Source organism: Magnolia sinica, chromosome 4 (genome assembly GCF_029962835.1).
Source record: "Magnolia sinica isolate HGM2019 chromosome 4, MsV1, whole genome shotgun sequence".
In the NCBI taxonomy this organism is placed as follows: domain Eukaryota; kingdom Viridiplantae; phylum Streptophyta; class Magnoliopsida; order Magnoliales; family Magnoliaceae; genus Magnolia; species Magnolia sinica.
The window spans coordinates 105096712-105168800 of NC_080576.1; the positions used below are offsets into that span (position 1 = coordinate 105096712).

Here is a 72089-nt window from a genome sequence, read left to right on the forward strand (position 1 = left end):
ATAGGATTCTTTAACCAATCTGAAGTTTGTACTGTGACATATAAACAGTAGGATCCACAATTGAATCGGTTTAATTGGAGTTAATATATGCCACGTGAACCATTTCTAGGTGCCTGTGTATCAGGCGTCGTGAGAAGTCAGAGTACAAAAATAAAAAAAGAAGTATAGAGAAAAAAGCAAAAAGTAAATGTGCTTCAAGCATATGCTAGGAAGATCCGTTCCAACTAACACCTGTAAACGCCTTATATCCATCCCATCCATGGAAAACCCCTTCCTCAGAATTCAATCTCGAATTGAATTCTCAGGACCGCGCTCGTGGCTTCATCCACCATAGACGAGATGGGCCACACCTATGACGAAGACAATGATGATGATGATGATGATGATTAGAGCGGTTATCTGACCATCAGGGCAACTAAAACCTTTGGCAATGTTTTTTGAAGAAATGCAGATTATCTACAAGGAATGTCCGCCTACAACCCATTGCACGGCCACTAGCCAAGCATACCAGCATAGAGCTTAAAAGATTTCAAAATTCCACCACATCTCTTTCTGTCTCCAGCTATTTCTCTCTTTCTATCTCTTATCTGGTATGTGTGGTAAGTTACTGTACAATGGGTTGTACGTGTCCTTGATATATATATAACTGCCAATTAGGCAGGTTGGAAAACAGATGTAGTTCGAGAAATGTTGTTATCTTTTTAAACCTTTTTTTTTTTCTTATTTTCTTCTTTATTGGAGATTAAGACTTTTGTGGGATAATAAGATGGTGTGATTGATGTGTTTTTTCTCTTTTCTTGCTTACTTTATGTTTTATTGGAGAAAATTGTAAGTTGTTATTAAAATATATGATGTGTATGGACAGCTGTATATAACATGGATAGCTATGCTGATAGATTCATGTATATATATCATCTCTTCATGCTGTAACTCTTATACCATTTTATTTACAGGAAAATTTTAACTTACTAGAAATAATAAAAATATATATATAAGAGATGAAAGATATAAAGATTTGTAAGAGATTCCAACAAAGATTTATAAATTTATTATTATAATTATCTATAAGTATATAAGTACATATGTAGTTATGCTCTAATAGCTATCTGTGCCAGTACGCTGCGGGCTATGCTTCCTTTCTTGCCAACGTGTGAACATAGGAGCCATAAAACAATGTGGGCCATGCCATAAGGATCACTTGGCAAAAATTCCTCGTGTAGGTACCGACACTAGCGTTGCATGGGTACCTTGCATGGGGACCTACAACGAGCACTACCTATTAGGGCTGTCGATGGGCCGAGCTTGGGTTGGTTTTGACCTGGATTTCGAACCGTTTCAGGCCGGCTGTCGGGCCGGGCTTATTCGAATTTCTGATTTTGCAAGCCCAACCTAGCCCATTGACACCCTTACTACCTCGGATAGAAAATAATGATGATGATACAAAACTTAGGTGGGCTACACTATTAAAAAAAAGTTGGGATGGGACGTCCACCACTAGTTTTGTATAAGGCTCAGTGGTCTTTATAAGCCATCCAATATTACATTTCAACACCAAAGAATTATGAAAAAATCACAGTATTTTAAAATTGCTTGAGTGGATTTCATTTACTTGAATGTCAGAGAAAGTTATGTAAGCTAGATCTCGCTCCCTTGATCTATGATTGGGCCACTTTAGATTTTGCCCCTGGTCATGTTTACAATGCATTCCCCACCTTTTTCACGGCTCCGATCCTCTGCAAAAGTGACACTGGCGGGAAAATGATAAATATTGTACGTGAAAGATTTCTATATTCATCGTTAAGCTGCCTACTTCGTAGTGTAGCTGAGCTAATTCGACACGCGCGTGAGAGCGCTGCCCATCTACACGGACGCGGATTGCGTCCTACCCCGCCCAGACGGTAATCCGTCCAGGCAGGGCTTTGTGGGGCCCACCATGATGTAAGTGTTTTATCCACGCCGTTCACCGCTTTTATCATATGATTTTAAGGCATTAGTGTAGAAATGAAGCAAGTCCAAAGCTCCAGTGGATCACACCAAAGGAAGCTGCAGTGATAATGACACCCACCCTTAAAACCTTTCTAAGGGCCACCGTGATGTTTTTTTACCCCAACCTATTCATAATGTCATGTAGACGTGGATGAAGTGAAAAAAATATATATATAAGCTTGATCCGAAACTTCTCCAGCTCCGAAGAAGTTTTTAATGGTGGAGGTTCAATCCCCACCTTGTGGTCCACTTAAATACTGTACATGGCTCATTATTTGTAGCATATATTAAAATGATCTGATAAACGTGATGAACGGCGTGGATAAAATACTTACATCATGGTGGGCCCCACAAAGCCCTGCCCGGACGGATTACCGTCCGGGCGGGGGTAGGACGCAATCAGCGTCCCATCTGCAAACATGCTAACGTGGATTGTGGAAAACGTGTATCAGATCTGAGTTCTACAGAAGGTGGGCCACATTGTTTAGATTTTATAGTCTGAAATCAGGCCGTATTAATAATCTGATGTGTAACGTGGGTCACAATGTATAAACTGACGGTTGAAAGATTTTCTTTTTTTGACGGTCCATTTGTTCTGTTTATTGTGTCCCACCCATGGTGTGAAATAGGCGAAGATCTAAGAAATGTGGCCCACCAATTGAAATATAACTTCTCCTACACGTCTTCCACATCGGCATGCGCACCTGCAAGTGGATGGACAATGCTCCAAATACGTGTGGAATTTTCTTTGACACGTGCGTGTGGAACTGGCGGATGCGGATTTGCGGCCCCCACATCCGTGGTGGTGGGACTTTGTGGGGCCTTCCGTGATGTATTTGTTCTATCTGTACCGTTGATCTGTTTCTCCGGATCATTTTAGGTAAGATCCTGTATCAAGCTGATATTTGTGGTTTTCTTTCATGCAGGTCTATGTGACCCTACGAATAGGTTGGATGACAGATAAACATTACGGTCACTAATAAACATTAGTGTGGAGTGACGTGGACATGTAGAGGTCGAGCACGCCTTTCCTGAGTAGAGAATTACAAAATAATAATAATAATAATTTAAAAAAAAATAAAAGAGCAAGAAAAGCATAAATAAATTCTACTAATGTGATTGATATATGATTAAATACGAGTTTACACCGGCTTATGATTAAATTTATGACTAATTACAAATAGCAAACTTACTATTTATATACGTTGGTGATTCCTACTAGTATACATCTGTGTCAGGTGGTATTCAGGAGAATGAACTGTAAAAGTTACAATAAATACATATGTAAGGTATTATCTACGGACTAGGTGTATTCCATGTTATCTAATGCTATGTTTGAAATGTATACATTAAAAATTGTATCTCAAGATTTATTTTCAAATTACATTTGGATTGAACCTGGATGAAACAAAAATTCATCATTTATGAGATTAATAATTCCATTTCACACTTTCCAACACAAAGCTCTTTTTCTACTACCTACAAAGTTAATTTTAATCCCATTTCACACTCCTTCCAAACACGTCATTACAAATTTTAAAGTAAAATCAGTAATGCAATCTCATTTAATACAACTTAATACCATATTGTTCTCTTAATTATTTGGATAACTTTTCAATGTTCAGTGTAATTCCTAAACCTGAGTGAAGAGTTATAATCAAACTAAAACTTACAAAAATGAGATTAAATCAGGGATTCAACCTTCGATCGAGCGGAATTTTGTAAATACAGTCGAGTTAGGTGGCTAAAGTTGCTCATCTTACCCAAAATCAATATGGTATGTCCATTACTCATTCCTGCTTACATCTGTTTTAAGTTCCGATGGTCTGTATCACCTTATAAGCTCTTTTCTGTTCTGATGGTCTGTATCACCTTATAAGCCGTTTTCTGATCTATCTTGGGCATGAAAGTGTCCATAAGCCGATCCATATGGTCTCTGGAAGGTTTCAACGGTGGGCATCATTATATATTATTTTATTTGGTGTGGCCCACTTGAGCTCTGGACATGCTCCAATCTTGGGCTGATGGCATAAAACGAGCTAGCAAAACAGGCATACAGCGTGGACAAGACACGTACATGGATGCCATCCGCCTCCTGAACTCGCATACTTTTTTATGCGAATGTCGCGAAGGCACCATAACTGCTCATGCAGTTTCCTCGGCAACATGACATTTCCGTAAGGCATCTTTACCATGCATTTGGTAGGTCCCACCATAAAGATCACCCAGCACAAAATTCAGGTAGATCCACTGCTCAGGTTCACCGCACCGTTAAAAATTTTGAATCATGGAAAATCAACGGTCAGATCATCATATGGGCTACACAGTTGGAAACAGTTTGACAACCGACGGTCTTGCTCAACGAACAGGTGCGATGAACCTAGTCATCACATCTGCCTGATTTTCGAGATGGGTGATCTTCGTGGTGGGGCTTACCCTTTCATTGCGTTGACGTCACTTTTACACTGGTATCTCGGTGGGGGACGCGGATTTCCTGCAAAAGCCATTCCTATCAAAAATCCTGCGCTGGAAACCTAGGCGAGGCCCATCGATTATGTTTATTAGAAATCTACTCCGTTCATCCATTTCGTGAGATCAATTTAGGGTTTGAGGCCAAAACTGAACAGGATCCAAGACTCAAGTGGGGTGAAAAGGTAGGTAGAGAAGTTCTTACCGTTGAAACCTCCCTGGGTAAACAGTGATGTTTAAATGCCATACATACCGTTCATGACATTATTTCTACTGGGATGAACTGTCAACACAAATATTACCCTGATTCAAAACTTCCGTGGCCCCACGAATATTTCAACTGTGGACGCTTCACCTAACTTTTTTGGCCCACTTGAGTATTGGATCCGGATAATTTTTGGTCCTGTATACTAAAATGAGCTCACAAAACGGATGGACGGTATGGATTTCTCAAAAACATCACGTTGTGTCCTACCTAAGTTTTGCAGGAACTTCTTAACAAAAGCTTTCGCAGGAAATCCGCGTCCCTACTCCCTCGGTCGGAACGGCGGTACGGTACGGATTGGCTACTCCCCTGCCACCCGCGAATGGCTGATGGTCGCTGCTCTGTGGCCCAAACAATGGTGTGTGTTGCATCCATGCCGCCCATCTATTTTTCTAAATCAATATGAGCCCAGAAATGAGATATATCCGAATCTTAAGTGGGCCACATTACAGGAAACAGTGTTGAATGGGTGTCCACCATTAAAAACTTTTTAGGACCCATAAAAGTTTTGGATCAAGCTGATCTTTGTTTTTTTTCCCTTCATCTAGGTCTGTATGACCTAATCAACATATTGGATTTCAAATGAACAGTACGGTGGGCCTTACTAGGATTTTAATGGTGGGTATCCAATCACTATTGTTTTCTTGTGGTGTGGTCCACAAGAGATTTATATCCCTCTCATTTTTAATATAAAGCCCTAAAATGATATGTAAAAATGTATGAACAGCATGGATGAAACACATACATCATGTGGGGCTCACAGAGCACCGACCACCAGCCACCAGGCTAGTGGCCAGGGGAGTAGCCAATCCGTTTCCAAGCTGGGGCACCGTCCGTTAGGACTGTCAACGGGCGCAGCCTAAGGTTGGTCTCGGCCCGGATTTTGAACTTTTCGGGCTGGGAGTGTTCAAAATTCTGATTTTGTAGGCCGGAGCTCGGCCCATTGACACGCCTGGTTGCTGTAAGTCATCAGCCCATGTATAGTTTGCCAATATGCAAGATTCCGTACGTCAGGGTCCATTTTTTTATGATCCAGACCGTTAATTATAGGTTCCCTCTATAGATGCGGGATGTTCCAGAATTCGAAGATCCCGACCCTTCAATTTTTGGCCTTTCCCCAATTTGAATGTCGCCTTTTGCTCTATTTCCACACACCCGCAAACCATCCGTCTGTTTCAACTAATCAAAGGATTTGAATCCTCCAATCTGGAAGATTCCTAGAATTCCGCTAATCCATTGCACAGCCCATCAGATTAACGGTTTGGATCAACAAACCACAGGCCCCACGCATGTATGATCATGCGCTTCAACAAACCATACGGTTGCAATGAGCGGTAACGTAGTCAAAAGTATTGGTAGGAATTCGGGATGTAAGTGGGCCGGGTCGAACATAAACTCGCCCATGGAGGCCCATCTGTTCAGGACAGATTTATGGAGCATCCCTCATCCATGGCGCGGCCCATCAGATCAATGGTATGGATCATCAAACCACAGAATCTACACATGATCAGCAACCAAAAAGCCCTCAAACGAGTGATGGAATTGGGCTGGTTGCACCGAGCATGCACACATCCACGTAAACAAGGTGGGCCCATCAGACTGTAATTCAGATCAGCCCATAAATTCAATACCGGGTTCAATCCCAGACCGGTTAGCCAGTTAGCCGGTCCAGTGGTGTTAGATAAGTTAGGCCTGGCAATGGGCCGGGTCCAGGCCTGATTTTGAACTTGTCAGTCTGGGTCTTTCAGCCAGAACATTCAACATTTTCATTTCTAGGCCGGGGGCTGGTCCATTGCCAGCCTTGAGTTAAACCAGGCCAGGCTTTATTTCAATGGCCTAGTGCATGCTCGGAGCGGATTATGTGAAGCCCTTGCCGTGGGGCGCACTTTGATGAATGTTTTGTAAATCCACACCGTCCATCTGTTTTAACAGATGATTTTAGGGCATGAGCCCAAACACGAAGCACATTAAAATCTCAGGTGGACTATACTATTGGAAACAGTGGTGATTGAACGCCTACCATTAAAAACTTTCTAAGACCCATGTAACGTTTTTGTAATATGCTTGATAGATGGAGTAGATTATGCATATACAACATGGTGGGCCCACAAGCTTGGGTGTTTTGTGTGCTCCGTGGAACATATTTTGTAGAGGATTCTAGTCTCTCTATCTACTAGGGTTGAAAGTCGAGCGGGTTCTACTCCATCAATCCATGACTAACCTGACATTGGATTTGGCTTGGGTATGATGGATCTAGATCGGTCTCGGTCTTTGGGATAAAACTTGGGTAAGGCTCAAGTTGAAGTATTGGGTGGCCCAACGTATCCTGTCTGGTATATAAGTTATTTATAAATTATAATTGAGTATGGATTATCTATGTTGAAGGCACAAAAAATTCAAGTGATTCATTGGTCCACATCATTTTCGATGACTTGAGCTAACAAGATATGTCACATTTCTCTCCCAAATACATAGCAAGTTATACAACATGACTTTTAAAAAAGTAGTTGTCTTATATTTTATCTTGTTTGTTTGGAAAAAATGAAGTTCTTTGTAATAAATAACTACATGTATAATTAATAAAATTATAGGTACAAAGAAGATACGTATTAAAAATATAATGTACTAATGTGATAATGAAAATATTAGCATGTATCCATCCCACCAACCCAACTGAACCCGTTTGGATTAGGCTTGAGTTGAGAATTCCTAACCTGAGGTTGGGTTAGATTAGGCTTGAGGTATAGGAACCTTGGGTTAGGATAGGGTTGAGCACCAACCTGACCCAACTTGCCCAGCTTTAAGCCCTACCATCTATAGGACCACAACAATTAACGAGCCATTATACTAAATTAAAATCAAAACAATGAAATAATCTTAATCAATGCATAAATAAGGGAATGTTTGTTGGCTTACATGCGAAAGTAGATTCCTAATGTAAATTGAAAGTACTTACATACGAAGTCATTTACAGACACGCACACATATAAGTAGTTAACCGTGTAGGTTCTCCACCATGTCGTGATTTTGTCCCAATATGCATATGTAAGCTACTTTCCTATGCTTGTTTAAGCTAGAAGTGTGGAAATGTGTATATATGGATTATTTCATAACATGTGAATATAACCCAACTCATAATAATTGGTCACATTATATAATAATGGTCCGACCACACGAACATGCCTGGGACATACAAGTCTAAATCAACATAGATAGGCCCCACTTCATCAACACACATGTCAAGTCTGTTTGATCGGGTGATTTTGTAAAGTATAATAGCTTGATGTAAGCATTGATGTGGACCATCCATAATGTGGTGCCTATCTTTAATTGACTACCTTCTTAAATCGCTTTGGTTGAATGTTCCTAACCATCGGATTAATGATTTGAGAAATTGAGAATCCATATTTAATGTATTTGAATTGTGCACCCATTATGTGAAGCCTACATTTTGATTGCCGTATCTCTAAAATCATTTTGATTGGACAATCCTAATTCTTAAATTAGTGATTTATGAAATGGGCTATCTATGTCGAGTTTGATGAAGAAGTTTAATCATCAATGTAGAGCAACCATCATGTGCGGCTGTAGACACCATGCCTAAAATAAGGACATGCCATTCTTTGAGCTTCAACTTAACTTTAATAATTTGTTTCCTACTAACTTAAAAATTATTGAAAAATCAAACAGATCAAATTGGGAACATACTCGGCATGTGCCGGAGACAACCAACGAACCCGATCGGCTAACACCAAATCTAGTAGTGATTCGATTACGGCCGATCATCCGAACTTTAAAACCCGTGAAACTCTTTATATGTTGCAACCGATATGAAAAAAGGGATAAAATGAATCCTCTCTACCTATGGATCACTCTCTGTATCACTTAGTCTTTCCGAATAGTGTTGTGTCGAGGCATGAGAGATCATATATTCCAGATCAAGGAAAATACAATCATCCTTGCATACAAAATGACCATGTCATTAACCATATTCACATTTCCTTCTATCCCATTCTGCATTATTCGTCATCTTCCATTTTTCATTTTATTTGTCTGCTCATGATCTTGAATTCTTTGAAGCAAGGCTAGTTAGCATTTTTATTTTATTCACTACATTTTACTTCATTTTCCTACTCAGGGCCACTTAGCTCTATGATGTAAGGTTAGATAACTATTTTATTTATTTATGTCTGCCCAGCCCACGTGGGTTATGCGAAGCATGGCCAAATATAAAATGCCTAAATTTTATTGAATCTCCAAAAATTATAAATCTTGTAAAGTAGAAACCAAACATTGTGCGAGCGAAAAATGGTGTTTGAACCTTTCATTTTTTGTCACTGAGGCCTTTACTCGGAATCTACAGTCGCAGACCAACTGCAGGAGTCACTTCACTTAAGGAAATCGTGAAATTTCCCAACTCCTAAGCGATTATGCGGTTCCTAACCAACAGCAAATTTTATGCTTCATTTAGCTAGTGGCGACTCCAAATCAAATACATTTTTACACCTGAGTCAATTGCACACATCGCCCATTGTAACAAAATTAATACGAAATGCAACAAAGTGAGGGCACCGCCACACTTGTGCATGCGTGTGGGGGGAGGCATTCACAACAGCCAATCTTTGATTTCCTATCTATCTCAAATTTTACTTTGACCAGGTGATCTCAACCATTCGACTAGTGGTTTGGGAAATGAATGATCTGTATTGAGCATATTAGAAATGTCCAGGCATTGATTTGGATTGACTATCATGTGGGGCCCATTTTTAATTGATCATCATCTAAAATCACTTTGAATTAATGATCCTAACCATCCGATTAATGCTTTGGAAGATGGACAACCTACCATGAGTATAACATAAAGTTTAGGCATCGATATAACCATCCATCATATAGAGTCCACCTTTCATTGACCAGTCATATCAAACACTTTAATATGATTATCCTAACCATCCAAGTAGTGGTTTGGAAAATGGGGGTCCTCGATGAGTATACTTGAGTGATCTAAGAATTGATTTGGATTGGCCATTACATGAGGCCCACCTTTGATTGTCCATCCCTCCCAGATCAATTTCATAGGATGATCCTAACAATAAGAAAAGTTATTTGAAAAATGGACCATTCATATTAAGTATACTAGTGAGCTTTGATCATTGATATGGACTATCCTTTATGTGGTGACACCTATGATTACATGTCCCTCTCAAATCACTTTGATCATATGAGAACTGTCATATTAGTAGTTTAGTGGATGGATGGTCCATATTAGGGAAGCTAGAGAGGCCTAATCATTGACTTGGATCGTCCATCTCATGGGGCCCACCTTGATTGCCCATCTCTTTAAAATTACTGTGATAAGATGATATAACTATCTAATAAATGGTTTGGAAATTTTTATTTTTATTTTAAATTTAAATGCCTTTTCTAAAATTATATGTTACCATGCATTACGATCTGAATGGCATAACCGGACTTCTGATTACTTAGTGACCTCTCCATTGCTTGTGAGAAAAAGTTGTGAGCCCACTATAGTTTGTGTATTTTAGCCACGTCATCCATATATTTTTTCGGATCATTTTAAGCCGTCGACCCAAAAACGAGATAGATGTAAATCTCATGTAGATCGTACCATATATTTTTTCAGATATTTTAAGTCGTGAACCCGAAAACGAGATGGATCTAAATTTCATGTGGATCATACCGTAAGAAACTCTTTGATTGAACGACCACAGTTGAAAACATCTTGGGGTCACAAAAGTTTTTGCATTAAGCTGAAATGTATATTTTCCCTTGTATGGCAAATAAACATTGTAGTGGGCTTGAGGAAGTTTTTAATGGTAAGCGTCTAATCACCGCTGTTTCTTGTGGTGTGTTTCACTTGAGATTTGGATCTTCATCATTTTTGGATGGATGTACTAAAATGAACTGAAAAATAGATAGATGGTATGGATACGTGCATCATGCTTCAACATAACATGATTCATCATTCTCTACGGGCCCATGTTCTGGTGATCTAGACAGTTGTTTGATGAGACCTAATGTCTATCAGGAATTTGGTAAAAAAAGACTTCCCGGATTGATGGTTCCTAACTCTTAAATCAAAGACTGCAAATTCCGGGTCAACGGTGAAACAAACTGTAACTCCTTGGAAATCGGGGGTCGTACATACGCTCGACTCCCGAGTTCCCAGGATCACTTATAATCGGTTTTCATTAATATGCGATTAATCTAGTCTAAATGCGCATTCTGAAATTTCTTGGAATATGAAGCATAACCACATAAGTCTACTGAAATGGAAGAAAATCAACTATACCTATATATACATGCGCACAAGGTGATGCCCAACAAAATCACAAAAAGAATGGCATGTCCAAAAGAATAAAGCTGAGCCACTGCTCGGCGATCCAACGACCCATCTACTGATCCGACGGGGTCCCGCTCATCAACTGGAAGTAAGGGAACTCGTCCTCCTCCTCGAGACTCGCATCACCAGACTCCATGTAATCTGTATCTCCTGCATCTACGAGCGGGTATAGTTGGTGTTTTAAAACACCGTCCCAGAGTGGGAGTGAGTGATCAACTCAGTGGGTGTTATTAGTCTTAAGTTGCAACAAGCATCAGTTATAATAGAAATTTAATGAAAAACAATCATTCACAAATACCCAACTAATCTTATTAATGCACATGCATGGTGGATGATATGATGTATGCCCTCATCACAACTCTCCCTCGAGCGACTCCGTCTAATGATCGCATATGTCAACACTCCCTTAGAGCGACCTCGACTGTCGAGTCGCCAACTTAGCTAATGTCGTGCAATGATGATATTAACCGGGTTCTTAATTAGGTCCATTCATCCAGCAGATTTAGGAATCTGATACACCCCACATATCAAATGCCCTGAACTAGTTACGAGGCCAAGACCCCCCAATGTGTGAGGCCGAGACCTCGCGATCCTTGACCCCGTCGGGTTTCTCCCATCCCCGACTTCAAGCACATGGGGGGTGCTGAATGTGGGATCGCTCGTGGTCACTACAGGGAGATGGGTCACCCCAGCATAGGCTAATAACTCGGACACAGTGTCTCATTCAACCATGCCCGGCTCACGAGACTGTGGATCAATATTCTATCCGGTATCGATGGGCTACAACGGTGATAGGGTGTTCCAGTTTTCATACATATGTGAGCAAACAAGGTTAACAAACCAGGTGGGTCAGCCAGCGGACTAAACCGCACGAGCCCAGGTAAGTGTGTGGCGAAACGACATCGGGTATAAGCGACCCATGTAGTCTAATTACTGTCGCCCACACGTACTCGCCCAAACCCATGGGTTTAGCCTCAAGGTAGTCCTACCAACGGAACCACCTTCGCTCTCCTCATGTTCCTGACCAATCCAAGGGTAGGAATAGTGACTCATAGCATACCAACTACCAATGTAACATCAAGCATATTCAACATCATGTTCTCATGTTGCTCAACATACAATTTAAATTTTTATAGCAAGCAAACTATTAATATCATGAATAAGGTGTATGTGTGTGGTGTGGGTTGGTGAGGAAGTTAAACACTTCCTACACCTCAAGGGATCAAATACATAAGAGCAAATGAATCATAGACAATATGAAGCAACACATATGAGAAAAAGAAATCAACCAAACATGAGCATATAATCATCCATACACTAGATCATGAGAGAGGCAAGATTAACGTCAAAGAGAAATAAACATGTAATTCATATAATTCCAACAATATATCATCACTGGGTTCCTCTAGATTCTTTCATACAACATACCAAGCAAACAAAATCATTAAACTCCAACTATAATTGGTGCTAGGCCACCTAAGGATAATAGTCCGCACCTATGGATCGTTGAAGACGTTAGGAATTGATCTAGGGTTGCCAAACTCACGGGTCGATTCGTAGAGATCCTGAGCCAAATGAACTTGCATGTTAGGATTACATGCATTTCCTAGCTCAAACCCAAAGATTACCAAAAACGATGGGTGCTTATCTCTCTATTTGGATAGAAGTGGCTTGTAGTTGTGGATATGGGAAAGGAAAGGTATTTCTCTAAGGCCCCAAGCTTCCCTGGGCCTTACCTCCTACCACACACTCCTTTCCTTTCTTATTCCTCTCTCTTTCTCCTCCTTTATCCTCTTCCTCTTCTCCCTTTCTCTCTTCTTTCTTTCCTTTCTCTAGGGCAAATTCGTATGGGAAGATGGGTGCCCCAAAGAAGCCCTTTTTATAATGTCAAATTTGATGCAAATGGCCCCACGTGCTAGGTTTTTACTATACTAGACCTATGAGAGGGTTTTTCTAAGCTCTAGGGCCCACTATGGGGCGTAGGAGTCGACACCCACCGTTTGATAATTGGCCTTAATGATGATCTACGTATGTATATGATCGGTCTGCCATTTGGACACGCCGATCGACAGATATGATTAAAAGTCTGTTCAACGGTCACTGATATGAGCAGGGCCGCGGCTATACCGATATGAGCAGGGAAATATCCTTACTCCACGGGTAAAGTGTGGTCGTAAACCGATGGTCCGAAATCCTCAACTTTGCATAAGAGTGGACGACTCAATTCACTTAAGTTCCAACTCCTTCCTTTAGGGTATTTGCACTTCTTATGCACTTATCCTTTAGCTTAAGTTGAGTGGTTTTGGGCAGTACCCGGGTCTGACTCCCGCGATGGACGTCAAGCCCAGTGAGACGGACATTATTCTATAGTTTTGGAACTAGTGGCCGACCAACGAGCGGTGTAGAACTTGTTTGGAGAATCGGAAAAGTTTTGGTGGCCCTCTGGCTATGAAACTAATAGGATAGGTGCTCCATGGCCCGATGAAGGGCCATGTAAAATTTGAGGACGAGCGAATATGGGGTTTGGTCGCACGGGTCCGATTCGCGATCAACGGTCACCGTGCCACGATCGGGACCCAGATTTTGTGGGCGGGCGTAGAAAAATACATTAGACCCTCATCGTAAATTATGAAGAAATTCGATGGCTGAAATGTCTTACATCTCAGTTTTATTTACCCGTGCCAGATTCCAATTCTGGCATTGGTGGGGCGCATCTGGCAAGTGCCAGATTCCACTTCTGGGTGTTCACTAGGTCCGTGGTCCGCGATGGTCCCTAGGCCCAGTGAGATCTATGCTCCCCTAAATTTTTATAATTTTCTAACCTTCCCGTGTCGCGGTATAGCCCGCACGGGCTGTCGCTAGGTGTTAACGGCCATCTGGCTTGGAGGCCCGCACCAGGTTCTATCAGGACCCATCTGATCTATTCAATTGGGCTAATCTTGGTCTAATTTATTTGTGATACCTCACTATAAGTGGCTTAAACGAACGGTCCTGTGGTAAATCCTACGTGGACGCCCCAGGACACTGTTTTGGTTGGGCGGGACGTTACACCACACCTGATGTTCAAGTGATCGGGCGGATTCATTGGCTTCCTACGGCTGATTAATCGGACTGGTGCGGCTCTTTACTGGTACCACCCCTGTATACACTGACATTGAGTGCTAATGGTTATTAAGTACTATTTAGTTTAATTAAATAAAATTAAAAAAAAATTGATGGATTTTTGAAAATCCAAAACAGTGAAAATCCAAGATGTTACGCAAACATGCCATATAGTGACGGCCAGGATCTTCTGATCTTGAGGAAATTTGGAACATGTTTAATCTGTAGTGAGCCCCATCGTATCAACGGTATAGATGAACTAAACACGTGACTTACTTGGACAGACTGGAGCATCAGGCTACTGTTCAAGTTACGATACATCAGGGCCCATTATCTAATGGCATATGATCATCTACCCGCGACATCTTCTCCCAACATGCCACGACCTTCATAGAACATCTGTACCATGAAAATGTTATACTGCATCATGAAGACTGCTCCAAACAAAAATCAGGACAGTATGATCATGATATGGGCCATACTTTTAGAATCGTCAGACAACTGACGGTCTAAAACAATGAATATAGATGTGGCTTACCTATTGAGTGGATCATGATGATTTTTTCGAATAATGATCTTAAAGATGGGTCCTATAGGTTCAATGGTACAAATTTTATACAAAAGTGGGCTGTTAGGGGAAAGATGGTAAGAGATCATAAGCTGCGGTGCAAAGGGGATCGGTTCTTGCATCTAATTAATCTAATTCATGTGCATGGCTCACAAAGCGTTACTGTAGATGTGACTTTTCATCCCCTTCCTTTTTTTCAACTGAACAAAACTTATCTTACCAATTTAGACCTTTCATCGTTCAACTTATCTAGGGCCATTTTTGTCCAAAACTCTCTTTTCTTTTTAGGCTTTGTGAGGAAAAAAATAGCATTATAGACGCTTACTTTTTATGTGTTATTTTTCTAGACGACCGAAAACTGATGTGATGAAAGTAGATTTTTCATGTACGAAAAGAGGGTTTTGGACAAAAATACCCTTGATTTTTAGGTAAAAGCAGCTAAAAAGTAGGGATATTTTTGTCTTTATTGGGTTGTCTGTACAGGTAGAGGTCTAAATTGGTAAGATAAGTTCTGTTCGGGTCGAAAAAAGGAAGGTGAATGGCAGGTCACATCTACAATAAAAAATTACCCCCTAAAAGGCGTGTCTCTGACAAGGAGGAATGATGCTTATGATGTAAGTGTTTTATCCACGCTGTTCATTGCTTATTTCGGATCATTTTAAGGGAGGATACTAAAAGTGAGGCAGATACAGAGCTCCAGTGGACCACACCAAAGGAAGCTGCAGTGATAATGACACCCACCCACCGTTGAAACCTTTCCAATGACAATCGTGATGTTTTTGTTTTTTTTTTACCATCCAACCTATTCATAAGGTCATGTAGATATGGATGAAGTGAAAACACAAATATCAGCTTGATCCGAAACTTCTCCAACTCCTGAGAAGTTTTTAATGGTGGATGTTCAATCCCCACTTTCTGATCCACTTAAGCCTTGCACTTACCTCATTTCTTGAGCAATATATTAAAATGATATGAGAAAAACTATGAACGGTGTGGATAAAACACTTACATCACGGTAAGCCCTATAAAGCCCTGCCGGGACGGATTACCGTACAGGCGGGGTAAGACGCAATCCGCATCCTATCCTCACATGCGGACTGGCTGGTGTACCACACACCACTAGCCTAGCTGGTGTGGGTACGTCTCGTGCGAAGATGAGCGCTGACGCTCATCGATCTCCGAGTCGTAGGAATAGTTCAAAAGCTATGAAAGTTACATGGCTCCATAATAATGTATCTATCGTATCCACATTGTTCATCCATTCAATGAGATCATTTTAAATCTTGATACCAAAAATGAGTCATATCCAAAGCTCAATTGGACCACACCACAAATAGCAATGGGACAATGATTCTTATCGTTAAAACATTCGTAGGGCCCACCGTAACGTTTATTTTACATCCAATCTATTCATAAGGTTATACAAATCTAAATGAAGAGGAAAAGCAAATATCATAATGATCTAAAATTTATGAAACCCCCTAATCTGAATGAAGAGGAAAAACAAATATCATAATGATCCAAAATTTATGAAACCGCCTAATCTGAATGAAGAGGAAAAACAAATATTATATTAATCCAAAATTTATGTAACCCTAGTAGGGTTTCAATGGTAGACGTCCATTCCTCATTGCCTTTAATTGTGCGGTCCACTTGATTTTTTTTGGATCTATCTTATTTTTCATCTCATGATGACAAGCTCACCAAGTGGACAAATTTTCTGGATATAACTGGTACCCCATGATGGGACCCATTGATTTTGGTGACCTTAACACACCAGCCAATTGGCTTCCTCTATTGTAGAGTGCTATGTAGGCCCACCATGATGTGTGTGTGTTTTACAAATGCTGTTTTACAGATGCCATCCATCTCTCTCTCTCTCTCTCTCTCTCTCTCTCTATATATATATATATATATTGGATCTTCCAGGGTTTTACTCCAAAAATAAAATCAAGTAGATCCATTTATCAAGTGAACTATACCACATTAAATATGGTAATTGAACAGCCACCATTAAAAACTTTATAGAGTCCACTGTAATGTTTATTTGCCATTTAACCTGTTGATTAGGTGGCATGGATAAAAGGAAAACACAAATATCATTGTGGTTCTTTGTTGTGTGGTCCACTCAACATTTAGATCTATCTTATTTTTAGGCTTATACCCTAATCGATACTGAAAAAATGGATGGATTGCATGATAGCATACATACATCATCGTAGCCTCACAGACCACCGTCCAATAGTTATTGACTACTACTAGTGTTGCAAGGCAATCCATGACCACTATCTTCATCTCTAGATAACAAGCATAAGTGGGACCTATGATTCGATAGACTTCTTTATTTGACCTACAAATATCCAAGGCTGAAAAATCCTAATCGTGATCAAGCAATAACAACAAAATTATTACAATTCAACCAAACATGAGGCCAATGTTAATGAATGGCTTATACCGAGTCAAACATGTGTAACTGGGGACCATGTCAGGCATGCTAAAATTATACTCGACTCAAATATAATTAAAATCAGGCCCCAAATTAGATTTAAAGGAGGGCACAAAATAGATTTAAAAGAGGAGAATTAGTCATTTTGAATTGGATTTTTTGACCTTAAACTATGAAATTTTCTTTTAACGCAATCATGGACTTGAAGAGATGATGCTTTAATGGATGATTAAAATAAAAAACAAATGTTAATGACTAATTTTATTAATTTATAATAAAGTTCAACACAATCAACAAGAGGATAAAATAAACATTAAAAAAATATATACCTGAGATTACTTGTGTATACAAATAATCCAGAAGATGGTTAGTAGGATATGATGGGCTGGTATACATTTTTTTTATAAAAAAGAAAAAAAGAAAAAAAGTATGGATGTGATCGCTAACATGGAGTGTGTGTACTGACATGGGTGTCTACTAACAAGCTAACCTTTAAAAGAAAAAGAAAAAATAAGTAAGGATGTGATCGATGTAATCTTCTCAGTATAGACTCGATTGGTCCAGGTCCAACAACATAGATTATAAATATTTTATAAATTTAGGGAGATAATGGTAAGACTATAATTTATATTTACTTTTTTAAAGAGATTTATTGTTTCGTTAGAGACTTAATTTTATTGGATTTTAAGTAGAAAGTTATCCTTTTGTGGGATAATTTATATTTAATACATGTAGAGGGCTAGGTCCAAAAAAAGGTGGTGCGTTTGGCTGCAGCAAGTTCATGAAATTTGGTGCACCCAGATGCACCGTAAAGCTCAAGGTTACACCTTCCTCAGCGACGGGAAACGCAAGTTTGCACAAGTGGGGCCCATGATTTATGGATCCTGATACAGACCTGATGAACCCCACCTGGATCGCCATGCCCCTTAAAACCTCCCGTATGGAAAAGTCCTAGCCTTTGAATTGTCATATCATACTACAAACGGATAGTCGATGGACGCTGTGGATTACCGAAAGATGCGGCCCGCTTGTCAGAATTGAAAACTGACCGTACAGTCCAGACACGTGTCGGATTCAACTTATCTGATCTGCATTATCGAGCCATGGCCCCCACTCTCAAGAACTGAAGGCTTTGTCACGCATCATATCAACCCTCCCTTCGAATCGTTGGTTGGTGAAAGGTGCGCGCACTGCGCATAACACGCGTTCAATATACGATTCCTCCAATGAAAACGAACGCGGATATCCTGCGACAGAAGTCCCTGCCCTGGAAACCTAGGTGGGGCCAATCTTGATGTTTGTGGAAAATCTACACCGTCTATGCGTTTTTTGAGATTATCCCAGTACTTGAGATAAAAAATGAGTAGAATCCAAGACTCATGTGGGCCGCACTATAGTAAAAGGTGAGTAGGGAAATTACTACCGTTGAAACCTACCTGGGTTCGATGGTTATATTTACATGCCATCCATACCGTTAATAACGTCATTCCTACTGAGATGAATTAAAAACACAAATATTAGCCTGATTCAAAACTTTTGTGGGCCCACGAATATTTCAACTGTGGATGTTCAATCCTCACGTTTTCGGCCCACTTGAGTACTGGACCCAGCTTATTTTTGGTACCATGTCCTAAAAATGATCTCACAAACGGATGGACGGGGTGGATTTCTCACAAAAATCACGGTGGGCCCACCTAAGTTTTCAACGTAGGAACTTCTGCGAAGGGCTTTCCCGGGAAATCCGCGTGGTCGAACTTGCTGGTTGAATCCCTGACTGTGCGTCCCACCTCGATGTATATTCATTTCATCCACGCCGTCCAACCATTTTATCAGCTCATTTCAGCTCTTAATTGGAAAAACGAAGCAGATCCAAATCCCAGGTGGACCACACATAAGGAAAAAGTTGTAATTAACCATTAAAAACTTCTTGTCGACCATAAATGTTTTGGATCAAGATAATATTTGTGTGGACCGGGCATTAAGATCTTTTTTGACCCTATCAACAGGTTGGATGGAAAATAAACCTTCTGGTAAACCCCAAGAAGTTTTTGATGGTGGGTATTCAATCCCCATTGTTTCCTGTAGTGTGATACACCTGAGATTTGTATCTGATTCATTTTTTGAATAATACCCTAAAATGAACTCTCAAAACGGATGGACAGCATGGATGTAAGGCACATACATCAAGGTGGGCCCCACAGTAAGGGATCCACCGAAGCCGTGCCCTGACGTCATGCAGCTCAAGTGTCTCGCCACCCATTGGGGCCCACATGCTGATGTTGCCCAGTCGTTAAATTAGTTCTGACCCATGCCCACGCTTCAGTGATGATCCTGACCATTGATTTTTAGGATTGACGAGAGCTATTAAATTTTCTTTTGCTCCGAATTCGTCTCCGGAAGGTAATGGACACAACTATAGATTCGGAGTAATTTTCCTTCAGTGGCATTTATAGCATAGATCTCACAAAATGGACGGTTCCGATCATCTGATAAGTCACTTTGTGGGCCCCAGTGGTGGCAACACACGCTGCTATCTTAGTCGCGACAGAGGCAAAACGAACTCAAAAAACTGAAGGAGAGATTCTTAAAAATGCACAGAGCCAGTGACTTTGACAAATTTCCACATATTCTTTTCTCTCCCAATTCGCATTTTCTTGTGCATAATCTCTCTCTTTCTCATCCAAACCCTAAAATTCCAGCTTAGAAAACCCCAATTCCCTCATCCAATTCCCAATTTTTCTGTTCCCGCTAGGGTTTCCAATCGAGAAGGGAGAAATAGATAGGTATAAAAGACCGATTGCACAAGATTTCTAGGGGTCATTTTCACGTTCGGATCGATCTCTCAACGGAAGGAGAAATCACGATATCTAGGTATTTTTCTTTTGATTTCTCTTCGATTCTTGAAATTGCATGTTTTTAATCTGTTTTTGAAGGAGAACGAAAAATGGATCGATTTTCGTGAAAATTTAGGATTTTTCTTGCATATATCTGCGTCAATAAGGGTTTCGGATTGGAGGATTTTCGAAGAATTTGAGTTTTGGAAGATTTCGTGATATATTCGCGGGAGGTATCATGTAGAATTCATCCAAAGAAAAAAGAATTCTATATTGCTCAACGCAACCTTCCATCTGTTGCCTCATTCAGTGGATTGTCTAGGTCCAAAACGCCACGTCGGTCAGGTGATCCTGACCATCTGGTTTCTGTCCTTTGAATTGATGGTTAAAAACGATCGTGTTCAGTGGTCCACATTCAGCAGGCAAAAATTTCCATTCACCAGAGCCTTGACCAATCAGCAGACACAATTTTCGCACCATGGACCCACCTGTCTATGGTCCAGCGGGTAACTGTCCAGGTTGCTAGCCATGCTGCCATGCATTCGGTGACGACGGGGTGCCTGAGTTGAAAGTGGCCATTCTAGCAGGTTTGTGTGTTGGATGAGGTGCGGGTGCGCATCATAAGTGATCTGGACAATTCATCTGGTGGACCAAAGTTACGTATGGTGCATTCTCCAATCCCTTCACAGACGAGAAAATAGTTCTGCTGAAGAATTTTCTCATGGGAAAGATTAACGAGGCTAACTCCACATGACAGGTCCTCTAGATGAATGACCTGGATTACAAATCCTTGAGCAAATGAAAATGCTGTTTAGGTCTGTTGATCATTGAATGTAATTCTCTATTTCTGGTTGGTTTTGATCAGCTCATTTTGTTATGGATTTTCTAGGATCTGTTTTCTATGCTATTCGCCACAATCATACGATGTATAGCAATTTCAAGGAGCAAGCTATAGAATATGTGCGGCAGGCAGTCCAGGAAGACAATGCAGGAAATTATGCCAAGGCGTTCCCCCTTTACATGAATGCCTTGGAGTACTTCAGGACTCATTTGAAATATGAGAAAAATCCCAAGATCAAGGATGCAATAACCCAGAAATTCACTGAGTATCTGCGGCGAGCAGAGGAGATAAGGGCCGTCCTTGATGATGGCGGGTCAGGCCCCACTGCGAATGGGGACGCTGCAGTTGCCACGCGGCCAAAAACAAAGTCGAAGGATGGGGAGGGGGGAGAAGGGGAGGATCCTGAGCAGGCAAAGCTAAGGGCTGGCCTCAATTCGGCAATTATACGAGAGAATCCGAATGTGAAGTGGAACGATGTGGCAGGGCTAGAGAGTGCCAAGCAGGCGCTTCAGGAGGCCGTGATCTTACCTGTCAAATTTCCACAGTTTTTTACTGGTTTGTGTGTTGATGAACTCAAACGACCTTTGTTTCTTTGACTTTTTATCGATCTATCCTGTTTATAAATTCTATGATGTAATTAGGGATTTCATTGTCTTGATGATGGCCTTTTCAATACTTCAACATTAATAATATCATCAAGCTAGACAAGAGTTAAATAAAGGCAAAATTGGATAAGTTGTTTAACTCAATCAGAAATGAACAAGATAGATTTCTCCATTTGCTACAGGGATGTGAACAATGTTTGTTTTGAATGTATTGAAGAAGTTCTGTTGAAGAGCGTGGGTTAAAATGTCAGTTTTGGAGCAGCTTGTCAGCTACCCTGATAGGCGTTGTTGGGATACGACTTGGTTGAAAAAATTTATATGAGTTAGAAAAGAAAAAAGAAAAGAAAGGAATAGATTTAGATAAGCAATCTTTTTTTTTTTTTTTTTTTTTTTTTTTTTGGGGGTGGGGTTGGGGGTGTGGGTGGGATAAGAAATCATGTTTCTAAAATGACATGTAAATATCTAAGTGAAGAGTAAAAAGCTTAAGGTGATACACTACAGTAAATTGCCCATTCATTCATACGATGGGTTTTGTTGGGTATGCATCACATGGGATGCTATTTAGCCCATGTCCTGAATGCAGGCTATTGCATGTTTTTGTGTGTTGTTTGACACAACACTGTTGAAAACATGGTATTTCCTATGTCATGAACCTAAAAAAATACTGTGTCGAGAAAGCTAACTTTTCTTTGTTTTTTGGAATATAAGAAATCTGTATCTATATTCATGTTCAAATCTATGTAATTTATATCGTTCCCTGCCAACAAAAATGCCAATTCATATTCAAAATTCATTTGTTCGTCATGTTCAAATCTATGTAATTTATATTGTTCCTTGCTAACAAAAATGCCAATTCATATTCAAAATTCATTTGTTTGTTAGGTAGGCTCATTTTGTCTGATTTGAATTCAGTTTTGTCTAATTCAGTGGATTATGACCATGCTCTAGTTAGACATTATTTGATCCAATTTGTTTGGTCCAGAGAATTTATCAACAAAATCACATCTCCTAGCTAAAAGGTTTTTCATTTTTAGTTTAGGGCAACGAGGAAGCATTGTGCATTTGTCTAGAAACCACAAACACACATGCATATATTAACTTGAGAGAAATGTGTAATGCTTCATAGGAGTAAATGGATAACATACAGGCATACACACACAACATATCTTTACCTATAGGCCCTGTTCCCCATTTATCATCTTTTCAAGTGCATTAAGCACGGGAAATGGTATCTAGAAGTTTGGAACTCTTGGCTCTTAGAATGTATTTTTCAAGTGGCTGATAAGCTGAAGGATTTAATGCCTGTTAAAGAAGCAGAAGATTGAGGCACAAAAATGAGAGAATAGTGAATATGAGGTTTCAAGTCTACGTAAATCTCCTTGTTTTTGAAAGAGTGAATGTTGTAATTGATTTTCTCTCATTTCATGGAAAAGATATATATACCTTTAGTATGAGGAACATGATCATAAGTTGTTGACATTTAGTTTCTTCTTATTATTTTTAATTTTGATTGTGAGGACAACACCAACGGGCTCAAAACAATATTAGCCTCCATTCAATGTACCAAATTCTACAAAATTCCATCATGGCATCTCTAATGCATCCTTTTCCATTTAGGATTTGTGGCATACGACAATATCTTTCTTGAAGAGGGGAGGAAGCTATCCTACAAAGAGATGATCTTGGTAGAATCCTCTTTGCAAGTCTGTCAACAATCTCATTCACTTTTCCTGAAACATCTATCCTCAGCAAGTATTTTGAAAATGTCATTCACTTCCCTTCTTACATCTCCGTTCATCTTTAATGGGATGTTAGACATTTTAAGGTCTTGCAAAATGGTAAAAGTGTTTCACATTTCCATAAGTGAAGCAAATTTATTGGTCCAAGGTTTGGGAGGTTCAGTTTGCATAAAGGGTCATTGTCTTGCTTTTGTGTATATTGGAGACTTCTTCCTCTTTAGTCCTCATTATAATAGCTTAATAAATTTGCCTTATTTGTTACCAGAAAGAGCAAATATGGAAAGTAAATACATTGCCAATTGTTACAACAAAAGTTATTGATACAGGCCCCAAACTTGAAAGATGATTGAAGTTATTGATAAAGGCCCTAAACTTGAAAGATGATTATAAGTTTCTCAGCCTCATATTAAGGGTTATCCTTCCTAAGGTGATATCCCTGTTTCAGAGTGCCTTCATTGCTGGGAGGTAGATCCTTGACAGTGCGCTTATTGCTCACGAGTGTCTGGAATCCTAACATGAGGGGGATTGTTTGTAAGTTGGATCTCAAAAAGGCGCATGCTTACGTTGACCGGTCCTTGATTATATGCTGGCTCGCATTAGTTGCGGGGCCAAGTGGAGGCTTTGGATAAGATCCTGTGCTTTTGCAGCCAAGTTTTTGATCCTTGTTAGTGGTTCTCTGTTTGGCCTTTTCCACTCATCAAAGGGTCCTTCTTCAAGGGGATTCGTTATCTCCTTTCCTGTCCCTTGTGGTTTTTGAAGCTCTTAGCAAGGTGTCGATTAGGGGCCAATTAGTGGATCTTTTTTGGGGCTTTTATGTTGAGAATCTTTCCCAGCATGTCAGTCATCTACAATTTGCCGATGATACTCTAATTTTTAGTGAGGCTGATGTAGCCATGGTGGACAATCTTAGGAAATTGGTTAGGCGCTTTGAAGTTGTTTTGGGGTTTAGGGTGAACTATAGGCCACCTGTTGGGAATCCAACTTGTCTGAAGCTGAGGTGACTTTGCCTGCTGAGTTTTTTTTGTTGCCGGGTTGGATCTTTTCCCTCCTTTTATCTTGGCCTACCTTTACACATTGGTAAGCCTGCCTCTACGCATTGGTAAGCCTGCCAAGTATCTCAGGGATCTGGTGATTGAAAGATTGGATAGGAAGTTATCGCCTTGGAAAAGCAAGCTTCTGTCCTCAGGTGGTCGAATTACTCTTATTAAGGTAGCCCTTTCCAATCTCCCAGTCTATTTTCTGTCAGTGTTCAAATGCCTAATATCAATCCATGGTAGGATTGCCACAATTTTCTGTGGCGAGGGGTAAAATCAAGAGTTAAGTTTCACCTTCAAAGTTGGAAGTAGGTTTCCAGACCCTACGATCAGGGGGGTGTTGGAATTCGTTGGTTGCATCTGATGAATTCTGCCCTCTTGGGGAAGTGGGTTTGGAGATTCAGGATTGAGGAGAATGGCTGATGGAGGTCCATAATTGTTGATAAATATGGTCTTTCCCCTTTGTGCTGGTGGACTAAGAATTCCTCCCTCTATCGAGTGTCCTTCCTTTTGGAAGGCCATCGCTCGTGTTGCTGGCAAGGTTTTCTCCAGGGTGGGCTTCACTGTCAGGGATGGCTCGAGAGTGAGATTCTAGGAGGATATCTGATGCAGGGATTCCCTGCTTCGAGATATCTTTCCCTCCCTGGCTAACCTTTGCTCCTTTGCTAAAGGCCCGGTGGATAGATGTTTCTTGGTTCTAGTTCAAAGAGTGTCGGGACGGTTGGAGTCCTCCATGCCATTGGAACTTGACTGATTTTGAATTTGATAACTTCCTTCAGCTTCTTTCTCATTTGCAGGGGTTCCAATCCTCTTTGGGGGCCAAAGACTCACTGTTGTGGCTTGAGGACAAATCAATGACATTTTCGGCAAAGTCTTCAGGCTTAGTCATTCTTCAACTCGAGAACTCCGCATGCTACTTCCATCGCCATATCTGGTTTCATGGTGCTCCGCCAAAAGTGGCAGTCTTTGCTTGGCTTGTTGGTAGGAGCAGGATCTTGACCATCTATAATTTGCTTTAGAGGGCAATGGTGTTGCTTGATGTCTGCCTTCTCTATCTTTGTGATGCGTAATATATGGATCATTTGCTTCTTCATCGCACATTCTCTTCATCTGTTTGATCTGCTATCCTTTCGTCTTTCAGTGTGTGATGGCTGATGCCGGGCTCTATTGAAGACTTGTTCCTCTCTTGGCATGCTGGTGGTTGTGGGAAATAGGGTAGAGTCTTGTTGAGGGTTTCCCTCCTTGCTGTTCTTCAGTCGATATGGGGCAAAATGAATGATTGGTGCTTTCATGATAGGAATTGTTTGGTTAAGGGGGTCGTTAATCGGATTATGTTGTCAATCAAGGAGTGGGCTTCTCTTTTTATTGCCCCCCCTCCCCCTTTTCAGTTTTGTTGTTTTCTTTTCAGCCTTGGGCCTGAAAGTACATTATCTTTTTTTTTTTCTTTTTTTTAAATTTAAAAAAAAAGAAGAAAGTAAAGAACAAAAATGGGAAAGTCTTCAACCACTAGAAAGATCTAATCAATTAAAAATGGTCTCTATATGCTATTTCAAAGAGTATGGGCATACTATTTATCCGTAGACCCAGAAATACTAACATTCATCAGTAGAACATGAACACTTTCGGGTTTTCTACTATTTGAACATTTTAGCTTGCTCTGTTATGATGATGATCATCATTTAAGCCCTATCCAACTAAATGTGGCCAGTTCCACGAATCCTGTTCTGCCATTCCACTCTATCAAGGACTGGCTCTGTTTTGATGATAAGTTCTAATTGAGATGCAAATTTGCCAGTTTCTGCGTATAAAAAACGTAAGCGTGAAACCATTGTTGCAGGATTGCTCAACGAGTATGTGGTTCTTCCAACAATTGGATTCTCATCAATGGAAAATGGGGCATGCTTTCTGTATATAAGTAACTGTAAATCTGTCCAAAGACAGATTCTCTTGGTAGAAACGAAGAAGAAAAGAGATCTAGTCATCTTAATTTTGGAATGAGGATTTCTTCACCGTAGTGTTTCGAAACGAGGAGCTTTCACCAGCTCAATGATGCAAATGGGTGGTGTAATTAAGTTTTGATGGGTTGATCCCTTGTCCTCCTCTTTTATCTTACAATGCTCAGTCTTATTATTTGTTTCAGAATAGGGTTCCGAAACAGTATTCTGTGCACAATTATGTTTTTTATCGAATGATTTTTTAAATCAGAACTTTGATGAATTTAGTTAAAAGGCAGATACTCTTTAGGGAAAAAAGGCAGATACTCTTTAGGGAAAAAAAGGAGCCAAAAAGGCAGATACTCTTTAGGGAAAGAAAGAAAGAAAGAAAAAAAAAGAGGACCCGTTTGGGTGGCCTGCATAACGAGAATGGAAATCGTATGCACATCAGCCTGTGCATATTTTGTGGAAGCGGAACCATTTAGCATGTCCTGAAAAATGTAGATGTCAGTGTTAATGCGCATCCACAAAATGCACCTCACAAGAAGAGGATGGAACAATAGTGGATTGGATCTGTTATCATCTCATTCTCATTCTATCACAAGTCAACTGGGTTTTATCAGCTTACTATCTCAATAATTAGGGTTGCGAGATAGCTGCCTCTACCTAGGTATTAAAAAAATTTATAATCAGCTATTAATTCATCTTACCGTTCCAGGGGAAAAGAAACTAATTGCTTGATCTTTGTCAATTTTAGGGAAGCGACGGCCATGGAGAGCATTCCTTTTGTATGGCCCACCTGGAACTGGTAAGTCATACCTGGCCAAGGCTGTCGCAACAGAAGCAGAGTCAACCTTTTTCAGGTGATTTCTTCATCTTGATGATTTATGCAATTTGGTTTTTTCTTTTTTTTTTTGGGTGGGGAAAAAAGGTTGATGATGCCAGAGTAACTTCTAGCATATTCTTAATTCAATTACATTGAGCCTTTTATGACTATACGTCCATACTTCATCTCTTTCCTCATGGACATAATTACTGTGTTGAACATTCATTCAATCTTGTGGAGTCTTTGGAAACAACAAATCAAAAGAATATTTGAATATAAGGTGGCTGGTGTGAAAAGGCATCAATACCCGTCCATCAAAAGCAATATTGTGGACTGAGGCATGCCTAAGAAAGTGGTCCAGTTAGTGTCAGTAGATGTTGAATGTGATCTACTTCACACATCTGAAGTTTGAGTCATCAAATAAATTAATCTACTCTTGGGAGTGTTGATGGGAGCTCACTTGGTAATCCGAAGCATTCTTGCATTGGAGACTTTCTTTCTCATACTTATGGTAATAATACAACTTCATGAGAGGGATTGGCTACATTTTATTGGCCAAGAGAGAAATAATTTTTTTAAAAAAAGTGTTTTAGGCGTGTTTATTGGGTGGGAAACTTGAATGAAGTCAAAATTTGTGCCATTAAAGTTGGTAGCTTAAGGATTCCTTTTGTCCAGCAATGGTGGAAGCAGACTCCAAAATTGTTACTCTGTGCACATCTAGGGTGTCCTTGAATTGTGGAGGTTTTGCTTCATAGTGGGATGAAATTTTCTACTTGGCTTCTTTTCTTTGAATCTTTATATTTAGAGAGGCAGATTCGATAGTAGATGTTTTTAGTGAAATGAGTAACGCTGTGTCGCTACTGGTCGAAAGTACATTCCCATCCATTACATAAATGGATTGCATGTTTGTCCTTCTAATAAACATCATCAATTCATCACGATATCCTTGTTGTAGCTTTCGATGAATACTATTTCACCAAAGATTCCTAAGGCCCAAACTTTGAAGTCCATGTCCCTTCTAGTGACCTCTGTCTGAGTCATTGTACATCTTCCTCTTGTCCTCCTTTTTAGGCTCTTCAACCCAACCAAAGTTCCCTTCCTTGGCCGTCCCCAATTTTCTTAGCATGTGGCCAAACCATCTCAATGTTCTCTCTGTCATTTCTATCCAATTGGGATTAGTCCCAGTTTGCTTTAAATGATCAAATTTATAATTCTTCCACTCGTAGCCTTCGTATGCATCCATCTCAGCATCTTTATCTCTGCAACATTTATCCACTGTTCATGTTGTCTCATTATTGCCCAATGCTGTGCCCTATATAGCATACACGGTGTAATAGCTATCTTATGAATTTTCCTAAAGGTTCTTTGGGAAGCAATGATCACAGAACAACAGCCCAGAGAAAATATAAATGCTAGCCATCACCTCTAGTTTTGTTGGAAACAATGATCACAGAACAACAGCCCAGAGAAAATATAAATGCTAGCCATCACCTCTAGTTTTGTTGGAAACATCTTCCTCGGTCTCTCCATAATTTTGAATGATAAAGCCAAGATAATGAAACAAATTACTTTGAGGAAATTCCTGACCATCATTTTAACTTAAGCATCACATCTCTGTCTATTCCTGCTAGAGTGGCATTCTAGATACTCTTTGTTGGTTCTGTTAATCTTTCGACCTCTAGATTCTAAAGCCTTACTCTAAACTTCCAATTTGGCTTCAGTTTCACTGAAGCCATCATCACATCAGTGGCAAATAACATACACCAAGGTCCTCATCTTGGATACTAGTGGTTATTTCATCAATAACAAGTGAAAAATGTAAGGGTTTAATGCGGTCTCCTGATGGAGACCCACTGCTACCTGGACACATCTTCTGCAATTCATATGACAACGCCACCATAGATCTCTTTGATGGTATCAATATATCTTCTCAGCATCTCTTTCCTGTGAATCACTCACCACATATCCTTCTTCGGCGCTATCATAGATTCATAATGCTTTCTCGAGGTCAACCATGTGTAGACTCCTCTCTATACTTCTGCTTCAATTATCTAAGTAGAAACTAGGTCCTTGTTGATCTTCCTTCCCCAAAGCCAGTTTGTTTCTTTAATAATGTCAATATATGTTCCTGGGATCTCACCTGTTTCTACTTTCTTGTCTTATTCTTTGCTCCAGGCCACCTCCCTTTCTCAGAGCTTCATTGTGTGAGTGAAACTCATAATTTGATGCCTGAATAGCCGGTGCAACTTTTTGTTGCACCTCCTTTGTTAATGTAAATATGGCTATCCAGATGTTTCTCCTCCAGTCATCTGGCATTTTCTTTATCAGATAAATCTTGTCGAAAAGACTAGGTAACCAGACTGATCCAATTTTTTCAGTGTTTTCCACACTTAAGATTTTCCTTTCTTGATGCTTGCTAAGCTCACATTTTCTTGTCTTTCCCAAATTCTATGTTTATAATGGATTAAGTAGCAGTTTTGCCTTGGATCCAAAATTGTTACCGCTCGCCCTGGCTTGGTTTGACTTAGTCCCGTATCACTGTGGTGACTCATTTCGTTTCAGACCCAAATCAATATGACTTGGACAAAGATTTTTCAAACCATGATGGTAATACACATTCCCTCTCAAGTCTCAACCCTGTGCTCTGAAACCCCTGCTAGTGCTGTCCCTTTCATTTCTTTTGACAATCAACAAGCATATCAAAAGAAAATTAAAGAAGAAGAAGAAGAAGAAGAAGAAGAAGAAAAGAAGCATAGAAATTGTTGATGTATGGTTCTCTTTGCTTCATCACATTACTTCTATAAACACAAGGGGGCCTTTGATCCAGTAGCATTTTTTTCCAACAAAATCTTTGATTTGATGTCCAATTGACTTTAATAAACTGTAAACCGAAATAATAACAGTAGGTAGAAGTTGCAATGCAACTTTTTCAATCTGTTTAGTGTACATGTAAAGGACAACATATCGTTAACTTGTTTATTATTACTTCTTTTCATTCACTTGGCTATGATATATGGCATGGTTCTTTCGAATTAATTTTGATGGAACAGGAATTGAAATATAAAGCATCAATAAGTTAGCCAGAGATGAAACTGGAGTTATTGAAGCAAATTCCATTCCAGTGTAGAAAATTGACAGGAATTTGGGAGGAACCGAAACTTTGGACTTTGCGAATCCTGTATTGCTAAGAGGAAGCCAAATTTAGAAATAGATTAGCTTTAGAACTACCTTTCCTGTTAGCTTTTACTTTTGTAACGGAACCTGCAGCCCTTTCATATAGTTTTTATTTGCAAATTTGTCTGAATTAGATGGATGCACTGATACCTGGTTTCTTCCGTATTTCTTTCTTTGTGTGCACATGCAAACGCTCATCTCTTATTCAGAGAATTTCAGTAGTTTTGGACTTGAATTTCATTTTTATTAAGAGCGCATATAGTTTCCCTCAAATCTGGTTGCAGACACACACATGTTGATCAATTGTGGATGCATCTATATATTTCAGAGTGGTCGTCGAGTTGACATGTCAAACTATTGTTTATTTGCAGCATTTCATCATCAGATCTGGTATCAAAGTGGATGGGTGAAAGTGAGAAACTAGTTTCAAATCTTTTCCAGATGGCTCGTGAGAGTGCCCCGTCCATCATCTTCGTTGATGAAATAGATTCTCTATGCGGCCAGCGTGGAGAAGGCAATGAGAGTGAAGCTTCTCGACGGATCAAAACAGAACTTCTCGTACAGATGCAGGTATATGTCTCTATATTAGAGCATAGAAGCATCAGCATCAAATGTTACCAGGAAACTCACTTTCCCTTGCAATAAGCATTGTTTCCAGTGGATTCAAAATCGGTTACATAACGGCTGTTACGTAACAGTAACGGTCATAACCGTTACGCGTTACGGGGTCGAAACGGCCGTAACGGCCGTTACAGAAAAATGGTCCCGTAACGGTCCAGTAACAACAATTTTCAAAAAATAAAAAACAGCCATAACGGCCGTTATGGCCCGTATCATAACGGTAACGGTGGTGGCCATTACCGTTTTGGAACACCTTTGTTTCCTGTTTCCTGGAATTGATTCTCACTTTGACTAGATATACTATGACAATTGGTTTAAAATGAGTTCATGCATCTATTTCCCACACGACCTTTTATTTCTGGTAACTGAATTTATGGTATTCTTTTTCCACTCTTCATCATGAATGCTGATTATGATGGAAAGGCAGTATATCTATGTCATTTGAGATAAACTGATGCTTCATTGATTCAGTAGTTATGACAATTTGATTTTGACTGCGAGCAAACAAATATGGATGCATGAGATGCTTCGCGAGCTTAATGCCAATAGCCACATTCCATTAACAAAAGAATCCGACTTTCAACACGAGGTCATCGGTTTAATTACCCATTGTGGTGAAATCCCACTGTGGTGTGAGCGCGTGGGTGAGTGTGCGTGTGTAAAAGAGAGAGAGCAAACGAGTGGATTTGAGTCATTGAGTCTAAAAAACATGGTAAAAACTGAACGAGAACCTATCTAGCCTTGGGACTTTGTTCTTAATCATCTAAAAACTAACCTCTTTGACTGCCTCAGTTTCCTTGAAATCCCTTTCCATCCAACTGACCACCTCCAAAGATGAAGAGGGAAAAGCAATACCTTCAAACTTCTGTCCCTTGCAGTTCTCGATGTTATAGAGCATCCTTTAAATCCAGCACTTGTTGAGCATGACAGCTTCCCACTGAATTTCCTTTATCTTGTTGCTTCTTGTGACATTAGCTGCCCGGTAAAAGTATGCGTATATTTACACCCCTTGACTTGTGCCTCCAAGAAATCTCTCTGCTTTTACAATCATGATACTCACTTTTAAACCTGTGTGTTTTTTGGCTTTTAAAATATTGCAACTCTTCTGAAACATCGTAATAAATATTTAATGTTTGTGGAGGCGTTCCCATGGTTTACATGGTCAGTGAGTGAGAATTTAGAAGCACAAGATGCTGTCTGGCAAGGCTGGATACCACTGGCATTCGGAAACTTTACTAACTAGATTTAAATGGCTGGATAAATGAGAGGTGCCAGGTTGACCAGCTTCCCTTGTCCTACCATGCTGCTGCTATTGCCTGGATTTTACCTCCCCATACCATGATTTTACTGATGCACTATTCTGATATTTTTTCAAGGTCAACTCGTTGTAATCTTTTATGTCAAAAGCTGACATGATTGACCATGGCAGAGATGCATAGTAGAAAAATAGACTGGATTGGTAATTCTGACATCGGGATATACAGTATAAAACATTAAGGGCATGTTTGATTTTTCAAAGCATGTGTAGATACCCTTGAAATGGGTAATTATTTCCATTTCACCCGTTTGAAAATCCATCAAACTTTCTACCTTGGAATCGGTTCAAAAAGCTAGTTTAAATTTGTGGACCCCAAGGTGATGTATATGATATATCCATTCCGTCCATCTGTTTTACCACAATATTTTTAGGCATGAGCCGAAAAATGAGGTAGATCCAACACTCAAATGGCCCACACCAAAAGAAACAGTAGCCCCAAAAGGTTTTTAATGGTAAGTGTTCAATTCCCTTTTTCCCGTGGCGTGGTCCACTTGAGCTTTGGATATGCCTCATTTTCTGGCTCATGCCATAAATTCATTAGGCATAATAGATGAACCGTGTGGATAAGCGATATGCATCACAGAGGGACCCACAAATATGTTGTGGCGTTCTCGATTTTTGCATCAAAAAAGCATGTGGTCAAATCAAACATCAGAAAGAGTGAGGTAAATACAGGGGAAATAATCATTACATATTTACACGGTATTTACCGGTGAATTGAAAAATCAAACAAGCCCTTAGTGTTTGGATGGTAGCAGAGGGCCTTTGATTCCACACACCCACAACCCCCAACCCCCCCCCCCCCCGGGCCTCTTTTCTAAGCGAGTCCTTGATGAACCTTTCTATATGTACCTATTGCTTACACATTGATCGAACCAAAAGTATGGAAATCAGTAATCTTATATTCTGAATAAAATAGCAAGTGACTTGATATTAATGATCTGGGTCATTAGCCGACAAGTTCGCTTCATCCTTGGCAATGAGTGGACAGCTGGCATGCTGCTACTTTGGTGCATCATGCTTAAGCAATCCTTATAACTTTCAGATTTCGGAAACAAAGGAATGAACCAAAACAAGTAGCATCTTGAATTTTGAATGACCATGCAAACTATTATACATCCCTTTCAGAAAATAAAAAGTTGCACGTAATCTTTGCTTATATAACTTGAGGAGTTTTATTTGGTTTGATTAACATGTTACTTTAATCTCATGTCTATATTCAACCCTATTTAGTCTCAGGATATAATCTCTTCACTATAGTGAAGGAGCCTTTCAAGAGTACTTGCCAGAGTACATTCTGAGTCCTATCTTTCCCACGTGTATAATGTTGGCACGCATGTGCTAGATGATGTGTAATGTTGGCATGCATGTGCAAGATGATGCGTAATGTTGGAACGTATATGCTAGATGAGGTCTGCTCATTAGACGTATCACACCATGCATGTGCCATGTGCCCAAAAACCAGACTTGTCCTGTCATCAGATGGGCCACACATGCATGTTGAATGTGGGTTGTTGCTGAAGTTCCGCCTGATAGCCAGACTGGCCTGATTTTTGGGCCAAGGTACATGGTGGGCGCCATTGACACGTGTGGGCTGAGTAAGATTTGAAATCCCATTCTTGCTGCTAGCCTTCACAGTTCACATGGTGCCACTTGTAGAATATGGCGCTCTTGATTGATCATTTCTATCTTTTAGTTTCATTTCTCAGGTTGATCTTTACTTTCATCTCAGGGCGTAGGAAACAATGATCAGAAAGTTCTTGTTCTTGCTGCGACAAATACTCCATATGCTTTGGATCAGGTCAGCTCTGTGCTGGTTTCATGGCTCCTGGGCGATTCTGTCTTGGAAGAAGATTCTGTCCTTGGTCTCTTGTTTAGTTTCTTTAAGATGGAACTACTGGATGTTATGGCTAATGGATGGTGAATTGCAGGCCATCCGCCGACGATTTGACAAGAGGATTTACATCCCGCTCCCGGACCTAAAGGCGAGGCAACACATGTTCAAGGTATCCTTGAGCTTCTCTTCAAGTTGGCAGCCTTGAGCTTCTCTTCATCCTTTATTATTGTTACTCTTAACCAGACTTGGCCTGGATCCATGCATCATGTTGAGATCCCACTATTTGTGATTAGCCAATGACTCTGGGTCATCCGTTGCATGTATTTTCTACCGTCCTTTGATCGATCCCTATTTTTGGTATTTGAATATAAGATCTCCCACACCAGAAAATAAAGTATTGATGGGCTTGAGCAGGTGCATCTGGGAGATACCCCTCACAACCTGACTGAAAGTGACTTTGAGACGTTGGCGCGCAAGACAGAGGGGTTTTCTGGTTCGGACATATCCGTTTGTGTAAGTGGGGCAGCCTATATCAGATGGTTTTGATTTTATTTATATTCAAGTATTGCAAATAGTCATTTTCTGAGATAGTGTTAAATATGCCTTCACTTTTGTCCATTGTCAGGTTAAAGACGTTCTGTTCGAACCTGTTCGCAAAACCCAGGATGCCATGTTCTTCATAAAGACCTCAAACGATATGTGGATGCCATGTGGACCGAAACAACCGGGAGCTGTTCAGACGACCATGCAGGATCTTGCAGCACAAGGCCTTGCTTCACAGGTAAAGAGAAATCAGTAGTAGAATCCACCTTGCTATTCTAGTGAAGGAATTACTGGGTATTGCTGTATCTAGTGAAGGAACTACTGTGCCATTCTGCACAAGGCCTTGCTATTCTAGTGAAGGAATTACTGGGTGCATAAATGGTTTTCTGATTTACCTAGTCCGTACATGTGAGCCACATGATTTCGTGATGAAGATCATTGATCTGATGGCCCCTAGCATGAAGGGAGGTTGCCCCAAAGAACTCCTGAACTGGAACAGCCTAACCCTTTGATCAGTGGCCTACAAATGGTTGGATTAAAAAAATAATAATAATAATAACAGCAATGATCTGGAGAGAAGATCAAGGATTGGATGGCTAGGACCTTCCAATCTAGGAGTTATTAGACATTTCCCATCCAGGGAGGGGCCTATCATATGAATGGCCTGATCATCGAACAATGTGCCCTACTTTCATTAGGGCTGTCAACCAGGTTCAGCTCGGTTCATGTAGTACCCATGTCCAGGCTAACAGGGCTTGGGTCTTGCCGGGTCCGGGTCATTTGGGGTCTTGGTCTAGGTCTTAGTTATCGAAGACCCAGACCCAGATCTGATTTGGTTCAGTGTGACACGTGCATGTTATGGTGTGTAACGTGTGGCTTAGGAACCTGATTTTGTTGCTAGAATGATCAAAATATGTCAAGTATATTAAATAATATATATGTGTGTGTGTGTGTGTAATATCAAATATATACAGTTGTACTGCTAAAACATACGAAACCCGACTAGACCCGACTTTAACCAGGCCCCATTACATGGATCTGACCTGAACTTGACTAGACCCAATTTTTAACCAGGTCCAAAAGGTGAGGCCCAAACTCAACTCGACTGCTTGACAGATCCAAAAGATGGGTCCCTACCCATTAAAATCAGTCCGGGTCCATCGTGTACCCATGGGTCCTGGTACCCATTGAGAGCCCTGACTTTCATGGATCAGGCACATCAGGATACTACTGCCCAATATTCTGATTGCATCGGGGCCAGTAATTTGTGTGCTTGCTTTCTTCTGCTAATCAACCAAATAAGCATTCCTCCCAATTGCTGCAACAGATTCTACCTCCTCCCATCGCAAGGACAGATTTTGATAAAGTACTAGCAAGACAGAGGCCAACTGTTAGCAAGGCCGACCTTGAAGTGCATGAAAGATTTACCAAGGAGTTTGGAGAGGAGGGCTGATGGAAAGCAGCAGATGCACAGGTATATTTGCAAATGCAATTGTATTTAATGTTATTTTTCCAAATGGAACTTGTGTTATTTCTATGGGTACATATTCCCTGTATACTTTGAGGAAATGAGGGAGGGGGGGACTTGTGTTGAAATTTCATACTTGAATTTCTAGGCTCAACAAGAGGAAGCAACTTTCAAATCCCAATACCCATTTTCAGCTACGAAACTATGGGTGCGTTTGGATGCACCACAGAATTGAATTGCAATGATTTGAGTAATTGAAGTGGAAAGGAGCTGAAATTCTATTGCCTTCATGAGTGACTCGAGTCCCTGGCCTCCAAACTTCAACTGTGTTACTTTCTAGCTGGCTTTTAAAGGACTTTGACTCCTAAATTTTATTTTTATACCATTAAGAAAATTGGCAGGACTCTTCAACTCTACATATGGCATAGTTGCTCAATACAGGTCCAGCAAATTGCTGACCTGACAGCTGATGGAGCATAACTGAAAATTTTTCATTTGTAAGATACCATTAACCATCTGATTTTTCCCTTTGAATTTGGACCGCACAGCATTTTGCCTGTATCTTTCCATATAGTCATTAATTAGATGGGTAGGATCAGCCTGACTTTTCGATTGTGTGTGATTTCTTCAAGGTATCTATAATAACAGGTGGCAACTAGGGGTGCAAATGGATCGGATGGGCCCAACCTGAAAGCTAGTGGGTTCGTGTTCAAAATTTCTACCTGTGGGGTAGATCTGGGTCCTCTCAAAATCCAGCCAACCCGGATCTAGTTTTCAAATGGGTCTGATTGGGTCATTAAAGTGGGCACGATTTTATTTTATTCTTGTTCTGTTTGCATTAGACTAACAATGGTTTACCACCTTTGTCTAAAACGTGGTTTTGAAAAAAAGAAGAAGAAGAAGAAGAAGAGAGAGCCCAGCAAAAAGAGGGCCCTCCCGCTTCATTAATCAGAGATGTTTACAACCTAGGCTATTTCGGGTGAGGCGACCACCCTAAAGAGCCCCACCTATCATATGCTATACACAGTTAGCTTTTGAGATCCCTGATGGAACCTATCCCAGCCTTGTCCAAAAGAAAACGCCCCCTGACCACACGGGGGAGGAGATGCGCACTCAGAAAATCCTTTCCCACTTGCGACGAACTACCTTCTCTAGCCAACCCGTCAGTTGGCCCATTTCCCTCCCTAGGAATGTGAGAGAAACGAAAACAGCCCCTACCGCATGACCTCAAAATCCGGCAAACCCAGAATTTCCACTTCCATGCAACGGCAAAGTCCCCTGATAAACAGCCCACCACCCAATTTGAGTCGGTTTCAATTACCACTCTATCATAACCTGAAGACAAGCACAGCTCCACCCCGTCATGAACAGCCTGGAGTTCTGCTAGAATGTTGGAAGCAATCCCATACCCCTTGGAAAAGGCAAATTTTAAGTCCCCGAGGTTGTCCCTACGGATGCCCCCTCTCCAGCAGGGCCAGGGTTAGAAAGAGCCGAACCATCAATGTTGAACTTTAGCCAACCCTCTGACGGCCTAATCCACTTAATAACAACAAAACCCGCAGCTAAAGCAGAGGAAGAAACAAAACCCCTGAGCCGAGAAACCCCAGGAACGAGCCGAGGATGGATGGATCGACGCCATCCCTGCATAGCTCCCATCCAAGCTTTGATTTTACCAAAAACAGTCGCAACCGAGAAGGATACCCCCTCAAATTTTGAGTTGTTCCTCGCATTCCAAATTTCCCACATAGCAAAAATAGGGATTAGCCAAAGAAGAACAGTAGGCCTTTTGAAAGGGAGAGGCCTAAACCACCACCAATGTAACCGATCGAGAATGGTGGAATGGTGAGCAAGGGAAATCCCGAAATAGTTAGCAACCATTTGCCAAATATTCAATGCCAATCCTCCCAATAAAAAGAGGTGCTGCAGAGATTCAGTGGAGTGCGTGCCACCTAGGCCATTCCCACAGCATGCGCATTTCGAAACCAACGAGATCCCTTTCTTCTGAATTCTTTCTTCTACCGGCAAGGTCCCCTGAATCAGCTTCCACAGAAAAACTGAGACCTTTGGGGGAATGTTAGGGTGCCAAACTCTTTTAGCCCAGTCTTTGTTTTGACCACGGAGCCTATCAACTTCCAAGGCAGACCTAATAGTGAAGTTGCCGCCGGGATCTAGCGACCAGATAGGGCAGTCTTCAGAGGCAGAAGTACAGACGCCGATGCGGGATATATGTGCTTGGATCCAGCCTGGAAGCTCGACAGGGGAGTCAGGCAAGATCCCCTCTTCCCCGAGGTAGTCAGCCACAAGCAGAGCCCTCTGATTAGGCTGAATATGCACTGATGGCAACGATCCCAAACCCGACCAATTGCAGTCCCACAGGCTGATGTGCCCCCGCCCCACCTTCCATAGGACGTTCCTATCCACCACAGGGAACAGATCCACCAGGCACTTCCAGAGAGGGGAAGCTCCCACTAAGAGCCTTCTGGAGTTACCTGCAGGCCTATTGGACTCATATTTCACCTTCATAAATCCTGCCCAAAGCCTGCTCCCCTCCCCAAACCTTATAGCCCAGGCTAGCTTCAAATGAAAGACCTTCATCACATCCTGAATTTTCCTGATACCGAGACCCCCCTCTTCCTTTGGGAGAGTGATCGCATTCCACTTCCTCCAATGCAACTTTTGCTTTCCTTCCCGCCAACCCTAAAAGAAATTTGCAAAACATACCTCCAACTTGTGAATTACTTCCTTTGGAACTACAGTAGCCGCAAGAGAATGAATTGGGATCCCGCCAAGGACAACCGAAATAAGCGTGAGTCTCCCTGCCTGAGAGAGAACCTTGGCTTTCCACCCTTGAATTTTTGCTGCCACCTTGTCAAGAATCGGGCCAAAACGGCTACTGGTGAGCCTCTCAGAAGCAATTGGCACTCCCAGGTAAATGAGATTGGAAGAAGGGTCAAGGCCCAGAGTGTCACGCCCCAAAATTCGGGTACCCGAATAGGGTGTCCAGGACCCGAATTCCAGACCCGTGACATATATATAAAAAAAATAAAAATAATAAAAATACAAAGATAAAGTATGTCCATTTCATATGCATTTCATTTTTTTCCCACCATAGCCCAAAACTTTAAAATCCAAACACAACTAAGATAACTAATTACATAATTTATTATTTCATCGATGAATACTTATTTAACTTAACTTGAAATAAGAAAATCAAATCAAACATTACTACATTTAGAGTTTAAAAATAAAATAAAATTTATCCTATGTAGAATGACATGTCATGTGCATCCAACCACGTTCCATGCTCCACTACTAATAGTAGTACCCTGCATCTTCGAAATATTCATAACCTAAAACGGTTAAAATATAATGAGTTGACAACTCAATAGGATCACATCAATCCCGAGTTGAAAATCTCACAAATATTACCAAATTTAATCTTGACATATTAATCAAAATAAGACGAACATTGGATGTAAAATTATAGTAAATAATTTAACATTCATAATTATGAAATGAATAAATTATTTAACATAGCTTTTCTAAAAATACTAAGATTTGGAGTGGGCAAAACACTCATGTGTGTTGATCCTTTTAGGGGATGACCTACGACAGAGCACCGGTGTTGATCCTTTCAGGGTATGACCCTCGGTAGAGCACCGGTATAACCTTTTAGGGACAAAAGCCTAGGGCAGTGCACCCGTGTGTACTGATCCTTTTAGGGAATCACCCAGGGCAGAGCACCCGTGCCGATCCTTTTGGGAATGACCCTGGGCAGAGCACCCGTGTCGTGCTGATCATTTCGGGAATGACCCTGGGCAGAGCACCCGTAAGAATCATTGCATAAAACAAATAATTATTCACATAAGATGCATCTAACTTACAAGGAAACATTGTAACAAATAATATCAGAGCATCTGTAAGAATCATTGCATGAAAAAAATAATTGATCATATAAATATTCATCATCCCACTAGATAATATCAAATGCAAAGAAAATAAGAAGAAGAATAATAATAATAATAATAATTGCATTGGTTCAGTAGTCACATAAAGAATATTCTTCAATAGGGAATTCCTTATGAATATTTCAATATCTAAATTATATAAGGCAATTTCTTATGAATTTTTCAAATAGAGAATGATCACCTACCTGTTATGGAAAAATTGCGTGATGGGAGGAAAATAATCTGAGGTGATGCTGATTTCTACATGTACTAGCTTTGATTGATCGACTCTGAACTCGATGTTGAACCCTCACGAATACTCTCCCTTCTCCTGATCTCTCTTTTTCTTATCACAATCTTTCTTTTATGATTTTTTTTCTCTCGTTTCCTCTAGATAGCATGAGAAAATGAGATATAAAAAATAATGCCAGGTGAGTTAGTGGGTTGGGAGTTTAATGAATGGTTTAGATTGAGGACTGGGTCCCACCATGATGATAGCAATCATGGTGGATGGGTTCCTATCCGCAACCATACTGCGGAGTAGTGGGAAGAGAGGGAGTCGTGGAGGAGAGGGGTTGCTTTGTGACGCACGTCACTTACTTTGCATCTTTCTTTTTTTTTTTTGAAGAGTGGGCCCCACGGCTATGATGTGATAAATCGACACCGTTCATCAGTTTTGCCCGACAGGGTTAGGGCATGAGCCAAAAAAAATGAGGGCCATCCAAAGCTTATGTGGGCCACATCATATGTAACGGCGGTTTAATGGTGGAACCCACCGTTTAAAAGAAACAGGGTATTACATAGAGATCTCTCTAAACTTCTTTTCCTAGCAGAGGACATCTTTGGAGAGCAGTAGAATGCACTTTTCCTCAGATTTATCTTCTGACCAGAAGCCAGCTGATAATCTGCCAGGAAAGAGTGGACTACATGGAGAGATTTACGAGCTCCGTTCAAAAACAAGATGGTATCATCAGCATACAATAGGTGCGTGACCTATTTGCACCCCCTTTTCAGCTTAAAAGGCAGACACAACCCATCTCCAACTAACTTGGAAAAACCCTTGCTCCAAACTTCAGTCGCAAGAATAAAAAGACTGGGGGAGAGAGGGTCCCCTTGCCTCAGCCAGCGAGATGAATGGAAGAAACCACAACTTTCGTCATTCACCAACACAGAAAACCAGTTATTTTTCCAGCAGGATTTCACCAAATTGACCCACTTGGGGCAAAATCTGAAGCGGAGGAGAACCTGCTTTAAAAACCGCCAGCCCACCCTATCATAGGCCTTTTCCATATCTAGCTTCAGGACTAGATTCTCCCCTCTAACCTTTCTGCCAAGGTCCCTAAACACCTCTTGACAAAGAGCGATGTTTTCAGCAATAGATTGCCCTTTGACAAAAGCCCCTTGCTCAGAAGAAATCAACCTAGGGAGAATAGAGCTGAGCTTGGAAACAATGATTTTTGCGAAGATTTTGTACACCACGTTGCTTAAACTAATGGGCTGAAAATCAGTGAGAGATTTCGCCCCTCGCGTTTTTGGGACTAGACAAATGAGGGTGGACGTGAATCCCCTGGGCAGCTCGCTACCACGGAAAAAAGCCTCCATTGCCTTGAATATGTCTAGGCTCACTATGTTCCAGCATCCCTTGTAGAAAGCACCGGAAAACCCATCTGGACCGAGGGCACTATCTACAGAGAGGGAGAAAACTGCAACTCTGACTTCCTTAAGGAAAGGGGCCCTCATCAGCTCACTATTATCTTGAACGGTAACCAACGAAGGGATGCACTGAAGCAAATCACTGTGAGCCTATAAAGGAGATTCCGCCGTTCCCGAAGAAAGCAACTCTTTCATAAAACCCTCCACTCCAGCCTTGATCACAGCTATATCAGAGGAAATCTGCCCAGACGCCAACTGAATTTCTTGGATTGTGGACCGTCTCGCTCTCTCAGAAGCTGCCAAATGGAAGAACTTAGTGTTTTGATCGCCCTTAGCCAACCAGCTGTTGCGGGATTTTTGTTTCCAGAAAATCTCCTCGGCTAGCTCATGATAAGCGACTTTTTGCCTAGCCCTTGCAAGATCTTCCTAACTAATAGCTGAGAGGGGCGATTGGGACTGAGATTCCAATGATGCCAGCTCATTTTCAGCCTCTTTGAGATTCCTGAAAACATCCCCGAAGACTTCTTTATTCCAGACTCTAAGCTGCACTTTTAACTTCTTTATTTTCAGCATCAGGTTAAGCATGGGCTAATCTGAGTACTGCTGATTCCAAACTCCTTCAACTAGCTCCTTAAAGGAAGTGTCCAAGAGCCACATCTGCTGGAAACAGAAGGGCTTGGGGACAACAACCACCGTGGAAGGGAAGGCCAGCAGGATTGGAGAATGGTCTGAATTTAGCCAAGGAAGATGTTTGACTTGGAAGCCGCGGAAAGTGTGAATCCACCCCGCGTTACAAAGAACCCTGTCCAGCCTGGCCCAAACTCTAGTGCTCCCGCCGTGATTGTTACTCCAAGTAAAACGGTTCCCAAAAAAACCTGCATCTAACAGCCCAGCTTTATTTATAGCTTTTCGGAACTCCTTGGAGCTAGCTTGGTCTTGGCTTCTATTCCCTAATCTTTCGGAGGATTCAAGCACAGCATTGAAGTCACCGCACACGACCCAAGGCTCATTCAGACTGGAAGCTAGGTATTCCAAAGAATCCCAAAGAAACCTACGGCTTAACCCGGAACATTTAGCATATACAAAGGAGAGACAACAGGGAGAAGCACAGTTGGGCAAAGAAGTACGAATGGAGATAATCTGGTTAGTCATTCCAATAACTGATACAAGAAGATCCCCTCTATGGAAGATCCAAATCTTACCCCCAAAATCTGCATTGGAGATGGAAGCATGGAACCCAAGCTTTAAACCAATAGCCACCCTCTTCCTATCAGAAGCCATAGGCTCCAGGATGGTAAAAAAAGCAGGCTTGTGACCACGGATAATTCTAATGGCAGAGCAAACCGTAGCCGCATTGGCCACACCCCGAGCATTCCACATAAGAAGACTATTCATCAGAAACATTGCTTAAGAAGATAGCCCTCTTACGAACCATTTGGAGTTTGTCGTTCCATTTGTCTGACCCTATGCAGAAATCTTCGTTCTCCCTAAGCGAACTGATACCTCGATCTTGGCCCAATCCAGCAGTAAAATCCCGAGAAGTTCCAACTGAGAGGAAGGAACCCTTTCCGAGGCCCCAGGTCCAACATCCTTCTTAGCACCACTGCAAGGGCTAACCCTGACCCGGGGAGACCTTGTTTACTGAGAAAGGCCCTCCCCAGATAGAGCACCCTTGGTCCAGCGAAACTCCTACCGTCTAAAAGTATGGGCCCCTGTTTCACTCCGAGGGAACGTGGTTGCCCAATTGCTATTGTGATAATCTGGATCGTGGTTAGAGCTGGGCATGGGATGACTCAACTCGGCAAACTCAACTCGATCTGAACCGAGTGGATGAGTCGATCGAATCGAGTTGACTGTCTAATGCGAACTCAAACTGAGTTGAGTTCGAGTCCACAATCCAACTCAGTACTGACTCAACTTGTACGTATATATTTTTTTAAAAAAATAACTTTGATATAGCATTTCAGATCTTTGATGCCGTGTAGTTGATGGAAAGGTTGCAATTCTGATAAGTGAATCTAGGTTTTGAGTTGTGTATCAGCCTGTGTATACTCATTGCACCTGACCCAACTTGATACTTGTGACTGGGTCGGACTCGGTCCGGATTAGTCCAGGCCAGCCGGACTCGGATCGGGTCAGGCATGCTGGACTTGGTACTGAGTTTTGTCAAGTTCGGGTCAGGCCTATTTCAAAACTGGATCGAGTTGGGTCAGCCATAACTCAGTCTGACTCGGCTTGATGCCCAGCTCTAAACGCGGTAGATGAGAAATATACCTGACTCAGTATCAGTACATCAGTTATGTTTTACTAGGGTCAGGAAAACCACGGATGCGTGACTATTTAACCATAGCTTCTTTCTGGTACTACCCTGAACTGAACATCTCAGCAGGGGAGCTAAACGTTGTGGTGACACATGCTGTTGATCTTTAGTTGTGGCCATGGTCTTAAAATTGGAGGAATGACATACAACTCACCCAGCAGACTCGGATTTGGTGCTAACTGATCTGGTTTGATACCCCAAGTCACAATCAACTCAGGCGAGTCAGGTTGATACACCCACGAGTTGGGCGAGTTGCTGTGAATTTACTTGAGAACGAACGAGCCTGAGTCGACTGAGTTGCCAAATCTATAAGCCATCTTAAGGCAAAATGAAATAAAAACAAATAGCATCTTACACTGAACAAGATGAATTTAGGTGGTAAAGGCAGAAAAACGATCTTCATTGTCTTAGAGATCAGATGGTTAAGGTTGTCAGATCAGTGTGATTTTTGCATGAGAGCTCTTCATATGTGATTCGTAAGTATTGGACGGTCCAGATCATTCTATTGGACTCTCCTAGTGTGCCGAAGCAACTACAAAAGCTACAACGTATAGTTCACTGAGAGCACTGGATCATCTCTCCAGGAATTGACGTTAGACATTACGCATCCTTGGTGGCGAGATTACATTGGATCAACGGTTGGGATCACCATGCCGTGGGCTACATCTTAATGTTTATATGCCATCCGTACTGTTTATAAGTTCATTCCCAGTGGGATGAAGTGAAAACACAAAACTACTAGCCTCACACTAAACTTCTGTGAACATATAAATGTTTTAACGGTGGTCGCTGAATCTCTACTATTTTCTCTTGTGCGGCCCACTTGAGTTTTGAAAACACCTGATTTTTGGTTTAATATCTTAAAATGATCTAAAAAATGAATGGACGAAATGAGTTCTTCATAATCATCAAGATGAACCCATGTAACATCTTAAAGGGTTTAGCAGAAAACCGAGTCATAAAAATGGACGCCCGATTTTCTGCAAAAGTCTTCGGGCCACATGGAAAAAGAGTTGTCTATCGTTAAAACCTTCTTGAGCTACACGTTGATGTTTATATGTAATCAAAACTGTATACAAGTCATTCCCTCTGAGATGAAGTGAAAACACAATAAACATAGCCTGATATGAAACTTTTATGGCCATAAAATGTTTTAACGACACTAAATCCTCATTATTTACTCTCTTATGGCTGCCTTGAGTTTTAGATCTATCTCATTTTTGGTATCTTGTCCTAAAATCATCCGGCGAAACTACGGAAAGGAGTAGATTTCTCACAAATATCACAGTGGCCCCACGCAGCATCCTAACACAGGAACTTCCAAGAAACCGTGGTGATTGGGATTGACTATTAAAAACCTTTGGTGGGCCACAAAAGTTTTGGGCCAAGGAGATATTTGTGTTTTCACTTCATCTAGGTTTGATCTTCACCAGGGGTTGTCATCGTAGATAAACGGGATGGATCTCACACACTTGCTATGTTGACACGTGTTCATCCTAAATGTAAGAATGGGGGCTTGGCATCACAACAACCACCAGCATGGGACACGCCTACGATATCAGTCCATTCATCAGGTAGTTGGAATTTTGAGCATTCCCTCGCCCCAAAATCAGATGGATCCACGAATCCGGCAGGCTGCACTTGTATCAGGAAAATGAACGGTTGGGTAAAGGTATCAACGGTTCATATTCAACTAGTATACGTGGATTACCTGTATGCTTTTATACTATGTAAGGTTTCCAGTACCTGATGAATGGATCAGATCCAGTACAAGTCATCCATGTTGGCACGTGTGCCGCGAAGCCCATGTGGATCACACGTGCAGCAGACATACGCTGGGAGAAAGATAGAGGTAGATGGCAGTTTGGTAATTTCGTCTCCGTTTCTCTGCAAAGTATAAAAGCAACGGCTTCCCTAAAACCTAAGTCCTCTCGGCCAAAAACCATCCTTCGCTTTCTTGTTGCTTTTCTTCTCAGAGGCGGCCGCAGATCTTCTTCAAGGTATGTTTCTCCTGGATATTTCTGTAATTTTTTGCCATTTCAATCCCTTATCTGAAAGATCGAGCTCACCTCCTATTTCGTTTCCAATTTCCGTTCTCGGATTCAAGTATCGAATCCTCGTCCCGAGAATATGCATGCTCTCCTCGGCTTCTTCTTCTTTTCATCTTGTATAAGTGGAGCCAATCTAGACCGTTGATTTGCGGGGATATGAGGACCATAGCCTTTAGATCTGTCCCCTGCAAAATGGGCAGTTAAGAAAAATGTTACGTCGACAGTCCTCATTCAACAGAAAATTAGCCAGAGATTGGAGGGACAGGATCAATCCGTGAGATTTTGTTTTTTGTGATGGTCTATCCACTGTGGGGCCCATCATTTCAAAAGTCTGGATCAATGATCAACGGCTCTCACTTGTACAAACTGGAACCCGAGGATGATGTTTCATATCCTCTGTCGGTTATCATATAATTCCTTCTTGCATTTTGCATTTGCTTTGGACTGCTTTAGAAATATGATTGTTTTGTTTGAGAAGGTATGTGATGTTAAAATGCTAACATATCTTAGGGGTCGTTTGGATGGCTGAAATCATTTACAGAGGGGGTAAAAGCTGTAATTTTCTTTTGAAATCCCATGTTTTTGCTGGGAAATCAAAATGGGATAAAAGCTGTAAATCATTTACAGCCTGTAAATGATTTACAGGCATAAATTAGCATCCAAACGCAGCCTGTAAATCATTTATTGCTTGCCCCATCTACAGGCATCCAAACAACCCCTTAGTTACCAATCACGCAATTTCAGAGCATGTGGCATACTTTTACAAGATCTGGACTATTGATTTGCCCTGACGTACTGTTGATTAGTGCCCCAAGAATTGTATCATTGAACTTAATGTCCAGTGATTTCGATACAGTTGGCTATTGAATTTGACTGTTTTTTGGATGCATCTCCATCCATCCATTCAAAGTCCTCGAAGGTGGAAGCAGATTGGGTGGTGACCCCAAAACCACCCAGCTAGGTGGTGTTGGGCGCTGTGGGGCACGCCATGATGTATGTGTTTATATCCATGCTGTCTATTCATTTTGCCAGCTCATTTTAAGGCATCAGCCGAAAAATGAAGCAGATTGGAAGCTCAAGTGGACCACACCACAGGAAACCGTCCATTCATAGTCCTCGAAGGCGGAAGTGGATTGGGCTGTGACCCCAACACCACACAGTTAGGTGGTGTTGGGTGCTGCGGTGCCCACCGTGATTTGTGCTCTATATCCATGCTGTCCATCTATTTTCCATCTCATTTTAGGGCATGAGTCCAAAAATGAAGCAAATCTGAAGCTCAAGTGGACCACACCACATGGAACCATCCATTCATGGTTCTCAAAGGTGGAAGCGGATTGGGTGGTGACCCCAACACCATGTAGGTAGGTGGTGTTGGGCATTGTGGGGCCCACTGTGATGTATGTGTTTTATGTCCACACCATCCATCCATTTTTCCAGCTCATTTTAGGGCATGGGCCCAAAAAATGAAGCAAATTCGAAGCTCAAGTGGACCACACCACAGGAAACCATCCATTTGTACTCCTTGAAGGTGGAAGCGGATTGGGTGGTGACCTGAACACCACCCAGCTAGGTGGGCGCTGTGGGGCCCCACTGTGATGTATATGTTTTATATCCACGACATCCACCTGTTTTGCCAGCTCATTTTAGGGCATGAACCCAAAAATGAAGCAGATCTGAAGCTCAAGTGGACCACACCACACGAAACAGTGGGGGTAATGCCACCCACCATTTGAACCTTCCTAGGGCCTACCATAATGTTTATTTGCCATCTAACCTATTGAGAAGGTCACACAGACCTAAATGTAGGGAAAACACAAATATCATGTAAGACCCGACCCGAGTTCATGTGTACGCATGTGTACGTGTGAGTATGCATTTCGTTCATCTTGGTCCCGTGGTCCAACCGATCGAATTCCTGCGACCCGCGACTTTCGATTAGCGTTTGCGGTCCTCCTCGAGTTCGGTCACGTTGACCCGACTCGGATCGGACGCATGCCATCTTGTCCGTATCGGCGCCGCGGTTTCAAAACCGTGTCCCGTACGTTAATCCGATATGTACATCTCAAGTTATGAACATCGATCGATATGGGCCATTGATTGCATGATTGGTGGACCCCACCATGGTTTACACATTTTCTCATGCACATGATGTCACCCTAGGTTGAAATTTTTAAAAGGCTACTACCTACAACCTTGTTTGTATCTCCCTACTACAATCATCACTTTCTCTACCCTAGGTAAGAGATGTAATGATTACTTTCCTTAAAAGCCTTTTTCCCTCTCTTGTCCTCTCATTTCTCTCTCCTCTTCTTCCCTAGCAACTTCAAACCGTCCCACCTTCCTCCATTATTTCAGTCCCTTCTCCCTCTAATCCACTCCCATCTAGCCCTTATCACTTCATCTTATCCATTGATTTCTCTTCCTTGAAGCTAGAGGAGCTAGAAGATATAGATTTTGTGAAGAATCCAAGGTAGGTGCATGTTCTTCAAATCTTTAGATTTCTTTGCATTGTAGTTATTCTCCCTCTCTTCTTTCATATTGGAGCATGTGGGGCCCATCAAGAGATGATGGTGGCCCCAAGACTCCATGTATGTGGTTTGAAACCCATCCTACATTGCATGCATGTGCATGCAAGGGACCATCCTCCATGGATCCCTTCATGCCTCATCCTTCCTTAGATCAGGGATCTTTGGGTCATCTAGACCCTTGATCCTTGGTGGAGATTGGATCTCCACCATAGATCTCTATTTGATAAGCTTGATCATGTAATATGTGCATCCTATGGCAATGAAATCTCCTCGTATGTGTGTGATGAAGGGAAGGGCCTCAATGAGGCGGAGACCCTTCTCTTGTGGCCGATTACTTCTCCCTTTCTTGCTGAGAGTGCTGATCATGAGTGTGTGGCCCACCTTGTGGACCAACAAGATCCCAACCATCCATAGAGAGGGGACGTTTTCACAGTCCCTCCCATTGAACGTGTGGCCCCTAAATGCACAAAAAGGGGTGCATGCAAGCTTGTTTTTGGTGATGGGATGGTTTGGATATTTGTGGGGCCCACTTGGGTGGACCACACCATGATTTTCAGGGGTTAAATCCCCATTTAATGTATGTTTGCAATTTACTTTTGTGAAGTATATGTTGCTGTCCAGTCTGTCTGGACAGATTCTGGACCATTTTGGGGCTTGATTTTTGGTCTTTTGGTGGGGACTTTGATGCTATACAATGCATGATTCTTGAAGACCTATGTCCCACCTATAAGCCTACCAAATTTCAGCCCCATCTGACCCTGATTGAGGTCCCAAAGGTGTGGCCCAAGTGAGGTGGTTAGTCTGTAATTTCTGCACTATTCCAGCAACATATCAGTGTGGAATTCCTTAAATATAAAATAATTTTTCCACTGGTGGGCCACATTCGTGGACCTCACTTTGTAGTACACATATGAGGAGACACAAAAACTATTTTTTTCCAATTTTTAAAGGCCTTTAATCCACTCCATTGGAAGCTTAGATCAGGGCCTGTCAAAAATCTGCACTAAATAGATTTTCTGTACAGTCTGTTTTCTTTAAATTAAATAAAATACTTCTGCTATTCCAAAAATTCTGAAATTTACAGAGAGGTGGCCCACCCATGGTAGGACCCACCTACCAAGTTTTGTGGTCAACGGACCCCTGTGCAATTCGTGGTGCTGGCTGGACCAGCCCACTAAGCTGGGACGTCCAACCATGGTTGGCCGTCTAAGGCACCTTGTGGGCCCACCTCAATGTATTTTGTTGTCCCGCCATCCATCTAAGTGGGGTACATGTATGAAATGATCATCCCCCTTAGTTGCACCCATTTTTGGGACCCATTTGGATGTGTTTTTGGGCCAATTGCCCAGGCCCATAGCATCTTTTACTCTTGGGACGTCCAGGCCCATTGGACCACTGTTGGACTCTCCCTCCCAAGGAGGGACTACGTCTAGATATATAGACAGGTACTCTAAGGAGTAATCCTCTAGTGGGGGCCCGATACTTTGGGGTAGCCCACAAGCTAAGGAAGACTAGACATAAGTCTTAAGGGGATTAAGCGGTCCTAGCAAGGGTCCAAAGTGGGCCTTCAATTACCTATAACAACCTTATGGGCCTACCTTAGGGCCACCAAGGAGGACATCCAACCTCAACTGGGTCCCAAAAAAGCAGCCCACTACTATGCGAGCATGAAACAAGGCCCAAGGCCTAAGGAAATCCATGGCCTAGTGGGCTATACTCAAAGGCCAACACATAGGCAATATGGTGGGCCCTTAAGCAAGGTTTGGGCCCAACGATGAAGGTCACAAATCCAGATATTGTGGTGGGCCTAGTGGGCAGCCCGGTAATCCAACCATGTGGGCAATTTCTATGCTTTATCCAAGTGAGTTGGCCCTCACAACTTGGCCCAGGTACAAGGTTATTTTGGTGGGCAACCAAGGGCCCAACTACTTGCACATTATGGCCCACAAACCCATCACAATAAGTGGTGAGATGCAGGCCCAAAGGTCAAGGGACCTAAATAGAAGATTCCAAGATAAATGGGCCTACCAAGGGCAATCAAAACTATGAATATAGATCCAAAATAAAATCCAATAGAGGTGGGCCTCCGAGCATACATAAATGAAGCCCAAAGACACCTCAGAAAATGGCAATCTTATGTGCATAATCTACCTTAATTTGGTGGGCCATGCTGCCCCATAATAGGCTACTAGGGGCAGCCATTTTGGGCCCATTGCTGAATTTTCAGCCCGCCTATATTTTGGGCCTGCTGGGGCCCAGCAATAATTAATGAGACACTAGGTATAAGTCCCCTGGTGACCCACATATATCCCTGTGGGTCCCACCAGATAGGAGGACTGAATTAAACTCATAAAATAGGTGGACCATGCTGTTGGACTGAAAGTCCAGCAATGGTCTAATGGGCCTGGACGTCCCAAGAGTGAAAGGTGTTATGGGCCTGGGCAATTGGCCCAAAAACACATCTAAATGGGTCCCAAAAATGGGTGCAACTGAGGGGGATGATCATGTCCTACATGAACCCCACTTAGATGGACGGCGGGACAACAAAATACATCGAGGTGGGCCCACAAGGTGCCTTAGACGGCCAACCATGGCTGGACGTCCCAGCTTGGTGGGCCGGTCCAGCCAGCGCCATGAATTGCACAGGGGTCCGTTGATCCCGAAACTTGGTAGGTGGGTCATACTATGGGTGGGCCACCTCTCTATAAATTTTCAGAATTTTTGGAATAACAGAAGTATTTTATTTAATTTAAAGAAAACAAATTGTCCAGAAAATCTGTCTAGTGCAGATTTTTGACAGGCCCTGATCTGAGCTTCCAATGGGGTGGATTAAAGGCCTCTAAAAATTGAGGGAAAATAGTTTTTGTGTCCCCTCATGTGTGTATTACAAAGTGGGGTCCACAGACGTAGCCCATCAGTGAAAAAATTATTTTATATTTAAGAAATTCCACACTGATATGTTGCTGGAATAGTGCAGAAATTACAGACTAACCACCTCACTTGGGCCATACCTTTGGGACCTCAATCAGGGTCAGATGGGGCTGAAATTTGGTAGGCTTATAGGTGGGTCATAAGTCTTTAAGAATCATGCATTGGATGACATCAAAGTCCCCACCAAAAGACCAAAAATCAAGCCCCAAAATGGTCTAGAATCTGTCCAGACAGACTGGACAACAACATATACTTCACAAAAGTAAATTACAAACATACATTAAATGAGGATTTAACCCCTGGAAATCATGGTGTGGTCCACCCAAGTGAGCCCCACAAATATCCAAACTATCTCATCACCAAAAACAAGCTTGCATGCACCCTTTTTTGTGCATTTAGGGGCCACACGTTCAATGGGAGGGACTATGAAAACGTCCCCTCTATGGATGGTTGGGATCTTGTTGGTCCACAAGGTGAGCCACACACTCATGATCAACACTCTCAGCAAGAAAGGGAGAAATAATCGGCCACAAGAGAAGGGTCTCCGCCTCATTGAGGCCTTTCCCTTCATCACACATATACAAGGAGATTTCATTGCTATAGGATGCAAATATTACATGATCAAGCTTATCAAATAAAGATCTACGGTGGAGATCCAATCTTCACCAAGGATCAAGGGTCTAGATGACCCAAAGATCTCTGATCTAAGGAAGGATGAGGCATGAAGGGATCAATGAAGGATGGTCCCTTGCATGCAATGTAGGATGGGTTTCAAACCACATCCATGGAGTCTTGGGGCCACCATCATCTCTTGATGGGCCCCACATACTCCAATATGAAAGAAGAGAGGGAGAATAGCTACAATGCAAAAAAATCTAAAGATTTGAAGAACATGCACCCACCTTAGATTCTTCACAAAATCTATATATTCTAACTCCTCTAGCTCCGAGGAAGAGAAATCAATGGATGAGATGAAGTGATAAGGGTTAGATGAGAGGGGATTAGAGGGAGAAGGGGCTGGAATACTGGAGGGAGGTGGGACGGTTTGGAGTTGGGGAAGAAGAGAAGAGAGAAATGAGAGGGAAAAAGGCTTTTAAGGAAAGTAATCATTACCTCTCTTACCTAGGGTAGATAAAGTGATGATTGTAGTAGGGAAATACAAACAAGGTTGTAGGGTAGTAGCCTTTTAGAAATTTCAGCCTAGGATGACATCATGTGCATGAGAAAATGTGTAACCATGGTGGGGTTCACCAATCATGCAATCAATGGCCCATATCGATCAATGCTCATATGAGATGTACATATCGGATTAACACACGGGACGCGGCCGAAATGAACAAGATGCCATGAGTCTTGGGCCGATCCGAGTCGGGTCAACGTGACCGAACTCGAGGAAGACTGCAAACGCTAACCGAAAGTCGCGGGTCGCCAGAATTTGACCGGTTGGACCATGGGACCAAGATGAACGAAATGCATACTCACACATACACATGAACTCGGGTCGGGTCTTACATATCAGCTTGATTTGAAACTTTTGTAGCCCACAATAAGTTTTTAATGGTGGGTATCACCACCATTTCTTTTTTGTTTTCTTTTTGGTATTTTTAACATTGTGCAACTATTCAACTTGCACTCCCAATCCACTTAGTCATCACTTGCGGTATCACCACTGTTTCCTGTCGTGTGGTCCACTTGAGCTTTTGGTGAGCTGGCAAAATGGATGGATGGTGTGGATAAAATACATACATCACGGTGGGCCCCACAATGACCAACACAACCTAGCTGGGTGGTGTTGGGGTCACCACCAATCCGCTCCCCTCAAAGGTCCTACATCTGTGGCTAGAATCATCTGGCAGATGTTATTTTTGCGCATGTGATCCACATTCCATTGATAGAATCATCCATGTGGTGCACGTGTACTGGATCTGGATTGTTGGTCTGTTGTGCTTCCATGGACTAGCTATAACCCTGGATTGCACCATTGGATGTTATAGTCAGTGATTTTGAGACATTTGTCTGTTTAATGTAACCGCTCCTTGGACACGTTTCCTCACTGTCCATTTATAGTCCTCGAAAGTCCATCTGTGGTTAGAATTATCTCATCTTACTGCTGTTATTTTTTTGGGTATGACCAATCCACATTCCATTTCAGGACCATCAGACCAACGGTCCAGATCTCGCATACTTAGGTATAAGCATTTAACCACAGATCAAACCCAATTTTATTTTCTTGAGAGTAGGCATGTGCCATTTTTGGATTCGCATGAACAACGTTGTAGGAATATGTTAGAGCCACGGCATTCGGGGAAAAAAACACTTAGAGCAACCGTAATGTTAACAGCCTCAAAATGTTATGTAAAACTGGAGAACTGATCAGGTGCAGTCAAAGTACCATAACTTGTCGTCCAACCAGGTCTTTACTGCCAGCATGATGCCTCCACCTCTGTATGAAATTCAAACCATTCAAACAGTAGGTTCCACAACAAAGATCACCTAGCATATAAAAAATCAGACCAGCCCACGCCTTTGGAATCAATTGATACCTTTGGTATGGCCCACCTGATGAGAGAACCGGCTTGAAATTTGTGGCTGGTGATCTTTATGGTGGGCCCTATCATAGTACAGATTACCTACACAACATGGCATGTGGATAGAAAAGAGCTGGTTGGACGACCAGTTATGGTACTTCCAGCTGTACTTATCTAAAAGGTGTCTTTCTTTCTTTTTTTAAGTAACAGATTTTATGGAACATGTAATGGCATGTCAACCTTGGAAATTAGGATTATTGACTTATATATGTTTGGTTTGTGATAAAATTATTATGGTTTGTGTTGTTCGGGCATGTGAATATGAGAAAGAGGCAATTGCCTTTTCTGTATTTTAAAGTTTTTGTTCTGTATTTCTCACACGGAGAGAGCATGACTGATGGCTAGTGATGAGGGAAATACACAATGCTCAGCTGAGCATAAAAACTCCAGCCCATCAATTGTCATGTGGTGCCCACCTTTGGATGGGCCATATTCTAAAAATCTGCTCACTTTGGTGGTACAACTGTCCTTTTGGTGGAATTGTTTGTGTTGAATATCGACCCTTTGCTGGATGTTTCCTAGCTGTTGATTTTGCAAGTGACTCTCTGAATGGTGAGCATTTTGATGGTTGAACCTTGTGCTAGCATTATGCTTTTACTAGCATATAGTTAAGCACGTTGAGACTTGAGAGAATGTGGGGGAACACCCCCCATGGATTCCATTCAGCGTTCCACTGTCTCATTAGCGGTGGAGTGGGCTTTGGCATTGCCAGAGTTTGCCAGGATCTTGTTTCTTACACTTTTAAGAGACTTGGAGAATCTTCTCTTGGCTGACCTAGGGGTTCTGTTTTTTCTGCTTGGCTGGTCCCTTTTTGGTGTCTGTGAGACTTTGCTTTGTTGTTTTTCTCAGCTTTTGGATATCAGCGCAGGGTTAGAGGGTCACCTGTTTTTAGCTTTTGGAACCTTCTCTATCTGTAGAAATTTTAGAGAAATAGAGTCTGGTGTCGTGTGGGACTTGCCATAGGAACCTTCTATACATCTGTAAGTAACATATTTTCTGTATATGCCCGGCCGCTCATCCAAATGGATGCATAGATTGACAGAATTGGTATCATTTCTTCTTGATGTTTTTCAAGTCTTCAAGGCTCTTCTTAGTTTCTGCTGCAATGGATCCTATAGTGTTGAGGAATTGGTATGATTTCTCAAATCTGCAGTGCGGCAATAATTTTTTAGATTGCAAGAGAAAAACACCATATTTCCATTTTCTTACTGACGGTTCTCTAGATGCGGAATGCCATTATTGTTAGATATCTCCTTCTGACATTTTTCATGCATGCATGTTTGTTGTTGGTGTCTGCAGTTTTAGCAAGGATGGTGAGAGTCAGTGTCTTGAACGATGCACTCAAGAGCATGTACAATGCCGAGAAGAGGGGCAAACGACAAGTCATGATCAGGCCATCCTCAAAAGTTATAATTAAGTTCCTTCTGGTGATGCAGAAGCATGGTTCGCATCCCTGATTCCCTTGTTTACATTTTTTGCCCTCATGTTTCTTGCTCTGCCTCATGCATATGTTCTACGTGCTTTGTTCCATAGGTTATATTGGAGAATTTGAGTACGTCGATGACCACAGGTCTGGTAAGATAGTCGTGGAATTGAATGGAAGATTGAACAAATGTGGGGTCATCAGTCCTCGTTTCGATGTCGGTGTCAAAGAAATTGAGCCTTGGACTGCAAGGCTCCTCCCCTCCAGACAGGTCAGTTTAGTTAGGAAGAGAGGCTCTTATGAAGTGTGATCTCCACCCACTTGGCAAACATGCAATGGTGATTGGGACCATTGATCTGGTGGACCATCACATAGATGGGCAGTGGCCCAAAAATGCAGTTATTGGACAAGTCTGACCGCCCAATTTTCCTGCTTGAGCGTGGATGATGGATCTTTTCTTTTTTCAACTTGAGTTCATCTATCCACTAGCAGATGGCTGTCCATTGCTGAGTGCCTGATTCTTAGGCTATGCACTATCCATACGATGGCCCAACTAATCAATGATGATGATCACTGTATGCTAGTTCGATGTCTACACTGAAGGTGCTTTGTTGCCAGCACATTGAAATACATGTAGCACGCATCACAGTAAAGCATTCCCTTAATTGCATCAAGTTCACATCTATAAATATCATTCTTGAAAACCCACAGGACCCGTTTGGATGCAATATTGAAACTGGGTTCCAGAGATGAAACCCTTGTTCGATCTGAAATGACGGTTTTGTGGCCTGTTTGGATGCCACCACAATTGTCGGTTAGGAACTCACCCAACAAGTTAGACTGCTTTGGGACTCATGATCCAATTGGTTTTTGAGAAACAATGATTGTGGGTATCCTCTGCAGACTACAATCGACAATGTGTCCAAATGGGCCCCTAGTAATGCAATTTTTAACAACTGACCAAAAAAAAAAAACATGCAGTTTGGCTACATTGTGTTGACAACGTCTGCGGGCATCATGGATCATGAAGAGGCTAGAAGGAAGAACGTGGGTGGTAAAGTTCTAGGCTTCTTTTACTAGGTGGAGGCATTGGAATTGGAATTTTCTTTTCCTTTTCTTTTTTTTCCCCCAAGGATGGATTCGAATATTTCTGGCTTGCCTGTTGAGTAATTTTTTACTTGTTTCAAACATCATGGATTTGTTTCCTCTGTCGAACCTAAAACAATTGAGATTGTCTGCCATTTTTGGAGTAATTTTAAGAGTTCTTGCTAAGTTTAAGCTAGTTGGTAATGGTGTGTGTGGTGATTCTAATCTATGGTTTTTTTTTTTTTTTTTTTAAAAGAATGCAAGGTTTATTTTCTTATTGGAATGTGAACAGATCTTCTGCTTCCTTTTAGAATTTCCTAATGAGAGGAATCAACTATACAGTAATATGGCTGATTTCCTGCTTGTTCAGGTCGCTTGTAGTGTTGTTTGGATTTGCATTCGATAATAGATCAAAATACAAAACTGTGCATTCGAGAAGGAATCACAATACATAGTTGCATGTTAGTCTAAAATATGATGTTTGGTGGGTTTTTTTTCCCTGTTTATGTCACTTGAGTAGAAGATCAGAATGGTGAAAAGGGTGGGCTGCACCAGGAAGATCAACAGGATGGAAAATTGGAACAATCTTTACATCAGTTGGGTTGCACCTATCCAATTGACAGACCATCATCCTTGAAATGATTTCCAGGGTGTAGTCTGCTTGATGAATGGACTATCCGGGTTTTATCCTCTGTTAGTTTATATGATGCGACCAACTTTTGCAAGGCATGGATTTGGGCTGAAGCTAAAGCCTGTCTCAGTCAGTAGTGGGCTGACAAGCCTAGGCATGGCTCAGTCACAACCTTACTAGAACATGGCCATGAGGTGGTGATGCATGAATTAAATGCTCTTACACCCTAACCAGTATGTTGAAGAAACATACTGGGGTGATGCATGAATTAAATGCTCTTACACCCTAACCAGTATGTTGAAGAAACATATTGGTTTGGGCTGCAGCCTTTGTAATATTTTCTGTATTTTCTTTGTTTGTTTCTTTCATTTTATATTTTTTCGGCTATGCTGTTTTCTAACTAAGATGTCATCCTTCAATATATAAATATATATGTTGAAGAAACATGTCCTGCATGGTGTGGATTTGACATTGGTAACCAGAGATGTTGACCTGTTGGAAAATGTCATCATTCCAGCTGAAGAATGGTTGAAATCAATACATCCAAACACGCCTTTGAAATTCCAATCTTGTTCTTGTGGTAAATTACAACTTCCATTCGAGAATGGTTGTAATTTGACTATTGGGGGTTGTGATGATTGATACACTGGCACCCAATTTGTGCTGTCATAAACTGAATAAAATCAAACCAGAGCTCTAATCTAGTGAGCTATATTAGGGCTCGTTTGTACAAAACCATACGGGAAGCTTCTGCCTAGCTTTTTATCCCTTATTTTGATGTGTGGGAAGATCAACCAGGGTTTGTGAAAGTGCATCCAAGCGCACAACACAAACTGCATCCTGGCTAAAAAATGGTGTTGAAACGCCCCATGTTTCTCATGTGCATCCAAACAGCCCATAGGACCGTTGGCTCTTTTTCATCTGGTCCATCCAAGTTGACTGACCAGCTATTTAAATAATTGTAACTATTATAATTTTTATGGTTGTGATCCCACAAGGGTGAGCTAACTCTAAAAAACCATCCTCAGATCAGATTGCAAGTGCTTGAAATACGGGTAACAAATTGAAAACCTTGTAGATGGCTTCTTCTGCTGCCGTACAGTACAACTGTTCTAGAGGAAAGTTTCGTGCAACTAGCTATGTATGGGGCCCACTGTGGTATGTATCCATAGGTGGCCCCACCATGAAAACTGGGCGAGCCAGAAATCTGGCCAATTTAGGTGGACCACCACATGAATTATTGTTTCTATGGTGTAGCCCACCTGATAATTGCATTGGCCTGATTTTTTGTGGCATCTATTTTCATGGTTGGACAACCTTACTAGACAAGTGGGATCCCATACACCAGTGTAGGACCCACACAGCTGGTGTCACAAAATTCCCATCAACAGCCATTGGTAGAGGAACCAGCCTTGTAATTTGTATGATTATTCCCAAAATGTCCCCAGCCATTGCTTCCCAATTTGTAGCCCGTCTTCATAACATTTGTTGCCAAAATCCCTCAAATGCAAGGGACTCTCAGCTGTGATCAAGACCATCCACTTAGGTCCCGCCATGGTGGGTCCCATGAATGAAATCTCATCGGTCAGATTTGGTCACTAGCAACATGCAAGAAGTCCTGAAGTCCATCCTGGATCTCGCCCCCACTAGCAGTATGGGAGAATGCCCTTGCAGTCCTAGCCTGTAGCAAAGATCAGCAAGTTGAATCTACCACCATGTCTGCAACTCACCCCTCTATAAACACTACAAAACTCCCTCCATGGAAGAATCATGATTTGGTAGTTATTTATTTAAAAAAATTAAAATTAAAAAATATAAAGAGGAAGAAAATCTCCTGACTAATTCACCAATCTTAAGTTAGGAAATTGAACTTCTTACAATTTAAAATGGAAACCAAAAGGGCAAAAAGGGCCATTACCCTGGGAATTTGAAAAGGAGGCACTTGGTTTTCCATATGAAATTCTAGAAAACCAGAAAAAACAAAGTGGAAATTTCATTTCAACAGAAAACCAATTTCAACAGCCTTCCACAAGGAAACTAATCACCTATATTGCAGTACTGTAACATCTTTCTCAACAACGTGCCACTTGTGAAGGACATCAGTGCTAGGGAAATGGTAGGCCCCAGAATAAAGCTCAACTGGCACAAAAAACAGGCTGGTCGGCTCATCAGGTGGACCACGCCATTGTAATCAATGGACAACTGACAGTGAGAAAACATACAGACGCAACCCACCTAGTATGTGGATCAGCCTCATGAGAAAGTGACATAGGCAATAGGCCAAGGAAGAACAAAATGAACAAAGGAACTTTTCTCAAGGTGCAGCCTTCACCTCGTCAGCCGTTGGCTTTGCAACTTCTACAAAAATCAGTCGCCCACCAAATATCTGCAACAGAGAAGAGAATATTAAAGCCGATATTATAACAAGAAACATGAAAATTCATATAACCAAATTACTAGCAAGGAGAAGAAACACTTCATCTGCATACACGTGGGACACATGCATGAGATCCACACCCTTCCACCCTTCATCTCTTTGGTGCTACCACTCTCCAAGGATTTTAATGGTCGAATTATCCTACTGCTGCTTGGGAGGATGAACACATTGAACAGTCCAGATACCATTGACATGCCACATGTACAGTGATCCCATCCATCATTTGCCAGTTGAGATCACTCGTTTATGGAATGAGAAGAAGCAGTTCATCTATTTTTGTTATCAATCTCCACAGTCGAGATTGAATCTAGTAACAGACCATACCATGATGCCACTCTGGTTTAGATGACCCGAACCTGCTATTGGGCACCGGTAGCACAACAATCCTGAGATGAATTAAATGGTGGGATGATCGATCAGGTGGTTCACCATGCAGACAGGACCATCAGAACAGTTCAACTGGAGCAATTTTTTTCCCATTGAATATGAACCATTGGGCTTTTTTATAGACTTCTTAGCTATCAATTTGCTGGCAGTTAGCCAACAGCTAAATAGTGTTTTGCTGAGACTTTTGAGCTATAGCCCCTTTCTTGTGGTCCCTATCTGATCAATGGCCATGGAGCATGTCCCAAAAATTCCACTTGTCAGATGATCCCAGCCATCCAGCTGGTGGCCATTCAGTAGGCAATTCAAAGAAAATGGACAGTTCCAACTTCACTGGCTGATATCAGATGGTCAAGATTGTACCATCTAGATTTAGACGCTCCAGATTGACATACATGAGTATCACATGTTTGGTGTGTGACCCACCACCATCTATAAAATGGTGGAAAACACAGTAGTCTTACCCTAAAGAAGTATACAAGGAGAATGTCATCGATTATTTAGGGCCAAGATGGTCTCACATTCCATACGTTACTAAAGAGAAACCCCTTTTAGTTTACAAAATCAACAACAAGAAATAGGGAGAAAGAGATACCCTGCCATCCATAGCCTTCAGAGCCTTTTGGGCTTCCACTTCAGATTCGTATGTTACAAAACCAAATCCCTTCGGCCTTTGGGTTCTCCGATCCCTAACTAGCCTGGCTGTATATTAAACAAAAAAGGTCAAATCTTAGAATAAACTGCCAATCTTTTGAGAAACTAAAACCTCAGCAAGAACAGAACTACTGATTTCCAGAACCTACTATGATGAATTAACACCCTAATAAATGATACAAGTGATATATTTCCCAAGACAGTATAGTGAGCCACTTTTCTGGCCCACCAAAATCATCATATCAAAAGAATTACAAGACACTAGCAGCAACTTTGTTCAGTGGAAACTGTTTGCTTAGTCTACGTTTGGATGCTTGGCTGAATTGAATTGCGAAGATTCATGGAGAAAGTGGAAATGACCTGAGTGCAAGGTGTTCCGTAATAGTAATCGCGGCCGTAACGGCCTCCACCGTTACCTTTACGATACGAGCTGTAATGGCTCTCTCTCTCTCTCAAAAAAAAAAAAAAAACTGAAAAACCTGTATCCACTTTGTAATGAACCACTACGGGACCGTTACAGCCTTTACAAGGGGGTCATTTTTTCCACAATGGCCATTACAGCCGTTACGACCCCGTAACGTGTAACAGTTGCCAACGTTATCTTTATAGCCCCATAACGGCCATTACAGCACACCATGTCCAAGTGGGACTCACCCCCTTAACTCCAACTTGAAAAGCATGGAATTGCAATTAGGGGCCTGGTTGTCTGTGTGCTAAAGCAGCCAACACAATTTTGGTTTATATATTTAAACGATTAATTGCAATTTAGTCCAACTGAGCATCCAAATGCACCTTTAAAATAGATTTAAAACAGGGGGGGAAAAACGAACCAAAGAAAAATTTTTGTTCATGTTAAAGTGTATGCAAACCTTTTTAAGCTCATGAAACCTACCAATAAATAAGAAAATTCTAAAACAAAAGGAAGAAAAGAAAATCATCTAATTATGAGGAAAACAATACACAACTGTTTAAACCTGATGACTTTCAAATAAATACCTTCTGTGACTTTGCCGAATTTTGAAAACGCCTTTGTTAGTTCTTCATCTGTGGTGTAATATGATAATCCTACAACACAATGTGAAATTTAGCTGTTTTCATCCTCTTGCTTGCCATAATCCATGGACCTTCATATGATGGAAACTGCAGGTGTGCATATGCAAGCAGCATTCTTTTTATGAATAACAACTGTAACACTTCGGTTAAACAAAACAATATTCTTTTTCACAGATTATTAAAGAATAAGAACTAAAGAAAATGAGGAAATGCGAAAGTAGATCGCCTGAGAAGAGATTATAGAGTTGAATCATGCACACAAGCCAATGTGATTCATGCATGAGATCAGAGCCATGTAGCTAGTGGGACTCCATGTGTATGTTGCCCTGCCCAAAAATCCAGGCTGCACCACTCATCAGGGATACCACACGTCTACTGAATATAGTGCATTGATAGTTTTCTTTCTAACTGTCCATTTTTCTCATACAAGTTTGACCCATCTTATGAGTAATTTGGCCTGATTTATGGGCCTAGGCCAGCCATGTTGATGTATGATGGTGTATATATGCCTATATCCCTGAATGTACTGTTTCATGTGAGTATATCAAGTTGTTCTGACGTGGAATGTGAAGTAAATATGCGTGGGAGACATTCATTTGTATGAAGCATCCTCTGTTTTCAACAAAACTCTCATTCGTATCATGGCTTCAGAGCTTCTTTCTGACGACCTTTTTTTTTCTGGCATAATTCTTGATCCCACTGTTCCCCATTGACACCAGCGACTAGTTGAGATTGTCTTCTCCATTCCCCATTGTCATCTCCTCTGCAGATTGCCTCCGTCTATCAACAGCATCCCCCTGCTCTGTTCAGGCAATCTGTTTTTCCAGCAATCTTCAACGGGGAGCTATTTTCATCATCTTCATCACTGGTGATTTGTCTTCCTATCATCCAGCAATCTGATTATTAGAAGAAAAGGCGAGGTCTCAGATTGAAAGGCTGCGAGACTGGAATCTGTCTCCATACCATGCATCTCAAACCAGAACACACCTTATGCCAACTTGTTAGCAACCAGATCTGAACTCATCATCCACGCTGCATCTTCTCAGACAGTTAGGTCCCTCGCCGTACCTGAACTCATACCTGGCTAAGATCGAGCAGCACCGAATCTTCCATCAACTCTTTTCTTCTGATCGCACAGATATCTTCGTTGGACTCGTATCAGTGACAGCCAAGCTGGTATATGATTTCTGAGACCCGGGTATCCTCTCCGATCACAACAGCAGAAGAAAACCATCCGGTGCCATTGCCGAGATTGTGAATTTCTGCAGTCATCCCAAGCATAGCTTTGGCAACATCTGCAACCTGATTGGAGCTAATCTCCAAAACCCATCACCGTGTCATCATCAGCCATTTCCAGTGAACTTCGATTCAGCAGCAACTTCGCCCGATATATCAGTCATCTCACCTTATCCTTCGGTTCTCCTCTGATTGTTGCTTGTCAACATCCAATAACGGCATAATCAATTAGGTCATCTTTCTTTTCCTTGCCTGAGTTTGCATTTCTAGTGGTAAATAACGATTTGTTGGCAACAGTGAACCTGTAAAGTGTACTAATTGCAAGAACAATTTTCATTATCCTCTATGAGTAGTACAACTGTTTCCCAAGCACCATTGATCTCATTCACCCTCGCATATGGTGACCAGCTCATGTGCCCTCCATGAGCGGGGCGCATTACTATATGATATTTGTAGATGACTTTTCACATTTACATGGTTTGATCTGTTAGATTCCCACTCTTAAGTTTTATCAGATTTATTAAGAATTCTCCACTATGATCAAAACTCAGTTTTCCAAAAATATTAAAAAATGTCATGCCGACTCTGGTGGAGAATATTGATAAAAAAATAAAAAAAATAAAAACCTTTAGACAACTTCTTTCACACGAATTGTAGCTTAACTCTCATGTGCTTATACATCTCAACAAAATATAGATGAATGCAAACATCATTCGGTGGAAAACATCCATCAAAATCCTTAGACGACTTGTCTCACATGGAATTTTATCTCAACTCTCACATCCTCGTACATCTCAACAAAATATAGATAAATGCAAATTTCGTCAGTTGTGAAAGGATAAAAAAAAGTCCTCATACATGTCAACCTGACACGGCATACACATGGGGTTTGAGTTCTTGCCATGGGCATTCAGCAGGCAATGGTCTCAACGCTCACCACGAAAATGCAAACATCAACATATCATGTTAGCTGTTCAAACCCCTCCCCTGTCCTTTATTTTGGATGGTTTTTGGCCAGAAGCTTCTCACTTCTATTTATTTCATTAATTGCATCTGTATTCTGTTACTAGTGGCATGTCTCCCTTTGAGCATTTCTACTCTTCTTCCTTTGATTATTCTCATCTACCCCTTTTTTCCCTGTTCTACTTGCTATGTTCTACTACCTAAAGTTGAGCCGGACAAGTTACCCTAAAAGTCATGTGCTCCGTGGTTATGACCCCATTGCCCAGTTACTTCGAATCTCGTCTCCAGGAACATATTCCCTTTTACTCCCTAAGTTCCATCCTCTAGACATAGGTTCTTTGCCCTTTTGTTGACCACTTTCCTGATTTTGTTGAATTGTTCAACCAAATAGTCCTTTATCTGTACTGCAGCAGGCTTCTCCTGATCCTAGTTTGCCGCCACCTTCATCTGCCTCAGCCAGACCCTGGACCATCTCTTGCTCTCAATCATTTTGTTGTTCCTTCCCCTGATGTTGCTTCCACTAGTGACCTGCCTGCACCTCACATATGTGATCTGCACCTAAACATCTTCAATGTTATCATTGTTTTCTCACAACCTCTTCGCTTCATGAGCCTCAATCATATCATGAAGCTTCTTTGGATCCCCGTCGACAGCAAGCAATGAGAAATGAGTTCGATGCTCTTCACAAAATGCATACCTGGGATCTTGTCCACATTGAGAGTACACAAAAAGTGACGCAGATCTCTTGCTTCATCATCATTAAGGTTTTTTCAAAGGGCTATATTCCACACTATAGAACCTCCCAAAGAAATGCAGCATTCCACCACCTTCACCTCCTTGTTCAAAGCAAGAATGAGCAATGTGGGAAAAGAACTTGCCAAGGGCATAACCCAATCCATACATCTTTACAAAAGCAGACCCTATCACTTCTCCCCACCACAAATCGCATCCCTTCCTCCAACCAGCCACCTAATTTAGCCAGAACTGAGTGCCCCACCCTATCAAAATCCCTTCCAATTTTACTAATGGCCTTTTGAAACTTTTGAACCCCCATTTTTAGATGATAACCCAGAAACCACCCCCCCTTCCTCCCCATCCCCATACTTGTGAGCAATGACATACCTCCACAAAAACAACTGAGATTATCATGTGCTTCATGAGTAAAGAGAACACATTGAGATTATGATACAGGACAATTAACCACTTGTTCTAAAAGCTAAAACTGTTAGAGTATGGCGAATTAATCATTTTATCTCATAGCCCAGGCCCCACATCTCATGGGTTAGGACCTTGGCCAAACCCTCTTCGTGGGCTCGTGAGCCCCAAATCACATGGACCACCCACCCCGAGTGTGTCCCCGCATCCCACAGGTTACCCCACTCGAGCCCGGTGTGAAATGCTCCTACATTAATCACCCCCAGTGAGGAGTCTTGAATACAAGACCTCCCCCATGGGCCCCAAATCACATGGGTCACCCACCCCGAGTGTGTCCCCGCATCCCACGGGCTACCCCACTTGAGCCCATTGTGAAAATGCCCCTGCATTAGATTATCACGTTGTTCTCCATCATTTTCCTCAAGGGACCATCACTCTCCCATATATATCGTCTGAGCATCAACACACGGACTTACTTAATCCCACACCACTATGTGCTTTCATCCTGTACTATCCACCTAATGATTTGTCCAAATCTCATACATGTGGACCACATTAGCATGTGTATGGTGATTCGCCTCTTCCATCTCTCCTCACACAAGCGTCCTAACACTTTTCAGGTGGGTCTCATGCCTTCAACCAATGCCAAGGCAAAGACCACAGTTCTTGTGAGCTACCAATCTTTCTCTGTTTATCTAATGTTGTCACTAGGGCTTTCAACAGGCTAGCTTCGGACCAAAGGTCTGTCCAAGCCCAGCCCACAGAGAAAAACTTAGGCCCAAGCCCGACCTGATATGATAATGCCCAGCTCATCCCAGTATGAGCAAGATCCAGGTTATTCATTAAACGTGCCTGACCACATGTATCACGGCCAAAAATCAGGCTAGTCCAATCATAAGCATGTGAACTACAACATATATGAATGAAGATCTTATGAAAATGCCCTTGAAAACCATAACCAACTCGGGCCCGGCCCATGGGCTTTTAGCATTACAATGCCCTAGTGGTTTAAGAGCCTAGCTTGACATGTTTTTTCAGTTGTAGGGCTCTTGTCATGTTGGTTAGGTTCTTACAGCTAGTTTTAGAGCCAACACCACGCCCAATGTTCGAGTCTTGGAGGGGGCGACCTATGTAAATCACAACTTGGACCAAAGTATAAGCCGCCATGCCACCTCAAGGTGGAAAGGGCCACCTAGACAAAAGGCTAGAGTGAAATTCACTATGTTGTCTCAGTGTGGGGAAGGCTACCTAGCTAGACTTAAAGTCACCATGCCGTCTCAGGGTGGAGAGGGATACCTGGACAAGAGGCCAGAGTGAGTGTCGTCCTGAACATCAGCTATAGAGCATAGTGTATTACTATAAATAGTAAAAAAAACAATTAAAAAGGGTATGAACTCAGAGATTAACTTTAGATATGAGGATCGAGTTGTTAATCTACAACAGAGCCTAAACAAATTAGGTATTATAAATTAAAGTTACAACGGACTAGAAGTTGTAGATGCAATCAATTGTTTTAAATGTGTGGTAGTTAAACCAGCAATTAAATATGATTTAGTAAAGCAACCGATTTAATAAAGATACGAGTCCAAATCTCAATGATTACAAGTTTTATCATCAACCAATTGGAATCTAAAATTTGAATAAGTTGTGAATTCAAGATTGATTGAACCACATCACTCACGGGGAACACCTTAGCATGAGTTTGGAATGTCATATTGTTCGGATTCATGATTAAAGACAAGGCATATAAGTTCAATGCCAGCCACCAACCTGACACAAACCTCCTTAGTTCAGGCTGGGAACCAACAATGAGAGCATAAAACTCTTAGGCAGAGTTTAATAATGGAATAAATAAATATATTAATTTCTAAAACAGTAGAGTCATATAGCCGAAATTTTAACTTAAAAATGGTAAATAAATGACTAGGTTTGAGAACTTCCCAGGATGTGCCGAATCAGAGTTTCGTCATTTCCAATTCGATGAGAGAGAGAGAGAGAGAGAGAGAGAGCAAGTTTCGTCATTTCCAATTCGATGGGGGAGAGAGAGAGAGAGAGAGAGAGAGAGAGAGAGAGAGCAACAAGTAACAAAGAAGTGAAAAATGAAATTCTAGTCTTGAAATGAGGAAATTAAATTTGGTTTTGATTTTAAAAATGAAGTTACTGAGGCATAAGTTCACAGGCTCCACCGACGTTGAATTGTTTCATTCTGTACTAGGTGATGATCAATTACATCTCACAGTGATCATTCCCTAAGCCTACATTAAGAATAGCAGTTATATCATGTATAATGCCATATTTGAGCACATATAAAATTTCTTTTCCATTAAACATTCATGTTTGACTCTCACAGTTCATGGTATGTGTTAGCCATGCTTATGCCTTTTACATACCTTACGCGGCCAGGTAGGACACTAGACTATCACATTGCCTTAGATATATGGTCTGATAGGACCCTAAACTACCATGTTGCTTCAAATATAAGTTCTGGTAGGAGCCTAAACTACCATGTGGCCTCAGATATATGGTGTGGTAGGACCCTAAACTACCACATTGCCTCAGATATATAGTCACGTAGGACCATTAACTACTTTTTGGTCCAGAATGACCCAAAACTAGCATAGAAAGGTCCCATAGTGACCTGTTATTGCACCCATAGAATGAGACAATCCACAGTCGTTCTCACCTACATATTTGTTGTATCGATGTGAAGACCCATTTTTTAGGTGGTTGCCACTTTTCTTTCTTTCCTTTTCCCATCCAACCCTTATCTCACATTTTTTTTCTTTATCGCTCAGTCTTCCCCTATATTCTTGGTTACCCCATGGTTTCCCACAGGGCAACCAAAAGGGACAACCTAGTAGTAAACATTCCATTCCAGTAATGTATTTCAAAATCAAAACCAAATTCAATTCCCTCATTTTGCAAAACTAGAACTCTTTTTTTTCCCCACTTTTTGTTACTTATTCATGCAACAACCAACATGAGCAATTGTAAATACCTATTTTAAATAAAGAAAGAAAGAAAAAACAAACAAAAGAGTAAAGTCTCCAATCTGACGTGTTCTTCTGTCTCCCTCTCTCTTCTTTCTTTCCTTCCTTTTCTTTCCGTTTTCTCCTTTCATATAGCGTAGCCCTAAAATCAATAAAAATCACCCAAAATCCCTAAAAGCCCCCCTATCTACCAAAAACAATCCTCCAATCATCAATACACTAAATCCCATTTTCTACTCTAAAAAATTCTTCAATCCCCACTTCTATCTCTCCATGAACATCCTTTAATTCCTCTCATTTTCGGCCATAAAAACCCCAATGCCTCTCTTATTTACAAACAGATTTCCCTGAAATCTCTACATAAAGCCTCAAAATCACCTTCATTCTCCCTTTATTTTCACTGTTTCCTCATTTTTCTTATATCTACACTTCTCATGCTCCACGCACCAGCATCCCTTCAAGTCTTAGCATAGGGCCTCCATGGCCCACCCACTTTTATCTCCCAACTTTCCAACAATCAGCATCACTTCAATGGGTAGAGACGCTCACAAAAGGACCCAGGGAATCAACGAAAAGCAACGGCAAAACTCTGATTTGGCACATTCAAAAAAGTTGTCAAACCTACTCAGTCCTGGATATACAACGCTGCACTTTTAGAAATTAATATATTTATTTATTACATTCTTTCCACAGTAATTTGTTGTTGACCAGTCTTGAATTCGCAACTGATTGAGATTTTAGATTCCAACTAGTTGAGGATAAAACTAATTGCTTTTAATTGTTAAGATTTGGACTCTTATCTTTATTAGATCAATCGCTTTAGTTTCTGGAAAAAAAAAAATCAAATTTAATAGCTGGTTGATCTACCCATAGGTTTAGAATAATTGATAGCATCTAATCTTCAACTTCTAGTGTGTTGTAACTTTAATTTCTAATATCTAATTTGTTTAGGCTCTGTCATAGATTATTAAGTCCATCCTCGTACCCAAAGTTAATCTCTGAGTTCATACTTTTTTTTTCCCTCATTGTGAGAGATTATATCCATTTTTATTGAACTGATTCTTATTCGAATTGAATTGATTCTTACTTCTTAGGGCTTGTTTGGATCATTGTTCCGAGTATCCCCGATATTATTGAAATATCCCTGATATTACTTATAACTCCAACTCGGCGATACAATAACACTGGTAGTATCAGAAATTCCAGATATCGGCAATGTATCACCAAGTATCGTCAATATATCAATATCACCAATGTATCACTAATATTTTCGACTGTAAATTCCAGGTATCACTTGTATTGCCAAACACTTGAATTTTAGGCCCGGACCTGATCCTTGTGCCTGATACTCCAGCCTAAGCGTGGCCCAAAGCCCGTTAGGCCGGAATGCCTGACAGGCCAGCCCTGTCCATTGACAGCTCTGTTTAATAAATGAAATTCGGTCATTTAAGTACTGTGCAATGACCCAAACCCTTCCCCTTGCGGCTTGACGGTGGACCCAAAAACAAATGGCTATACATGTCATACTACTGTGTATCCAACAATTCCTCAAACATGTTGTATGCACAAGCAAGTCAATTTCATCTATGTAGTGAATCCGATTCAACAGCAAAGAATATAATTAAAAAAGGGAATTTTTAAAAAAAAAAAAAAATGAGGTGCTGAGAAGGGAAGAGAAGTTACTGCTAACAAAGAGCTGAGAGCTAAAATTTCTCAAGAGAATCAGCCGCTTCAAAGATGTGGGACCAACAAAGAAGCAGCGAATTCCCGCCATTTTCCTCCCCAGAAAACTGCCCATCTCTCTCTCTCTCTCGCTGAAAAGTGAGGGTGGAAGACGAAAATGCGCCCGATGTGAGACGGATGGGCACGGGTCAAGCATAGCGGCGCGAGATCAACGTGTGGATGCCCCTACAACATTTCAGTCACTCGTGTTCTAAAAGGCTCCATAACATGCTGATCCAGACCGTTCATCTAGAAGCTCTTGTTAGTCTATGGTCAATGTAGAAAGAATCTCACTGATCCTTAAATCATCACCTCTCATTCCCAGGTGAGCTAGCAACTGCTTTCTGGATCGTTGGTTTCAAGTCCAGTTGGTGTCGATAATGAGACCTCTGATGAATGATAGATCTCACACGTACTGCTAGATGGACGGGCTGGATCATCACATGGTGTGAGATTTGTCGAGCCTACATTAGAGGGTTGCTGGCAACCACATAGCTTACGACCATAGAAACTTCATGTGGTGGATTGGCTAATCCCTCTGCCACCAGCCATTGGCTGGTGGTCGGTGCTCTGTGGGCCCTAAAATGATGTATGTGTTTCATCATTCCGTCCGTATATTTTTTATATCATTTTATGGTATCATACCAAAAGTGAGGAATATACCATTCTCAATCGGATCACATTATAAGAAAGAGTGTTAAATGAGCGTCGGCCCTTAAAATCCTTCCGGGGCATAAAAGTTTTGGATCAAGCTGATATTTGTTTTTTCCCTTCTTCGGGCCTGTATAACCTAATAAACATATTAGATATCAAATAAACAGTAAACTGGCCCTTTAGAGGATTTTAATGATGGATATCCAATCACTATTGTTTTCCTATGGTGTGGCCCACCTGAGATTTATATCCTCTCATTTTAGGGACATAACCCTAAAATAATTTGTAAAAACGGATGAACGGAATGAGTGAAACACATACATCATAGGGGCTCACAGAGCACCGACCATCAGCGACGGGGCTGGTGGCAGGGGGAGTAGCCAATCTGTTTCCACTGATCCCAACACGATTAGCCCTGTGAGGCCCACTGTGATGTATGTGTTTCCTATGATGCGGTGCTTAACTTTTGATCTACTTCATTTTTAGGCTCGTGCCCTAATTTGAGCTGGCAAAATAGATTAACAGCACAGATAAAACACCACCACCGAGCTGGGTGGTGTTTGGCTCACCACCCCATCTGCGTCAATTGCGAAGAGGCATCGCGACCATGTGGTTTGCTGGTAGGGGGATCGTCAAGGGGCGGGACCTGCGGTTGGCGCTGGATTTTGAACCGTTCGGGCGGGGAGTAATCAAATCTTTTTATTTTGCCCAGCCCGAGTCCGGCCCATTGACAGCCCTGAGTGCAAGTTAAAATAAGTGAGAAATGATCCCATGCTCTCAGAGCATAATTTATAGGTTTAGACCATCTTGCCGGTCCATCTGTACTGTCCCTTCCGTCCAACGCCCATTCGTAGGCTACCAATCAAAAATAAAAACACTGCTCTGACAATCTTAATCATCTGATCACTGACCTCTTATATGGACGGTCAAAATCGTTTATACAAAAATAGGCCCGATCAACAATCTGATCCGTCTTATTGTTAGGGTCCATCTTGGACTACTTATCATTCAAAAGAATCACTGTTGTTAGGAAACACTAACCTTTCCATCCATGGTTTGAAAGACTGACAACTATAAAAAATAATAAATAGCAAATTAAGTAGAATTGGGTCATCCGATTGTTGCGATTTTTAAATGGTGACCCATGAAATGTGTTCTTTATTTAACGGACAGTTCAGACCGTCCAAGTATGCTGATGCAACTAGGATTAATGTGTGTCTAAGATCAGTGGATCATTTCTCAACAAGAGAAACTTGTGGAGTTGAACTAATCATATGCCACGTGTACAGTTTGTATGCATGCGGATGTATCATCACACAGTAGCAAGTGATCTCAGCTCCGGTGCTTACTCATGCCTCGTGGTAGCTTCACATGAGTTTCGTGAGGTTGTCAAGGGTTCGAGGGCGTACTGTGGTGAAATACAACCGGTGTGAGTGCGTGTGTGCGCGGGTGTGAGTGCGTGACGATTAGGTGAGACCCCGGATCGTGGGACCCCTAGTATGGGGCCCACTGTGATGTATGTGACTACATCCACACCGTCCATCCGTATTGAAAGCTCATTTTATCGCATGATCGAAAAAATGAAGTTTTGGATGAAGCTGATATGTTTCCTTAATCCAGGTCTACGTGACCTTATAAAAAGTTTAGATGATAAATAAACATTACTGTGGGCCCTAGGTATGTTTCAACGGTGGAAATCATTCTCCCCA

The 72089-nt window shown here is 41.5% G+C and overlaps 3 protein-coding genes across 7 annotated transcripts; 2 read left to right on the top strand and 1 right to left on the bottom strand.

Moving 5' to 3' along the window:
* The first annotated feature begins 19765 nt into the window (after positions 1 to 19765).
* On the top strand, positions 19766 to 36264 carry LOC131243623 (protein SUPPRESSOR OF K(+) TRANSPORT GROWTH DEFECT 1). Of its 4 annotated transcripts, XR_009170144.1 has the most exons (10): positions 19777 to 20071; positions 20924 to 21430; positions 26945 to 27050; positions 30559 to 30757; positions 33859 to 33927; positions 34058 to 34132; positions 34378 to 34476; positions 34589 to 34744; positions 35834 to 36071; positions 36113 to 36264. XR_009170144.1 is itself a non-coding variant. In XM_058243111.1 (9 exons), exons 2-9 carry the CDS (start codon positions 20959 to 20961, stop codon positions 35957 to 35959), a joined length of 1302 nt encoding a protein of 433 aa, XP_058099094.1. In that variant the 5' UTR covers positions 19777 to 20071; positions 20924 to 20958; the 3' UTR covers positions 35960 to 36264. The 4 variants fall into 4 exon arrangements, 3 of the variants coding, with proteins under 3 accessions (XP_058099096.1, XP_058099094.1, XP_058099095.1); XM_058243111.1 differs by having other exon boundaries at positions 35834 to 36264; XM_058243112.1 differs by lacking the exon at positions 19777 to 20071 and adding an exon at positions 20202 to 20379 and having other exon boundaries at positions 35834 to 36264.
* A 9471-nt stretch (positions 36265 to 45735) lies between these two features.
* Positions 45736 to 56697, top strand: LOC131243625 (small ribosomal subunit protein uS8). Its single transcript, XM_058243116.1, has 4 exons — positions 45736 to 45894; positions 55292 to 55435; positions 55526 to 55686; positions 56397 to 56697. The coding sequence occupies exons 2-4, from the start codon at positions 55303 to 55305 to the stop codon at positions 56493 to 56495; spliced, it is 393 nt and encodes a 130-aa protein (XP_058099099.1). The 5' UTR covers positions 45736 to 45894; positions 55292 to 55302; the 3' UTR covers positions 56496 to 56697.
* A 2256-nt stretch (positions 56698 to 58953) lies between these two features.
* LOC131243624 (small RNA-binding protein 11, chloroplastic-like) lies at positions 58954 to 70193 on the bottom strand. 2 transcript variants are annotated; one of them, XM_058243114.1, is made up of 4 exons: positions 69688 to 70159; positions 61604 to 61672; positions 60549 to 60655; positions 58954 to 59518 (listed from the first exon to the last, which is right to left on the bottom strand). In XM_058243114.1, exons 1-4 carry the CDS (start codon positions 69881 to 69883, stop codon positions 59447 to 59449), a joined length of 444 nt encoding a protein of 147 aa, XP_058099097.1. In that variant the 5' UTR covers positions 69884 to 70159; the 3' UTR covers positions 58954 to 59446. The 2 variants fall into 2 exon arrangements, with proteins under 2 accessions (XP_058099097.1, XP_058099098.1); XM_058243115.1 differs by lacking the exon at positions 61604 to 61672 and having other exon boundaries at positions 69688 to 70193.
* Positions 70194 to 72089: the final 1896 nt, after the last annotated feature.

Excerpts from the sequence above, each read along its gene's own strand:
- LOC131243623 (XM_058243111.1), top strand. The coding sequence starts at position 20,959 with ATGTATAGCAATTTCAAGGAGCAAGCTATAGAATATGTGCGGCAGGCA. Across the intron at positions 27,051-30,558 it reads GCAGAGTCAACCTTTTTCAG|CATTTCATCATCAGATCTGG; the intron begins GTGATTTCTTCA and ends GTTTATTTGCAG. Across the intron at positions 34,745-35,833 it reads CACAAGGCCTTGCTTCACAG|ATTCTACCTCCTCCCATCGC; the intron begins GTAAAGAGAAAT and ends TTGCTGCAACAG.
- LOC131243625 (XM_058243116.1), top strand. The coding sequence starts at position 55,303 with ATGGTGAGAGTCAGTGTCTTGAACGATGCACTCAAGAGCATGTACAAT. Across the intron at positions 55,436-55,525 it reads TCTGGTGATGCAGAAGCATG|GTTATATTGGAGAATTTGAG; the intron begins GTTCGCATCCCT and ends TTTGTTCCATAG. Across the intron at positions 55,687-56,396 it reads GGCTCCTCCCCTCCAGACAG|TTTGGCTACATTGTGTTGAC; the intron begins GTCAGTTTAGTT and ends AAAAACATGCAG.
- LOC131243624 (XM_058243114.1), bottom strand. The coding sequence starts at position 69,883 with ATGCTTGACCCGTGCCCATCCGTCTCACATCGGGCGCATTTTCGTCTT. Across the intron at positions 61,673-69,687 it reads CTCTCAGCTCTTTGTTAGCA|GATTATCATATTACACCACA; the intron begins GTAACTTCTCTT and ends ATTGTGTTGTAG. Across the intron at positions 59,519-60,548 it reads TGAAGGCTATGGATGGCAGG|ATATTTGGTGGGCGACTGAT; the intron begins GTATCTCTTTCT and ends TCTCTGTTGCAG.